This window comes from Lactuca virosa, chromosome 7 (genome assembly GCF_052849685.1).
Source record: "Lactuca virosa cultivar CGN04683 chromosome 7, Lactuca_virosa_CGN04683_v6, whole genome shotgun sequence".
NCBI classification, from domain to species: domain Eukaryota; kingdom Viridiplantae; phylum Streptophyta; class Magnoliopsida; order Asterales; family Asteraceae; genus Lactuca; species Lactuca virosa.
In genome coordinates this window covers 250,831,515-250,903,603 of record NC_136432.1, presented here as the reverse complement: position 1 = coordinate 250,903,603, position 72,089 = coordinate 250,831,515, and the positions used below count along the sequence as shown (strand labels likewise).

Here is a 72,089-nt window from a genome sequence, read left to right as displayed (position 1 = left end):
AATGATGTTTTCTCATTAAAGTAGCGAATTGTACAGTTATTACATAACGTAAACCCTAACATACAAGGGTTAAGGGAGTTGACCGGTTTGACTTGTTGACTTAGTTTGACTTTGCCTTGACCGAAATTTGACGGTTGTCACAAATGTGTCCTAGTCTAGCATGCCATAATTCATATGTATTAAAATTATTGCTAGTACTAGTAGAAGCCATGCAAACAGAATTATCAATAGAAGGATAATTAATATTAAGCCTAATAATTCCATCACATACATATCCAAATCCCATAAAAGAACCATGTCTTGACAAGATATACTTGTCACTTTCTAATACTTGTTTGTAACCACAATTATTTAATACAATTTCAGACACAAGATTCTTACGAATCCCTGGAACATATAAAACATTGTTCAAACACAAAATTTCCCAGAAGTAAAGGTAAGTAAAACAGATCCTAGTCCCTTGATTGGTTCAGTTGCAACATTTCCCATCTTCACAACAGATCCATCATCAATTGGTTGAAAGTCCTTGAACCAATATAGATCTTTGCAAACATGACTTGTTGCTCCCGAATCAACCCACCATGCACCATTATCATCCTTGTTGCTTTTCTGGATCCTTGGATCCACTTGGTCCAGCACCATCCTTGTTCACTTTATGAAAACGACAATCTTTCTTGAAGTGACCCAGTTTGTTACAATTCCAACACACCACTTTAGCCTTCTTGTTGGAAGACTTGTCATCCTTTCCTTTAAACTTCCTTTTTCTATTAGATTTCTTTTGATTCTTTGATCCTTCTCCGTATACCATGTTCATAGAAGAGGATCCAACTTGGTTCTTGCCTTTGGGATTGTTATCAAGTTCTTGAGTCCTTAAGGACTCTTCAATCCATAAATGGCTTCCAAGTTGATTCAAAGTCAATTCCCCTTTTTTATGTTTTAGATTGTGTTTAAAATCCTTCCAGGAAGGGGGGCAGTTTGTCAATGATCACAGCCACAAAAATGGCTTCATCCATTTTCAGATTGTGTTGAGCAAACTGTCCCAGAATCCTTAACATTTCATGGAATTGTTCCATAACAGGCCTGGAGTCAACCATCTTGTAACCCATAAAGTTACTGACAAGAAACTTCTTGCTAGAAGCATCTTCAGCCATGTACTTGGATTCAAGAGAATCCCACAGTTCTTTTGCATATTCGAAATTTTGATAGATATCAAAAAGAGAGTCAGACATACCACTGAGAATATGACCATGACATATGTAATCATCATTTTCCCACTTTGATATTCTTCTTGTTGCCTCCAAAGGTTCATCTTCAATAGATTCTGGTAAGACTGGCATGGGTGTACTCAGAACATACACCACTTTTAGAGTGGTAAGGAGGAACTTCATCTTCTTCTGCCATCTACGAAAGTCTTTCCCTTCAAGCTGGTTCAGTTTGTCAAACTTACTTGTCATTTCCTTCACAGAATCGCCACTTTCCATGATCACAGAAATACTTTAATCTTTCTAAGATTTTAGGGTAATAAAAGGCTTGGAAATTCTAAGAATCGTGTATAACACTTTCAGATTAAATTATTTGGGTGGTACTCCCAATCTTATCGGATAAGACTCGGAAAATTGAAAAAACAGAAGAGAGAATGTTCAAGATGTTATGAAGAAGAAGTGTACCAACAATAGATTTCGAATATGATCATATAACCAGAAAAACTTCTTGTCTTAAAACTGCCACATGACAGTTTTATGTCCTAAAAGTGTCCAAAAAAGGTCATAAACCAACTTTAAGTGGTGAAGAGAATAATGTGTTGGGAGAAAAAGGAAAGGAAAGTGGATGGGAGGTGTGAGTGGGAGACCATGGGAATAATATTTTTGCTTTTGGTGGTCTTCATAATTTCCCACTAACACAAGCATCTTTTACATAATTAATATAAGAGTTTTATAAAATTTAATGTAAAGTTTATAAAAATAGAGTTTTATAAAAGATAGGTTATTATTTGATTATAACAATCTACTTTGATTTGAAGTTTAATTATAGCATTCAAGTTTGATTCTTTTAATTTAATTAGAGCATTATACTTTGATTTGATTTTAATATGACATCATAATTTAATTGGATTATAGTTATAATGTTGTACTATACTATGTGGCTATTAACGTCAATTTATATCGTAGTGTATGAGTTTTGATCCTATTAGCGTCAAGTAATCTTGAGTAGGGTTTATTAAATTTCCAATGTTATTTAGCACTGTAAAGGCTAAGGAAAATCAAACACACGAATTTTCCAAATGATGTTTTCTCATTAAAGTAGCGAAATGTACAGTTATTACATAACGTAAACCCTAACATACAAGGGTTAAGGGAGTTGACCGGTTTGACTTGTTGACTTAGTTTGACTTTGCCTTGACCGAAATTTGACGGTTGTCACATCATCCCCCCGTTAGAAGGAATTTCGTCCTGAAATTTTCATTTTGTCTGGGATTTCGAGAGTTTGGGAAGAGATGTGGATACTTTTGTTTCATCTGATCCTCGCGTTCCCAGGTGAATTCGGGTCCTCGTTTAGCGTTCCAGCGGACCTTCATAATGGGAATACGACTTTGCTTTGTTCTTTTGATCTCTCGATCCATGATTTCTACCGGTTCTTCCACGAAGTGGAGACTCTCGTTGATTTCAGTTTCGTCACGAGGTATCACGAGGGTCTCGTCGGATAGATTTTGTCAATCATATCTTCGGGGTTAAAATATAGTTTTATTAGTTACCTATAGCGACGACTCGTTGTCACCACATGTTTAATCTATTACGATGACTTGTTGTCGCTATAGGTTTTTAACAAGGGCCAACGACATACCTATATTCCGCGAGTGTTACCGAAATCATTTATCAATTTTTCAGAAGTGCTTAACTTGTTTTGTTGCATTCCCACAACTTGCTATTAATTACTTCTCCCACTTCACTTATATAAATCATCACATTCTTATCGCGACTTTTAACTTCTCCCTCACAAATGGATCCACCTGCAGATCACCAAAACCCCATAGATGACCTCGATTGATTTCAATACTTTGATCATCAAGATCTTTTCAGGTATATATAAACGTCACTCATTACACCATCTTTCGCACAGAAAAGTGATTTTGTCGAGATCAAAACATGGTTTGGATTTGTAGTGATCAAAAAGAGTCTTTCATCGTGTTGGATTTGATTATCTTGAGTTTTTTTTTTTTTGGATTTTTTGCAGTGGTGACATGCTCGACCACCGTGATTACGAGTTGTCGGAAAAATTGCATGAAGTGCTCGATCAGAATGTTTCCACAGTACTTAACAAAGATCAAAACATCATTTCTAGAAATGAGTTTCACGATTTTGATCCCCTTAAAGACATAAGCTTATGGGATTGTTGGGAGGATGGTAATTTACCATTGGTTAGTTTCAGTGAAGACTGTAAATCCGGTGGTGAGGCTACATGTAGTTCTAGTGCTGCCACCACTGATCACGATGGCCGGAAGGTGGCAAATTGAGACCATTGGAGTTTGAAGAGATAGAGAAGTACTTTGAGATGCCGATAATCATGGCAGCAAAGGAACTAGGGATAGGGTTAACATTGTTGAAGAAAAGATGCAGAGAGCTAAACATAAACAGATGGCCTCATAGAAAACTTACGAGCCTACAATCCCTCATTCAAAATGCCAAGGTAAATTACGATAATAACCTTCTATACATTACTCATGCATGCATGCCTGCACTTGGTAACCAAAGTAGTTTTGGTATTTTCTAAAATTTTAATTATTAGTTTCTTTATAACATAAACAATGGCCCTAGGCATATTCCACATCAAATCAATTGATTTACTACGATTTCCTGATTTATATTTATATAAACTTAACTCATTGTAAATTTTGTGAACTCACACGAAAAATATATTGCATCTACCTTTTTTTAAAAAAAAACTAGGAGTTGGGATTAAAGGAGGAGATAGAGACGTTAGAAGGGCACAAGAAGATGATGGAGAAATTGCCAGGTATAGAATTGACAGAAAGAACAAAGAAGCTTAGGCAAGCTTGCTTCAAAGCTATTTATAAGAAGAGAGGACTTAACAATCCTTAGTCCTTACCTTTTCTTTTAGCCATTTTGTTATAATTAGTGGATTTTAATCTACATTGTATGTGTTTTTCTCTTGATAGTTTGATACCCTTTTTAGTTTCATTGTGTTTGTCTATTGATTTTTAATGCAGAAAATTTTGTATAATTTGGGTATTATAGTTTGTATTATGTATTTAGCTATGTTCTAGATTGCCGACACGACTACGCTGACGACTCTATACCAGAGGTCTATATAAATAGACTTATGAATTTAGTAGGAATAACTTGATTATAATCTTGTGATTTGTTCCATGTCTGATCCACTCCTAAGATTCACTCGACATGCCCCCAGTTATGTGTAATTAAAATTTTATTAGACTGTTGATCCTAATGAGTCTACCCTGAATATCTTCGATCTTCTTTTCTTTGACCTTTGTTTCCACCACATGGGCTAAGAAAGCCATATATTCTTTTCGTAGATATGATCGAGCTTGAGTATATGACATAAGACTAAGCTTTTTCGAATGAGTCTCGCCATAAATACGAAGACTTTGACCGTCGGCGAGAGGAATACGAATGAACTTATCGTAACATACTATTTCAGCATGGTTTTGGGATAGCCAATACATTCCTACGATGATGTCGAAGCTACCAAGTTCCATAGGAACTAAATTGACAGAAAATTTATGACCGCAAAAATCGAAAGTGTAATCTTGGATGACTGCATTGAGTGAAACGTATTTTCCATCGGCGACTTCTACGGTAAAGTACTCATCAAGAATCGTGCGAGATGTGTGAAGTATGGGCTCAAATTCCAAAGACACAAAACTTTTAGCGGCACCTGAATCAAAAAGTAATGACGCGTAGCAGTCATTTATGAGAAACGTACCATTTACGACCTTGTTATCGGTCTTTGCTTGGGTTGCGGTAATGACAAAGGCTCGGCCTTTGGGAGCTGGAACCTGCATTGTTGGATTTTCCTGGGCTTAGGTGTTGATGATATTGACTAGCCTAGGACACGTGTTTCTGAAATGGGTGGGGTCACCACAGTTGAAGCATGTTCCAGTTGGATACCGGGTTTGTGTTTGCTGATTTGAGGGTAGATAGAGTGGTCGCTGAGTTTTTGGTGCACGACATGTGTCCGCCAAGTGGCCATAGCGACCACAATTCGTACAGAGGCGACACGGGCTGGTGGTCATATGGTGATAGTTACAGTGGTTACAGAGGGGGTAAGGTCCGGTATACGACTTTTTATTCGGTTGGGCTTGTGGGGTGACTTGGGTGATAGGAGTACCAGGGGTAATAACAGCGTGGTTGTGGTGATGACTTTTCCGCTTCTTTTTGTCATGTCGGTGAGAGGACTCGGACTTGACAATTAGGGGGGTCTCAGGGGTCGGCTTTTCAGTTGACATCTTTGAACCCTTGCGTGGGAGGACACCATCGTTCATATTGTCCTCGTTGAGTTGACCTGCTATTTCAATAGCGGATTCTAGGGTAGATGGCCTGCTGCTGGTCACCGAATCACGGATCTGGCATGGTAACCCTTTGATGTAGCGACGTATTGCAGTTTTCATAGGTTGAACCATGTGAGGTAGGAGTCTCGAGAGATCATGGAATCTATTGGTGTAGGTCGCGTTGTCGCCTCCCACCTGTTTCAGATTCCAGAATTCATCCTCGAGAGTTTGCAATTCGCTGTCAGGGCAGAACTTCTCCATCATGCGTTCCTTTAGTTTTGACCAGGTCATTCCCAAGGAAACAACCTCTCCCTTTGCCCGTTTTTCTAGGTTCCACCATGTGAGAGCATGACCTTGGAGGCACCCTGTAGCATGACGGACCATCAGGTCCTCAGGACACTCGCTATGGATGAAAGTACTCTCCATTTCTTCAATCCATGTGAGGAGTACGGTGGCACCATCGATGCCTTTGAAGTAAGGTGGATTGCAGTTACGAAAGTGCTTGAATGAGCAACGAGGAGTGGTTGCTGGAGCTTGTGGCTGAAGAGAATGAAGTTGGGTTGCAATTATTGGGATGACGTTTGCTACCTCCTTGGCGATAAGGGCAGCTAGCCTTCGGTTGTTGCGAGCAGCGTATGGGGGTCGTAATGCCATCTACGAGAAACATGCATATGGACTTGTGAGTTATTTGTAAATTGGTTATGGAAATAAAGTTTTTAGACATTGTTGGGTAAAATAATTGTAAAACACTTGTTGGGCCATGGTTAGGAGTGTTGGGCACCTTTTGGGCTTTCCATGGTTACTAAATGTGAAACATGTAGCACTTGCGTGGGCCCCCACAAAACTAAGTTTTCACATGTCTTTCCCACTACTAGGCCCATTAGGGAACTTAATAGTCCAATGAGTTGGCCATTTTGGAGTGTATCCTTTCGGATACGTTTGATAAGGTCGGGTATTTTGATGGCTCAAAAGTAATGTGAATGACGCGCTTTGGCCTATAGGTTTGGGAACTCTCGCCTTTGGTCCCCAGATAAGCAAACTGGTCCCTCGGTTGATTGGGATGTATACGAATGCTTGCCTAGTCAGGACTTTCAGGCTACCGGCACCTCCCCCTTCCAGTTACTACGCGTCCATTACTATGATCCTACCCAACTAGAGTGGATGACTTTGAATTTCCTATGAGCTCTAAGGAATATATATGTATATACATTTTTTTTAAAACCACTTGAATATGTGTGTGATTTTCAGAGAAAGAGGAGAATATTCACCAGTGTATGCACACATATAAGTGTCAGGAGTAATACGTATGCACTTAAGGGAGCAATTAACACACAAAGGTATTCCTAGGCTTTTCTAAGTGTGAATTGCATGCAGTTGTGTGTGCATTTTATAAACTAGCATACGAGAGGACCCTAGAGGCAATAGACTAGGTCAAGGCAATTAACCTAATTCCCTATAGTCAAGGGCTCTGATACCAATCTGTCACACCCCGATCCTTGTCGGAATCGATCAAGGCGTGATATATTGTTCAAAGTCTCATGACAACTATGTTATAATATGAATAGATTCAATTAAGTACTAAGTATGCAAACAAGATCCACAACATACAAATACAAATCCAAATACGAACAACATTTATTACATCAAATTTAAATAGTCTTGTGGATTTCTAAGGCACAACCTATTTTTCATCAACTTCATTCTTCAAATCTGCATCATGGGTAAAAACAGGTCAACTACGAGAGTTGGTGAGTAATCTAATTTTAGTAGAAAAAATTATGAAGTTGAAACATTTATAATTTGAAATTTGTTTTCTTTTGAAGTCGGCAAACAATTGTATTTGAGATAACGGTTTATAAATCAAAAATTGATTAACAAATGATAACAACAACAATAAGTCCTCACCCTATATATATACATATGTATACATACATATATATATATATATATATATATATATATATATATATATATATATATATATGTATATATATATATATGTATACATATATATATATATATATATATATATATATATATATATATATATATATGTATATATATATATATATATATATATATATATATATATATATAGGATGGAGCATCTAATCATCAAACACACTCAACCACGTGCGATCAATCACCTTAGCGTCCCAAGGCGGGGTGGTCAACCCAATAGCGCTATTATTGTCCACAACGTACCTCAAGAATACGGGCATAGTCATGGGGATTAGACTAAAAATGGTAATGCATTACAAGTACATGTAGCGTAAACAAACAATAGTTATACAATTAATGACTCACGTATAAATGTCCCAACAATGTCTCAATTGTGATAAAACAATAAAATGAAGTTGGAACATATTAGAACCACATGATACACCCCAAAAGTATTGAAAATTATAAAATATGGGGTAGATTACTCACATTAGTCCCAAAACGACATGTGTGTGTCGTACGATAGACGGTTCGGGTCAAAATGGCGTAGAACCTAATATAATTAATAGTTTTGGTTTAGGAACTGTTAAACGAGAATAGAGTACTAATACAATATAATTAGACACATATTCTTATATTAGATGAATTAACAATAATTCATTTTGATTAGAATATTAAGGTATTCATTTGTTAAATGAATTTTAAATTGAATTAATTACTTTGCATAATTAATTTCTATTTTCAATTTAGGCCAGATTTTAATAATTTCTTATAAAAATAATAACTTGCCCAATTATAATTATTTACAGATTTTAACAATTATTTATATGAAATAATCATTAAAATGCATTTTTTACATGCTTAAATACTTAGGAAAATGGTTTTAAATAGTAAACAGTATTGAAAAATTATGAAATTATTAGGAAATCATTATTTCATATAATATTAATTACTGTAAAAATTTTATATTTTTCTGAACTGTTTTAGTATTTATTTAATACTTTAACGATTAAACAACAACAAAATCCGGGAAAAATAATAAATGATTCCCAAAAATTGTATAAAATTTACCATAGTTTTATAACATGATATAGAGCCCATTGTATAAGTTTCGGATATTTGTGACTATGGGAAGTATTTTTTATATATTTCATTATTAATTAATCAATAAAATCATAAATAATAGTAAACAGTAATATAAATGCATGAAACTTCATAAATTATGTTTAATCAATATATAGGTCATCCCAGAATTTTCTCAGAATTTATTGAATGCAAAAAGTATTTTATGTGAATTATTGCCCTACTTTATTGCAATAATTATAGTAATTCAATAAAAATAAGTTATTTTCTGAAAATTTCCAGAACTTCTTATTTTATTGATGGGATTCTGAGAAAAATCAGGTTTATGCATAAAATGAGTTTTAGATAGTTTGGTGGATTTCATTTGTTTCTTGTATGAATTTGAAACTTTTAACAACATACCTTGTTGAATGCTTCAAGAGGGATGAAGATTGGAGTATAATAGATTGTTCTTGGCTGGAATATGAGTATTTCTTGGATGAATTTCGAGATTGAGAGTGAGAGAAAGAATAGAGAAGGTTTAAGTGGTGAAGAGAATAATGTGTTGGGAGAAAAAGGAAAGGAAAGTGGATGGGAGGTGTGAGTGGGAGACCATGGGAATAATCTTTTTGCTTTTGGTGGTCTTCATAATTTCCCACTAACACAAGCATCTTTTACATAATTAATATAAGAGTTTTATAAAATTTAATGTAAAGTTTATAAAAATAGAGTTTTATAAAAGATAGGTTATTATTTGATTATAACAATCTACTTTGATTTGAAGTTTAATTATAGCATTCAAGTTTGATTCTTTTAATTTAATTAGAGCATTATACTTTGATTTGATTTTAATATGGTATCATAATTTAATTGGATTATAGTTATAACGTTGTACTATACTATGTTGCTATTAACGTCAATTTATATCGTAGTGTATGGGTTTTGATCCTATTAGCGTCAAGTAATCTTGAGTAGGGTTTATTAAATTTCCAATGTTGTTTAGCACTGTAAAGGCTAAGGAAAATCAAACACACGAATTTTCCAAATGATGTTTTCTCATTAAAGTAGCGAATTGTACAGTTATTACATAACGTAAACCCTAACATACAAGGGTTAAGGGAGTTGACCGGTTTGACTTGTTGACTTAGTTTGACTTTGCCTTGACCGAAATTTGACGGTTGTCACAAATGTGTCCTAGTCTAGCATGCCATAATTCATATGTATTAAAATTATTGCTAGTACTAGTAGAAGCCATGCAAACAGAATTATCAATAGAAGGATAATTAATATTAAGCCTAATAATTCCATCACATACATATCCAAATCCCATAAAAGAACCATGTCTTGACAAGATATACTTGTCACTTTCTAATACTTGTTTGTAACCACAATTATTTAATACAATTTCAGACACAAGATTCTTACGAATCCCTGGAACATATAAAACATTGTTCAAACACAAAATTTCCCAGAAGTAAAGGTAAGTAAAACAGATCCTAGTCCCTTGATTGGTTCAGTTGCAACATTTCCCATCTTCACAACAGATCCATCATCAATTGGTTGAAAGTCCTTGAACCAATATAGATCTTTGCAAACATGACTTGTTGCTCCCGAATCAACCCACCATGCACCATTATCATCCTTGTTGCTTTTCTGGATCCTTGGATCCACTTGGTCCAGCACCATCCTTGTTCACTTTATGAAAACGACAATCTTTCTTGAAGTGACCCAGTTTGTTACAATTCCAACACACCACTTTAGCCTTCTTGTTGGAAGACTTGTCATCCTTTCCTTTAAACTTCCTTTTTCTATTAGATTTCTTTTGATTCTTTGATCCTTCTCCGTATACCATGTTCATAGAAGAGGATCCAACTTGGTTCTTGCCTTTGGGATTGTTATCAAGTTCTTGAGTCCTTAAGGACTCTTCAATCCATAAATGGCTTCCAAGTTGATTCAAAGTCAATTCCCCTTTTTTATGTTTTAGATTGTGTTTAAAATCCTTCCAGGAAGGGGGGCAGTTTGTCAATGATCACAGCCACAAAAATGGCTTCATCCATTTTCAGATTGTGTTGAGCAAACTGTCCCAGAATCCTTAACATTTCATGGAATTGTTCCATAACAGGCCTGGAGTCAACCATCTTGTAACCCATAAAGTTACTGACAAGAAACTTCTTGCTAGAAGCATCTTCAGCCATGTACTTGGATTCAAGAGAATCCCACAGTTCTTTTGCATATTCGAAATTTTGATAGATATCAAAAAGAGAGTCAGACATACCACTGAGAATATGACCATGACATATGTAATCATCATTTTCCCACTTTGATATTCTTCTTGTTGCCTCCAAAGGTTCATCTTCAATAGATTCTGGTAAGACTGGCATGGGTGTACTCAGAACATACACCACTTTTAGAGTGGTAAGGAGAAACTTCATCTTCTTCTGCCATCTACGAAAGTCTTTCCCTTCAAACTGGTTCAGTTTGTCAAACTTACTTGTCATTTCCTTCACAGAATCTCCACTTTCCATGATCACAGAAATACTTTAATCTTTCTAAGATTTTAGGGTAATAAAAGGCTTGGAAATTCTAAGAATCGTGTATAACACTTTCAGATTAAATTATTTGGGTGGTACTCCCAATCTTATCGGATAAGACTCGGAAAATTGAAAAAACAGAAGAGAGAATGTTCAAGATGTTATGAAGAAGAAGTGTACCAACAATAGATTTCGAATATGATCATATAACCAGAAAAACTTCTTGTCTTAAAACTGCCACATGACAGTTTTATGTCCTAAAACTGTCCAAAAAAGGTCATAAACCAACTTAAATTCGGGTCTAGAATATGGATCACAAAACCGGGTACATTTACCAAAAATCTGGATTTCTGATGCATTTTTAATATAGCCCGACCCCATCCAGGGGCTCGGCCCCTTGGACTCTGCCAGGGGCTGCTGCCCCTTGAACCCCGCTCCCAAGGGCGCTGCCCCCGGACCCTCGTCGGTTCAGTGGCTTCGTCCCTAAATAACAATATACTTTCAACAAAGACAAAATTAAACAAATGTGCACTCCGCACCATACCGATTTGTTCAATAATTGTCAAAGTGACATTGATCAACAAATTAACCCCATTACACTTAAATAACATTAGTGATGTAAAATCACCAACATTTTTTCCATCCCTAACCACCAACACCATCTTCACGTCACCTTTTGTATCCTAAGTGCCACCTTTTCCAGAGCTCCAGCTCCCCCACAAACACAAGCCAACGCTGCAACAAATAGATTTCTCCAGCAACAAACAAATATCTTTAGAGAACAGATCTAAACAGGGAAGGGCCACCAACAGATATGAACCAAGAACTTTAAGGTAGGGTTTGCAAATCCTGAACCAATGAAGTTGAGAGCGAGGTAGCTGCAAAAAAAAACCATACCAGTTAGCTTCATCAACGATCGAGCTGGAGAAGAAGGATGGCTATGACAGAGGTGGCTCTAGTGGTTTCTTACATTCAATGTGTAATCTGGTGGTGGTTTCCTACATTAGAGGTGGAGAGTTAGTAAGATATGGTTTTCGATGGATCTTGACGGCGGCGACGAAGTTTAAGGTTTTCAAATCTGGCTGGACGAAGGTGGTCTAGATCTACGTCGTTGGATTATTAGATCTACGTCGCCGAAGGTGGTTTGGGTGGTCCAGTGAAAAAAATAGTCTCTGATGGGCCAGAAAGTGGCGGTGGTCCGGCAGACGACAGTGATCCGGCAGACGACGGTGGTCCAACAGCGGTGGTGGTCCGAAACAAAGTAACAAAGATTAAGATAAAGGAGAAACCATCGATAGATATTGTTGATGAGGAGGAGGTTGTGAAAGATGCTACTCATAAACATGATTCAGATGATAAAGATATCCATAGTGATGTTTAGATGCAAATGATGATTTTGAAGAGGATACTGCAATATTATCTAAGGTTCTAAAGGTATATTCTATATCCACTTCTCTTACTACTATGGATGATTCTTCAATTCCTTCTTCCAAACCCCTTATTACTAAGCCACAAATCACAAAACCTTATGGAATTCGAAGATTTTTACATCTAATTTCTTCTACCACTACCACTTCTCCTAATAGTTCACAATCACAAAATGAAAAATTTTCAAAGTCTTCATGAGAATCCACTTGTTTCCTTATCCTAATATCCTATCATCACTTCTACAACTCAACCTATTATCATTTCTTTACCTCTAACCACGCCATTATTTTCATCCTTTACTATACCTCCAGTAATAACGACAATTTCTACTTCTGTTTCAACTCCTATTTTTGAACCTCCCACAACAAATATTGGAGATAACTTTTCTGATGATAATGATTACAGTTTGTTCGGAGTCAATGCATCTTTGGAAGATGTTGATTTATCTAAATCCATTGGTGATTATTATTTCGTTGAAATTGTTGCTCCTACCATGACACCTTCGTTACTTGATGAAGAAAGTGAATCTGATCAAGAGAAGGAATTTTTGCCTTTGACAAGCAAATAATATAGGTATTTGAATCAAAAACCAAATATGTTGGTTCGACACGGTGAATCTTTTTCTTCTTCTGCCTTCACCAACATGATCTCTAATCACGAAGCAAAGGTTAAACAATTGTTTTCCAAAAATGCCAAGATGGTTTCAGAAAATGAAAAATTAATGTCAGAGAATGCAAAGAGATTAGAAGACTTATCTGGAATGATAATTCGGTTCATATTGCAAATTTCACCAATACAGTTCATGCTTTAGCTCAAACTTTTGATTCCAAAGCAGCAATGGCCGCTCAAATTGAAAGATCAAATGCGAAGGTGGAATTGCTCAAGCAGGAAATTCATTTTCTGAAGGAAGATATTGTAGAGAAGGATGGTGAGCTTGTCTTGGTGAAAGCTTGAAATTTTAAAATTAATCAACGTTTTACAAAGATTGTTGAAGTCAAGGATACCCCTTATATTGATTATATATCAAACTTGCTAGATGATAAGCTACAATATCTGTTTAATCATATTTCTATTTATGGTTGTGTTTGTAGTGTGTTAGGATTGATTACGAACACGAATGATTAAGACAATCAAAGCTATAAATGAACACGAGATGTTAATAATGTGTATTTGGATCGATTTAGTCTGAATGAGTACAAGAGTGAACAAGAGTACAATAGACAATTCAGCTAGTGTCCGAACGTTACTCTACTCTATGCACCTATCTTATTTATAGGGTACATCAAACTCACAAAAAGTTACAAGGACTAAACATCAAAGTATCGAAATAAATATGCCTTGTAAAATAGATATAATGTCGAAGTCATACAACATTCTGATGGGATTTAGGTAAACAAACAAAAATAAAACACTTAAGTTTGCATGCAACCTAAATAGGATCTATGTTTTCTCTATTGAACTTATAACTAAGAACATCAAAAAAAACCCTAGAAACCCTAGGATATTTTCGAAAGATAGAGAAGAGGGTTTTAGGATTACATACCTTTTAGTTGTTATAGCAAAGAACTAGAATTCTCCTTTGTTGATCTCTTGGAAGCAAGCACCATAAGTGTCGTGCCTCTGATGGAATCACACCCAAGCTAGCAAGAGGACAACTTAAGAGGGAGGAGAGGGGAGAAGAAATTTTCATCCAAGGCTTGTAGAGGGAAGCGGGTTGATGAAAAAATAGGTTAGGGGTTTCTTATATAGTTGAAGATACTTGGGGCCAAAGCAAGGGTTTAAGGGATAAGCCCTAGATTCCCTTATTTGGTGACCAAGTAACCCAATCCCCTTATCCAAGGGACCTTGGATGAAATCTTCTAGGCTTTCCCTAGAGATTTTTGTCCACCTCATTCCATGAGGTGCTATATCCTTCCTTCCTAAACTTTCACGAAATAACCAAACAGTCCCTGTAATTTTAATTAATCCAATTAATCCCAAAATTAATTCCAATTAATTTCTGATTAATTATTAATTAAATAATATGATTTCTAATTAATATATTATTTTTCATCACATTAATAAACCATTTATTTAATTTATTATTCATATAATAAGTTAATATATATATATATATATATATATATATATATATATATATATATATATATATATATATATATATATATATATCGCTCTCTCTAAAAATCATCATGTCCAATTGCTAGGTTTGAAGGTAGCCCAAAAGGACTGTGCTACTATCAATTCAAGTATATACCAATTTTAGTTATGGCCTTTGACACCTAATCCAACAGTCTCCCACTTGGATAATCAGCTTGTAGCTTCCTAAAGCCATTGTTGAACTCTGACCCAGTCAGTTACGTAACCTAAGATAAGTGATCATATAGTCCTCCATTCTACAAGATATCATTCGAACACGAGACATGGAATAACATCAATCTCATTGTCTAAGACTTTGTTTCTTGATTTTTTGATTTGTAATGACATAGAACTTCTAGTTGAACACATCAATTTAGTCCTGGCCAGGCCCGGCACTATAAGTTAACACCAAATCACCGAGGGAGCCAACGATATTGCTTTTCCCATTAGGGAAAAAAGAAAGAATAAACTTTGAATTATATGCTTTCACCATTTACTCATCAGATCATGCATGACAATACGTTTTATAACATTAAGTTACTAATGCGTTTACATATTATCAATGCACAATCTATGTGTTAACTACAACTCATAGATATAATCGTTTTAAGATTATAAGATATTACCGTCTCAGAATTACTCGTGATAAATTCCATGAAGGAATTCTCTAAGTGTGGATTTATCCAATACTTAAATCTCTATTTCTAAGTACACATGAATGTTGTAGCAATACCATTGTTATGTCTAAAACTCTTTAGACAATCTATAATTAAATCCGTGACAGTCTTAATTCACTACTTACTTCCAAAAGTACGAACGACTGTGGAATTTGAATAATCAAATTATTCGATAAGTAAAACATACAAAATGAAACACAAGAATAAACAATTGACAAAAGGTAGTAAACAAACTCATAAATAATTATCTATTACTTAATCACCAAAATTCAATTACATTTACATTGTTACAAGTTTTAAACAAAATTTAACTAACTACTAAAACTATTATCATCTCTCAGACCTATGCACCCGGCATGCTGAATGTGCTTAGCCCTACTCAGACCCTTTGTGAGTGGATTAGTATGATTCTCTTCACAATGAGGTGACCTTCTTCTACTATATGTAGAGTCAGCCACTGTCTCTTGCGTGGAACTTTTCCAAGTAACTGCTCCTCCATTTAAAGTAAAAACCCAGCCAGATTGAGAACGAAAGTTGTCTCTATCAGTTTGAAATTTGGTATCACTATACCTAGTTACTCTCAATGTATCATTGCCACCAAGTACTAGGACCCAGTCCTTAGTCCTTCGCGGATACTTGAGAATATTCTTAACTGCTATCCAATGAGCTTTACCTAGAATTCCATGATAACGATTGACCATGCTCAAAGCAAAGGACACGTCAGATTGAGTACATGCCATAGCATACATGATTGATCCAATAGCGTAAGCGTATGGAATCCGACTCATTTCTGCTATCTTTGCATCGGTACTCGAACTCTAAGTCTTACTCAATTTGGTATTACTCTGGATGGGCAGTTCTCCTTTCTTGGAATTTCCATACTAAAATGTTTTTGCACCTTTTCCAAGTATGTACTTTGACTAATTCCAATTAGTAAAACACCTAAGTCCTTCATAGCAAAACACTTTCCAAGGCAAGACTTAACTTCTTGCAAAGTTATAATGTCGTTTCCTATAAGAAGTATGTCATCAACATACAATACTAGGAAGGTTACTATACTCCCACTAGCTTTGATATATACATAGGACTTATCTTCACTTCTAGAGAAGCCAAACTCCTTGACCTTCTTGTCGAAACAAAGATTCCATACGAGAAGCTTGTTTTAATCCATAGAAGGATTTCTCAATCTTGCACACTCTATTGGGAAACTTTGCATCAACAAAACCCTCTAGCCGACTCATATAAACATCCATAGCCAACTTCCTATTAAATTAAGCGGTTTTGACATCCATATACAAAATTTCATAGTCATGAAAGGCAGATATAGCTAGCATTATCCTAATAGATTTTATCTTAGCCACTGGTGAGAAGGTCTCATCATAGTCAACCCCTGGGGTTTGAGTAAAGCCCTTTGATACCAGTCATGTTGTGAATGTGTGCACATTACCATCCATGTCGGTCTTCTTATTGAAGATCCATTTGCAACCAACTGTCTTTCGACCAGGTTGTTGATCAATCAAATTCCAGACCTGGTTGTCATACATGGACTTGATCTCGTTGTCTGTTGCCTCTTTCCATTTGGTTGCCTCAAGGCCTGTCATTTCTTCCTTGTAGTTAGATGGTTCATCCAAATTTACCAGTGTACTATCATTGATAAACGTGTCACCATCTATAGTTATATGGAAACCATAGAGCTCAGGTGGCATGCTAACTTGGAACAACCATTCCAACTTATAACAACCAAACCTTTTCTTTAAAAATTACCCTTGGATTTTATATAAGTATTTATATATTCTATCCAAAATACATTTATGTTACTTAATATACAAACAAAAGGTAATTCAAAAGACTAAATTTTTTACAACAAAGTGTAACTACATAATGTTTCTACACAAAAGTTTAGTAATATATATAATAAAGTTCTTTTTTGTCCCCGTTACAAAAGATCTTCGCTTCCTTTTTCTTTAATCTTGAAAAAAAAATTCAAATACAAAATTCTTATATAATTTAAGAATTTATATAAACGGTTAAATCAACATCATAACATCACTAATTCCTTTCTCCATTGCTTAACCTATTAACCAATTCCATATACCCATTTTAGTCTCCATTCCGAGACTCTCAAATTTCACTCCAAACACAATTCATCACATTAACTCCAATCTGAGTTATGATGAATTTTTCTTCATATATCAATCACCATCGTATACCAAAACCTTGATGATTAGACATCATATTGATATATGTAACTAAAAGATGTTTATTCAATAACTTGTAAGTAAATGCATTATTACTCACCTTGTCTCCTACAGCTTGTTTGGATGATAACCTGAAATCGAGACTTCTTTGCTTGTACCTTCCCCTTGTTTCCCTGTTCAATAATCATTACATAATCCTTGTTAACACAATGAATCACACATTTATGTTCATCCATATTACCCTTTATGATTAAGGTTATACTATCCTTGATGATTAATAATAAATCTTTACATATACAACTTGAATTTATTCATCAAATCCCTTATCTAGTTTATTGTAACTGTATTATATTCATAAACATCTCAACTAATCAATCAAGGACTTAACCCATTAAGTCACTTCTTCCTTAATCTATAAACCAAATTCCTTACAATTCCAAACAACATATAAAGCTCATAAACAATGTTTTTAAGCTATATCCAAACTACGTAATATCAATTAAAGATCAAACTTTCAGCTATTAAACAAAAATTTACCCATCTAGGGTTTCAATGAAGAACACCACATCAAGCCCTAAATTCAAAGAAACTGATGTTGGAAATGAATAAACATTACCTTAATCCAACAAATTGAAGTTCAAACCCTTCAATCCTTTTGAAATCACGCTTGGTGGTCTTAAGTGTGTGTAAATCGCACCTTAGGGTTAGTGTGTTGAAGTGTTTTATCCGTAACATTTGTTCTTAATCGAAATGAATTTAAGCCCCGGTTCCGTGCTCACGTCGTGAGCTCATTTTGCTCACGTCGTGAGTGACTTTCCGTGACACTTTACTCATATGACAAAATAAGGTTTATCACTAATAATAGCTAACAATCTACTTTCTTACGTCGTGAGAATTGAATACTCACGTCGTGACGAATCAAAGTACGATGATGTCACTGTTCATTTGCGTAACTTTGATCCCATTCTTACCCACTTCACGTCGTGACACATTAGGCTCACGTCGTGAGCCTCAAAATTTTGTATATTTCTTTTATTCATTCCTTAAATCTTGATCCACCAATATCACTCTATACTTATTATCTAAATACCTGAATTGTACATTGTTTATGACCAACAACTTACTTCATAACTTAGGTAAAATCATATTACATACATAAATACACATTTTTACAAACATACATATACACACATATATTATACCTTTAATATCCTTCCTCTTTTCTGAAACCCGTCGTTACATAACTCTACTAGAGAGACGAAGAGGTAATGAATTGTCAACTGGTTCAACTGGAATATCTTCCTCTAGTTGAACCCTTGCGTCTTTAGAGGTTCCTTCATCGGTTGACTCTTGAATCTCTTCAAGGTCAATGGTGCTCCCACTGTCCTCTTTGCATATGATCTCTCTCTCGCGAAAGACTCCTCTTCGTGCTACAAAGACCACATTCTTAATAGGTCTATAGAACAAATATCTAAAGGAATTCTATAGGTAACCGATGAAAATACATCTCTCACTTTGAGGTTCAAGCTTGTCGTGAGTCTCTCGTCTAACGGAAGGTTCACAACCCCAAACCCTGATATGTGTTAACGATGGAACTTTCCATGTCTACATCGCGTGAGGTGTTTTAGCAACCTTCTTAGGTGGGGAAAGATTAAGAATATGGGCGGCAATATCTAAGGCATACCCCCATAATGAAATTGGAAGATAAGCTCGAATCATCATGGAACAAACCATGTCCAACAAGGTTCGATTGTGCCTCTCAGCCACACCATTAAGTTGTGGTGTCCTAGGAGGGGTCAATTGTGAAACTATTCCACATTCCTTGAGGTAAACTTGGAACTCGATACTAAGATACTCTCCGCCTCTATCTGATCGGAGCATCTTTATCTTCCTGGCCAATTGATTCTCGACTTCATGTTTAAACTCTTTGAACTTTTGAAAGGTTTCTGATTTATGATTGATTAAGTAAATATAACCATATCTACTATAATCATCTGTATATGTTACATAAAATCGATTTGCCTCCCTTGCGGTGGATCTAAAAGGCCCACACACATCTGTATGTATGAGGCCCAACAAACATTCACCTCTTTCATAAGATCCAGTGAAAGGTGATTTTGTCATCTTACCCAAAAGACAAGATTGGCATGCATCATCAGACCTTAGGTTAAATGATTCCAACACTCCATCCTTTTGGAGTTGGGCGATGCATTTCTTGTTAACGTGTCCAAGACGACAATGCCATAAGCATGCTTTGGCTATACCATTTGACGAATCAGTTTAAAATAAATTATTGCCTAAATTGTCTACACATATCACAGTTTCATACACACCATCACAAGGTAAGGCTTCGAATATAAGAACACCATTTTTATAAAATGAAATAGAATCATTCAAATCCTTAAAAGAATATCTGAAACCTTGTCTGAACAATGCATGAAAGGAAATAATGTTATGTGTCATTTCTGTCAAGTAGCAACAATTTATTAAATCTAAACAAACACCACTACTAAGCACTAGACTATAAACTCCAATCTTGGTGACAGGTGAAGATCGCCTATTCCCCATGATTAGGTTCATTCTTCCGTGCTCCACCTCCTCACTTTCTCTTAGCCCCTTCAAATCTGTACAAATATGAAAACCACATCATGTATCAAGAACCCAAGAATGAGAAGATGATGAGTTATTAGATGAAATACTGTCTATATTTGCAGAAGATGGCTTCACTTTGTCATCCTTGATATCTTACAGATACTTTGGGCAGCTTCATTCCAATGCCCTTTGTCATTGCAATAAAAACAGGTAGCTTCTTTGGGATCTGAGGTGGGGGGAACATCATAACTATATTTTCCTTTGGTTCCATTACTTGATTACCCAGCATGAGACTTTCCTTTCCAGTTTTGTTTAGGAGGACCTTTCCTCTTCTTCCCCTTTCCTTGACTAATAGCCAGAACGGGAACACTATCAGGATTAGGGTTTGACTTCTTACCCCTCATTCCTGTTTTAACTATCTGTAGCAGATTGTGCAACTAAGACAAGGTGGTCTCATTGTTGTTCAAATGATAAGTTAGAATAAACTGATCATAACAACTTGGTAAGGAGTTTAAGACTATGTCAATAGCCAACTCCTCATCAAAGTGCACATTAAGCCTAACAAGGCGCTCCATGTAACGTTGCATTCTCTGCACGTGGCTACAGAAAGATTCTCATTCTTTCATTTTGCATGCCATGAGGGACTTTACCACCTCGTACTTTTCTTGACGAGCTCTCTTATGGTACTTTTCCATAAGGTCCTTATTCATCTCATACAGCCAGTAATCCTCATAGAATCTCTGCAACTCAAGGGTTATTGTGGCGACCATGATGCAAGCAACTGTTGTTGCATCGTCGTAGTATTTTTTATAGGAGGCATATTCTTCAGGAGTGACATTGGCCTCTTCGACTTGAATGAGTGCTTTTTCGAGGACATACTCTTTTGTTCTCGAAGCGAAGTGTCATTTTGATGTTTTGCATCCAATCATTATAATTGGAACCATCCAATATGACTTTGGAGCAAATCGATAGCAATGAGAAGTTATGATGGGAGGAGGATGAGGAAGCAGAAGCATCAGCCTTGGTAGACATCTATAAAAGAAAGTAGTTTTAGTTAGTTAACAATAATTCTTAATATAGAAACCCAAAATAAAATATTAAGGCTAGGATCCAACTATATAATTCACAAATTAGAAAAGGGATGTCGTAATCTAATTATAAATTTTATAAAGGTAGGTAAATAACGATTTACCAATTCCACCAAAAAATAATCGAAATTAAGTGAAATTCCTAGATCTTTTAAGATTCATTGAAGCTATTCAATGACATGTTTAATATCAGATTAAGCTCTTCTATTTGTGACTGGGATGACGAGGATCATAAACAAGATGTGAATAACTAGGAAAATATGCTTGGTAACCTCAATTTTGTTTATCATCTCAATTGATGTGCTGGTAACTAAGATTGGGATTTTTAATAAAAGGTTTAGTTAGTTTGAATAGTATTATACTTTTAATGAGAATTAGTGTCCTATCAAATATGTTCGGCTAACGACCATCCACCATAAAAGAGAGCGGTGGGTAAGAGTGTATACTCAATGGCGGTCATTTTATAGGCCGATTCCTTAAACTCTCCTTATAGTATGGCTTCGTGAATGAGGTGAACTAGCGATTTGACTGACTTTAGTCTTATACATATAGTAATAATTAAACTTTTTAATTTTATATATAGTATAAGTTGTATTTTAAACTTTTCAAAATACTAGGTTTTATATTTTAATTTTCGAAATTAATATTCAATTAATTAAATTTAAAATAAAATAATAATGATTTCATTATTATCTTTTAATTAACAATTAATTAAATCAATTAAATCAATTAAGGATTATCAAATTAAATTAATCAAATAATTTAATCCTAATCCTTACCCTCTAATTTTCGAAAAATAGGGTATAGGATTTATCCAATTTTATAATTATCCCTGTTAATCAAATTAAACTAACAATTATTTAAAATATGGAAACCCTAACAACCTACTATTTTCGAAATTTATTGGGGGGGGGGGGGGGGGATGGCTAGGGTTTCTAAAACCCTGCCCCTTTTCAAAATTATGGCCTTTTAGGGTTTAATTTCTATAAATCCTAATTGATCTATTCTTCTATTATAGATATTCAACAGAAAATAAACCAAACGCTCTGATACCACTGATGGAATTTAGGTAAACAAACAAAAATAAAACTCTTAAGTTTGCATGTAGCCTAAACAGGATCTACGTTTTCTCTATTGAACCTATTACTAAGAACATCAAAACGCACCCTAGAAACCCTAGTATATTTTTGAAAAATAGAGAAGAGGCTTTTGGGATTACATACCTTTTAGTTGTTATAGCAAACAACTAGAATTCTCATTTGTTGATCTCTTGGAAACAAGCACCACATGTGTCGTGCCTATAATGGAATCACACCCAAGCTAGCAAGAGAATAACTTAATAGAGAGGAGAGGGGATAAGCAAGTTTTGTCCAAGGCTTGTAGAGGGAAAGGGATGGATGAAACAAGGGGCTAGGGGTTCCTTATATAGTTGAAGATAATTGTGGCCAAAGCAAGGGTTTAAGGGATAAGCCCTAGATTCCCTTGCTTGGTGACCAAGCATCCCAATCCCCTTATCTAAGGGGCCTTGGACAAAATCTTCTAGGCTAGCCCTATATATTTTCGTCCACCTCATTCCATGAGGTTCTAGAGCCTTCCTTCCTCAACTTTCAATAAATAACCAAACAGTCATTGTACGTTTAATTAATCCAATTAATCCTAAAATTAATTCCAATAAAAATTTGATTAATTATTAATTAAATAATATGATTTCTAATTAATATATTATTTTTCGTAAAACATTAATCAACCATTTATTTAATATATTATTCACATAATAAATTAATTTCTCTCTCTCTCTCTATCTCTCTCTCTCTCTCTCTCTCTCTCTCTCTCTCTCTCTCTCTTTAAAAATCATCATGTCTAATTGCTAGGTTTGAGGGCAACCCAAAAGGACTGTGCTACTATCAATTCAAGTATATACAAATTTTAATTATGGATTTAGACACCTTATAGACTCAAAGTACATTCGACTCCTCACTATATACATTCGACCCCTACAATCTCCCCCTTAGTGAGATTAGTTAAAAGTTAAGCAATCAGCTTTAAAGTCTATAAAAGTTCTCTTCGAATCTCCATATACAATAGAATGGTTTTTTGAATCTCATCTTTGTCTTCACCATCATTCTTCTTTCAATTGTTGATTCGAATAAGGAGATTAGTATACTGAGAATTTGTGTACATCTCAAGATCACTAATTTGAAACAAAAACTTTGTCATTCGCCCTTTCTTGTTCTTTCCAAGAAACACAACACCAAGAGGTTGATGAATAACTTTACCATCATCATAATCATCAATATTTAGCTTTCCTTTTAACAAAGATTGAGGGACTTTCGATTGCTTCTTAACAGATGTGGCAATATCAATATATGTGATCGTCAAGTAGTTATAGTAGTTGTCAAAAAAGACTTTGATATGAGCAAACCCAATGACAAAATCATCCTTATTGGTCTCTATTATCTTCAACACATCAAAAGCACTCAAAATCTTCGTGATCATGATTAAATCATTCAAGTTCATCAAAGGAGAATCTGCTATTGTGAACTCAAAAACAACATTATTTGCTCTGACAACAACATAACGAAAGTTTTGTAGCAGATCTTCGAACATGCTATCATGAATAATGGTCATCATTTTTATTATCTTCACCGGAGACCACACCTCTTCTTCATTCTTCCCCAAGACTGCGTGAAAGCAAATCTTCAACTTTCTAAATTCTTCCTTATCTTTGAAGTTGTCTACAATCTTGAATTGTGAAGAAATGAACAGCATATGATTGATCGGAAAGTCAAGCTGATTAAAATAAGAATTTTCTGTGTCGTAGCTCGTCTATGACACTTTTCAAAAAATTTCATTCAATCCAATAGCAACAATATCTTATAGTGTTTCATAACACTACTACTTGTTGGGATCACCCTTGTTTGTAACATCCGGTTTTTCGTAACAGGTGTATTTTACAAAATATAGATATTATGAGTTGAGTAAATTAGATAAATACTTGAGTTGCTTTATTTTTTTAGAAATTATATTTAGCAAAAGATAATTAAATAATGTTATAGAGCTCGTTGAGAGGATTCCATGGATATAAAGATCATAAAAAACGGAGTCCGTATGAGGAAGTTATGATCGTTTGAAGATTTGATGAAAGTACGCTGCTATGTTGAGAAAGTCAACGAAAATCAAGTATGCGGTCAAAGCTTTGACCCTCACGGCGTGAGGGATGTTTCCTCATGAAGTGAACAGCATGAATCGATGAAAACACTTGGTGAAAGAGCAGGACATGTGGCAGAAACCAGTCTAAACACTTCTCATGACGTGAGATGTATATACTCACGTCCTGAACATCCCCAAAGTATAAATATGAGTGTTTTGAGTCGTTTTGAAGTATTTTAACGTACGTGAGGAGAGATGCTGCTCGGGAGCCATTCTCGGGAGTCTATATCGAAGATGTTATGCTGGCGTACGGGTGATACAGAGTTGAGTTCCAGGATACAGTGAGGTATCTTTTACCCGATAAATAATATTTATGATATTTGATTATTATTAGATATATTAGACCCATGTAAGGGTTACGGGTATTCGTGATATGGAGTTGTTATGAACCTGTTGGTGATATTTGTGAGAAAATCTTATGATTAATATCATATTTGGTTGACAAGGGTTACAAACCCTTTTGCCTTAAAAATACCCGATATGAGAGATTTAGCCATGGGCTTACGGGTTAAGCCTATTATAATTATTAGTGAGTCTGGACAGATTCTGAGGGACTTATTATTAAATAATAGGTTTTGACGTGTGACGAGCTCATAGATAGTGGAAGAGTAAAACTGAGACTGGAATAAGCCTGTCGACTTACCAGGTGAGTAACACTACTCTAATATCAATAGTTGTGATAATTGTGATGTTTATTATATAATTGAGTATTATTTAGAATATTAATTGTTGATTGAGAGATTGAGGAAATGCTGAGAAATAGATTATAGATGAGAGATTAGATTATATTAATAGATTAATATTTGATCGATAAATATATTATGATTGGGAGATATAACATATTTGATATATTGGTCATTGAGCATGAGATTTAATATGAGTGAGATACTGATTATTGATTGGACATGTATTTGATAGATAGATTATTATTAAAGAAATGAATACTTTGATGAAATGATTGCAAATGTGACCATTTTGTGGAATACACATGATTTACATTATTTGTATGATTTGTGATTTATTTGATTATATTTTAATAGTTGTTATTCACTAAGCCATGAGGCTTACGTTTTTGTGATGATCAGTTTTGCAGGTAGATTTATTGTGAAGCCCGGCTCGATCCTGTGCTTGCTGCCAGCACGATCCTTATGATAACTTCTGGTATGCCAGAGTGGCATTGTACACTACGATTATTTATAAAACTTTTAAATGAATTTATTATAAATTTTGGTGTACCTTGGTACAAAAATTTGGGCGTTACAAGTTGGTATCAGATCTGAGGTTTAAGTGAATTAGGTTCTTATTGCAGATTCCTAAACTTAAACCATAAGAGTAGAGATGATATTTGATTGATTTGATAAATGTGTTAGATCAATTGATTTGATTCGATAATTATGAGTTAATTGGCTATTAGACATTTAGAGAACCTTGAGGCAAATAATTATATCTATATATAATTTACTATTTCCCTATAAAATAATGTCGTGGAGCACTTTGGACGGAGTTCTGATGTATGACTGCGAGATTCACAACAAATACAAGATACGACAATTCAAGATGCGCGACGCAATGATTGGAAATACGCGATGCAACTAGATCAAGAAATACCAATATACTTTGACCCTCACAACATGAGCATGTGTGATCATGACGTGAGCATTAAAGTATGATCATATAGTTAATTTGTGAAGCTCACGATGTAACGAGTGTAAGCTCACGACGTGACGAGTGTAAGCTCACGACGTGGCAAGGTGGAGATCATGACATGAAGTAGCCATGAAGATTTAGTAGATCATGTACTCTGAGTAGTTGCGACGCGGCGAGAGTTTCCCATGACAAAGATTAAAACTTAGAGTACTATATGATGATTTATGATGATGAATTGCGAGGCAACGAGAAATTTATCATGACAAGATATTTGATGAAGATGAGTTAAAATATATTTATAGAGTCAAGAGTGTATAGAAAACAAGAGTATAAAACTAGAGTGATTCTATAGCTTTTAAAGTTGAGATAATATGAGATTTATAATGAAGAGTTCTGAATCAAAGAGTTCAGATTTAAAAGAGATGTTAGAGCATGAGATTAGATAGAGTATGACAGTGTGAGACGGAATGATAGTATTACTCTTAAAACGAGATAATGTGATCAAGATTAATATTAAGAAAGAGATAAAGATGTAGAAAACTTTTGATAGAGATTTTGAGACTCATGAGAGAGAAGGATGATGAATGAGTTAGGATAGAGATAGAAAGAGACGAAAAGAGAAGGAGAGAGAGATCAAGAGAAAGAGATAAAGAAAAGAAATGAAATAGGATTTCAGAAATGAAGACTTTTACTCGAGATCATATGATTTACACAAAGATCCATGAGAGGTGATTGGATCTTACAAAATGAGAATTTTGATAAAAAAAATCATAGACTTACATGATTATATCATGTAGACGATTTGACATACATGTAGAAGATTTGACATACATGTGGACGATTTGACATACATGTAGACGATATTTTGTGATTGAGTCTCTGAGAGGTGACGAGATGTAATCCTAATATGAGATATATTATGACCGACTTGAGTTATTGATTTGAGTAAATGATATTGATCCAAGTAATTGTATCTGAGTAGACAATATTAAATTGAGTGATTTGAGAAATTGATTTGAGTGAAAAATATTAACATGAGCGATTGATCCAATTAATTTGAGTGATTGATTTGATTAAACTAGGTGAGCGATCGAAGTGATTGATCAGAGAAATCAATGTTGATTAGAGTAGTAAATCAATAGATTTGAGTGACTAATCTGAGCAATTATTTTTCTTATCAGGGTGATTAATATCAATTAGAATAATTAATATGCGATATGAGTGATAAATTTGAATGATTAATTAATCACTGATTTAAGTAATATGAGAGATTAAATTGAGAAAATGGTTTGAACGACGTGAGTGATTAAACTGAACGAGTTATGAATATGTAATAATATTCGAAGATATGATTTATAATATACTGATTTGTTGAGTGTCTAGTTGATATCCATTATGTGGAAGGCTTATTGATAATGACAAGGATGGTAATCATGGAATAAAATCAGAATTCTTAATATTAATTATGATAATTTAGTGAATAAAGATATAGAAATAAAATGAAGTATGAGAGTATGATTTGGAGTAAAGATATAATTCCTAAAGTTGATATGAAGTGAGAAATTACAGTAAGAATTTTTTAATCGAGATGAGAGATGATTAGATCAAATATGAGATTGATATTCCTTCAGGAATGGAATTGAGATATGAGATTGACATTCCTTGGGAATAAGACTGTGATATTTATTGATATGTCACGGGCTGACACTGTTGCTATTTGCTAATATGTCATGGGATGACATTGTTATTCAATATTTATTGGACACGTGTTGACATTGTGATGTGATATTGGGTTAAATGTTACGAGTCGATAAACGACAAGGTTTGATTGCAAGGAAAAATAAGATATTATGATTGTGGCATTATGTATGATTATGATGCATACCATTAGCAATTAAATAAATTGATCAAAGTAACCGATATGAGTGATTGACCTGAGCGATTGATTAGAGTGAGTAATTTGGTTGATTGTTTAATTTGAGAATCAGACATAGCGGATGTGTAGTGAATAAGATATGATTATTTAAAGTTGGTTGTTCAAATACGTGAAATTACTGAAATGTTCAAGGCCTTCATGTTCACAGCTGAATAATTCCATTTTTAGACTTATTCAGATGGACCGAGTTATATGAAATTTGTAGTACTCCTAACAGGTTTTCCAACGATATAAATTTTTTTCAAATCGTAGTTCGTATGATTAAGTTACAGGGATGGAAGGATTGAGAAAAACCATAAATTTTGTTAGGAGATTATCCTGAGTCGAGGGTAGTAAGGGTGATGGATGTGGGGAGTCGTTCCAGTTGATTTGAGTGATTAAATTGAGTGATTGATACTGATCTGGGAGATTGACCTAAACAATTAATATTGATTCAAGTGATTGATTTAATTAGAGTAATCGATCAGAGTGATTGATTAGAGTAATCTGAATGATTGATATGATAAATTGATGTTAATATAAGTCATTGATTTAATTGATCTAATTGATGTGAATAAATGATCTAGTTAATCTGAGTAATCGAATGAGTTGAGTAATTGATTTAATTGATATGAGTGACTGATTGATTGATCTATTGAGATGAGTGATATGAGTAATCGATCTGAGTGATCCGTGTGATTGATCCAGTTGATCTGAGTTATTAATCCGAGCAATTTTAGTAATTGATTTAAATGAGTAATATTGATCTAAGTGACTTACTCTATTGATCTGAGTAAAGTGATTAATTAATCAATAACTTAAGTAATTCGAGAGATTTATTTAAGAAATTGACCTGAGTAAATTGAGTGGTTGATCTGAGTGATCTGAGTGGTTGTGAATATTTGAGTAAATTAATCACATTGTGTGTATCATAGAGATTAATGAGATTGAAATTGATTTGAGTGATTTGTGAATGAGTGGTCATATTCGAAATATAATTTATAACAATATTAACTTGCGAAGTGTCTAGTTTATATTTAATGATGATGATTGCTATGAGTATTTACATTTGTGACTTTAGGATCAGTCGTAAGTTAAGTGCCAACATGATTATTAAGGAAGACTAAGAGAAATGTTGGCTTGATTTATGATAATGAGTTGAGATAAATATAAGATACGAGAAGAGTAATAGAGAAACATTTTGAATATTAGTATTGAACAATTATTATTGATATGAGTTATTAATCACCAATCTGAGTAATCGGGGAGATTGATTTTAATATTTGGGGAAAAATAATAATAATAATAATAATAATAAGTATCGATTTGTAATTGTCGAGACCTTTTTCCCTACCAATTAAAGTTGATCACCATTGAGGACTTAGATGAAAGGAATATTAATTAAAGCTACATAAAGTGTATATATATATATATATATATATATATATATATATATATATATATATATATATATGAGAAATTATGTAAGTTGTTTAAACTTACAGAAGACACGAGATAGTGAGAGTTATATAATAATTCTAATTAGAATTTGTAAAAGAGTAGAGAAATGAGATAACAAATATATGAGCGTTGAACAATTATGAGATGAGAAAAATCTGAGATTCATATAAGAATAAAAGTATAATATTAGATAATATAAGAGTAGCGTAAGAGAATTTAATGAGATATATGTGATACGAATATTTAGCTTACCCTAGATTAGTAGCACGATATTTCAAGAGATTGCGAGGATGGAATCTTTTGAAGGGGCGAAGTATTGCAACATCCGGTTTTTCGTAACAGGTGTACGGGTGATACAAAGTTGAGTTGCGGGATACAGTGAGGTATCTTTTACCCGATAAATTATATTTATGATATTTGATTATTATTAGATATATTAGACCCATTTAAGGGTTATGAGTATTCGTGATATGGAGTTGTTATGAATTTGTTGGTGATATTAGTGAGAAAATCTTATGATTAATATCATGTTTGGTTGACAAGGGTTATAAACCCTATTGCTTGAGAAATACACGATATGAGAGATTTAGCCATGGGCTTACGGGTTAAGCCTATTATAATTATTAGTGAGTCTGGATAGATTCTAAGGGACTTATTATTAAATAATAGGTGTTACTGTGTGACGAGCTGATAGATAGTGGAAGAGTAAAACTGAGATTGGAATAAGCATGTCGACTTACCAGGTAAGTAACACTACTCTAATATCCATAGTTGTGATAATTGTGATGGTTATTATATAATTTAGTATTATTCTGAATATTAATTGTTGATTAAGAGATCGAGGAAATGTTGAGAAATAGATTATAGATGAGACATTGGATTATATTAATAGATTAATATTTTATCGATAGATATATTATGATTAGGAGATATAACACATTTGATATATTGGTCATTGAGCATGAGATTTAATATGAGTGAGATACTTATTATTGATTGGACAGGTATTTGATAGATAGATTATTATTGAAGAAATATATCCTTTGATGAAATGATTACATATGTGACCATTATGTGGAATATACGTGATTTACATTATTTGTATGATTTATGATTTATTTGATTATATTTTAGTAGTTGTTATTCACTAAGCCGTGAGGCTTACGTTATTGTGATGATCTGTTTTGCAGGTTCATTTATTGTGACGCCCGGATCGATCCTATGCCTGCTGCCAGCACGATCCTTGTGATAACTTCTTGTATGCCAGAGTGTCATTGTACACTAAGATTATTTATAAAACTTTTAAATGAATTTTTGATATATTTGGGTGTACCTTGGTAGAAAAATCTGGGTGTTACATTGTTCAAGCCAGGTGGGTCATTTGCTCTTTGCCTTAGTATTCTATTTATCTGCCTTTGTTTTTCGATTTTGATGGCTTCTTGCTTTTTCTTCTCTTCTTCGGATAGAACAACTAGAATTGATTCCCTTTATCATTTGGATCAACATTTGAAGTTGATTTGTTAGGGATTGAACTCAAATCTCCTGCTCATTCATTTATCGAGATTCCTTTTGTCAAAGTTCTCGTTGTTGTTGTTGTTGTTAATGTTGAAGTTATGGGATTCACTAAAATAGTTGTTGGGATTTTAGTACTTATCACCTTTCCCACAACAACTCTAGAATTATCACTTGTATCTTTCGACGAACTAACACCTCCTTCCCCTTTTTCTCCTCTTTGCAACACATGTATTGCATGAGGAGCGTTTGTTGGAAGTCAAAGAACTAACCTCCTGATATGATCCAGTTCAACTTTAGTGTTTGTATCAGTATTACAAATCATTTGAGAAATGGATTCTAGAGAAATTGTCGATTAAGCCGAAAGCATGGTTTTGATTTTGGTTAAGAACTCTTCAACTTTAACAAATACTTGAGCATCCCTTTTCAAGTTGTCTTGAAGACCAGCCGTGTAATCTTTGTTGAAAGAAGTGATGTCTTTAATCAAGAGGGTTGACGCTTCAACTACCACATCCATCTTCTTATGTAGTGTCGAAGAATTTTCAGCAACATTTTTAACTTCAAATTCTAAAGTCGTTCGAATATCAGATATCTGAGTCTATAAATAGACTTTCGTTTCCTCAAGTTGTTTTGCAAAAAGCTCATGACGTTCTTTCGAAACATCACGAAGTTTGAAAACGTCACTAATAAAATTGCGAGAATGATTGAGAATCCTTTCATCGTTTCGCTTGTCAACATCAGCTATTTGAGATTACAGTCGAGACTCTTGGACTTTGAGAAGAGAATCAACTTCGATGTTGTTAAAGAATTCTTGCTTCTTGTATCAGCTAAGAACTGTAATATCGAATTCATTTTGGAATTCAATATTTTGAATTTTTTCCCTGGCATGATCATTTCATCAAGAATATCCTCCTCCTCTAGATCAAATTGAAGATCAACAAAAGACACCATGACATCTTCATCATCAACTTCATTTTTGTGTTGTGAATTTTCAGTGGATTGAGATGAAAAGAGAGTGGAAATAGGTTCTTGCATGATACCAGAAAATGTTGGTGATATAGTCGAAACTGGAACGGAAGTAGAAATGGGTGATGAAGGTGGTGGTAAAGCTGTGGAAGTTGTGACTGCAGATGTCATAGTAGATTCATTGTTGTACATCCCTTCATCCATGTACATTTGTGCCCTTACTAGGTATGTCCACAATGATGTCTGTAGTTTCGACCTCCTCCTGACCGGACTTGGAATTCGAAACCCCGGAAGGTTTGACTAATATCTTCTTAGGGATATTGGTGTTTTGTTGATCACTCGAATTGATGTTTGTATCCGTATTAGATACGTTTACATTGACATCAGGATTCCTTGTCTCCTTGAAATTCGACTTGATATGAGAATCCCTTCGAGGTGAACCAATATATGAATCCTCGATTCGAATATCTGACCTTTCACTGTCACTGCCATGCTCAGTTTTAACTGTCACATTCTCAAGTGGTACTTGAAATTCACATTTTTTCTTATTTAACTTTTGAGCCACATCAATAGCTCGACGCTTCTTAAAGGCTGGTGATCCAGGAACCGTTACTTCACGAAATAGAACACCCCTCCTGGTAAATTGTGCTTTTCGAACCTTCTTTTGACCACCTTGAGAAGAAATGGCATTTGAAGATTCAACAACATTAGGCACAACACTTTCGACTATAGGTTCTTGTGTAGTTATCTTGCCTGGAGATTTAGAAGGCTTCTTTGTTGGTTTCTTCGTTCTTTTAAGAACCCCAATTTTCATGGGTATTGTTTCTTTGACAATTTCCTCCTTCACTGATTGTGGTTTGTCAATTGGTTTCTTCTTCTTTGAATCCTTTGAAGCTTTAGATGTTCCTTCAACCCCATTTTGTGGAAGAACCCCAGTTGGGTGAGAAGTATCAATAGAGGCTAAGTATTACATCAACAATTGATTTTTGGGATCCACGAGCTTGAGCACCGAATCCGGAATTCAAGCAACATTTGGAAAAACATTAGAATCATCCATAAAAACCCTTGGAGCAGCCATTTTTGGAAACTCGACAGTTTCAACATTAGATAGAACAAGAATATTCTCTTGACTATAAATCTCCTGTAAAATTAAGCTCCAAAATTGAGCACTCGAAACACCATTTGTTAGATTCGTGTGTGAGATTGAGATTCCAAACTCTTCCCAAATATGTGAAGCACAATCCACATTCAGACCATAATACAATCCTGCTATGACTAAATATACTTCAAGCTTAGCTTTATCAAGCCCAGAGCTTTGTCATGTTAAACATATGATCCACCTGATCATTCGTGACCTCATAGAATGTACTTGAAACCGGTAACCTCACAATTTGGGAAAATTGCTTTTGAGTAAGCTTCTTGGTCTTTGAATTCGAGATTTGAAATGTATGCACCTTAGTAGTTTTGTTTAACACTGCAGTTGAAGCATCAAGTGAAATCCATTTCATCGGAATTACAAACGAGAAGGAAAGTGCAGTCGATAATACAGAGTTGTTCAAAGTTTGAACAAGAATCTATAATGCCTCTTGGTATTGATCAAGGGATGGGACAAGACGCAGATTAGTGGTTTGGATCTTCATCATCGGTTACGAAACTTCTTAATCATTAGTAGTTGTTGGATCAACATTGTGATGAGGAGCAACCATTGTAGAGAATTTTGGTGAAATTTAGAAACGATGAACAGTTAGGGTTCTTGGAGGTTTGATCAGAGATCATAAAGTTTGATAAGGAAATTATCATATTCCTTTTATAATTGGTGGTATTTTTTTAATTTGAATCGGTATCCAATAAGACAATGCCACGTATTGTGTTGGTTACTTAACCGACACCGTAAAAAACTCCACATCATAAAAGTGATCATCACGTTCTCCTTGATTCCCGTGAAAATCCTGAACCATCACGTCTATCGGATCATTCGTTGTTCCCAATTGGATAAGAATCGTAACAAGTTTCGTTCCTCAAACACAAGTACCTCATGTAATTCGACACCAAGGTAAGATCAATCATTCGGCATGGAGGCTGGGCTTATTCTCTTTTAGGATTTGAAAGATAGATTATATGTCAGACTTTGCAAAATCTAAGTTTCGAGTTGGTAATACCCAAAACCTCAACGATTTCAGTGCATTTTTCTGTGCCAGTGAATGAGATAGAAGCAAATAAAACAAAATGTGGATTTTTTTATATCAAAATTTATTTGATATGAAAGCAAAATGATCCGGGGCAAAGATCTCTTCATTGAACATCAAGAGAGATGAAAAATTGCTTGTGTGGTATCCCGTGAATTACAATTGAATACTCATTGATGAGCATTGAAGGGCTTCTTTTGTTTTGGTTTCGACGGCGACTTCAATTTTGGACAAATTCACAACTTAGCATAAGTGTGATTCAATTGATAAAAATTACTTAGATGACTAGTGTAGTCAAGAACAAGTATGGCTGGTGATGATTTTTAGTGACAAAAGATCGGAAAAAATATTCAGACAAAAATCTCATTCCAAAAAGAATTAATATATTGGATCTTTTGTGAAAAAACGTCTTGGTGTAATAACATTTTATCAAAATCACGCAATTTGAATGGAATGAGATTTTGAATATCAAAATGGCACAAGGAAACAATTTTTTCATGAAAATCTTGAACAATGTTGTCACCGTCATTTCTTTGATTGTTAGATTCGTTGGGTTTCACCATCATCATGGAAGAATGACTCAGGATCATAAACACAGATTTTTGACATATCTACATTCTGGTAGGTTTCGACTAAAGATGTCGAGGATATGAAGTGTTATGTGTGGTCGTGAAAGAAATGTTGATGAAAAAGATTTGGTGAAAGAACTCATTGTACCTCTGATAAATATTTAGACCAAGCAGAAAACTCTTGACTCATCATGAGAAGAGTAAGGTAGCTCGTTGACTAATGTAAATATAGTCTGATTAGGAAGAAACATTCATATGAAAGAATTCATTAAGGCTTCGAACACATAGAGTCTTTGAGGCTTAAAGGACAACATGTAACAGCATGCTTCTAGGGACACTTAACTAGTACATAATTTTGAGTAATACATGTTCCCTTGATGAATATGTGTGTTTGGCATGCAAAATAGCATCATGTTGTTACAATGAGACTTCAACGACAATATTTTGTATTTTTGGTTTTATCAAAGAAAAACAATTTTAAGAAAATCTTTTTGGATTTTTGATTTTTGAAAGCAAATACAAAAATAAGAAAATCTTTTTGTATTTTTGATTTTAGAAAAAAAATACAAAAATAAGAAAATCTTTTTGGATTTTTGGCTTATAGAAATCAAATACAAAAATAAGAAAATCTTTTTGTATTTTTGATTTTTGAACAACAAGACAAAAATAATAGAATCGTAACACATTACCTAGATACATTCGACCCATAAGGTAACAGGTATCAAGCATGAGTTGTGAATCGAAAGTCTTCTAACAAATGTGAATTGTGTACTTAACGATTCAGAGAAGTCGACTGTGAACGCAGTCGAACGCTGAACATGAACAATAACCTCTTAATAGAGCACAAAAGAAATACCTACTATTCGAAAGTAGCAATAACAATCAAAAGTAAGATAAAACTTATGTTTGTGTCAGATTCAAGCAGAATGAGAAAGTGAACATGCTTCCATCATTCCCAGGCCATTAAAAATCCTTCAGAATGATTTTTCATCTAAAATTTTTGTAAAAATGTCAGCAAGTTGTTCAGTTGTTTTGAAAAAATGGACTTCTATGTTTCCATCTTCAACATGGTCTTTGATAAAATGATATCGAAGAGCAATATGTTTTGTTTTAGAGTGTTGGACCGGATTGTGAAAAAATCGAATTGCGCTTTGATGATGGGAATACAATTGTATTTTCTTCATGTTGATTGCATAGTCACGCAATTGACTTTGAATCCAAATCACTTGTGATGTGCATGCAACAGCAGTAACATACTCTGCCTCAGCAGTCGAAATCGAAACACAAGTTTTCTTTTTTGATTGCTAGCTCACAAGCTTCCCATCCAATAATTGACACCCTCCTATTGTGCTCTTTCGATCCAATTTAAATCCACCCGGTCCGCATCAGAAAATGATTGGATAAAAAAATCATGTCTTCGAAGGATACCATAATCCTAACAAAACTGTTCCTTTGAGGTATCGAAAGATATTCTTGACTGCATTAAGATAGGGTTCTCTTGAGTTCGATTGGTACCTAGCACAATTACATACAAAAAAAATTATATCAGGTCGACTTGCAGCTTAAATACAAAAGTGAACCGATCATGCTTCTGTACGTCGTTAGAACCACAACATGCTTATCCAACGAAGGACTTAAGCGCGTCCCAACTGCCATAGGTACTTTGACTTTCGTGTTATTCGTCATGCCAAACCTTTCAAGCAGATTTCGAGTATATTTCTCTTGATTGATAAAAATTCCTTCCCTGCTATGACGAATATGCAAACCCAAAAAGTTATTGATTTTACCTATCATACTCATTTCGAATTGACTTTTCATGAGTTCCTCAAATTCCTTAGACAATGAAGGATCATTCGAACCAAAGATAATGTCATTGGCATAAATTTGAACAAGCATCAGATGATCCTCTACTTTCTTTCGAAATAAAGTAGGATCAACTGATCCTTGTTTAAATTTAGTGATTTTCAAAAAAATTCCAGAGTTGCATACCAGGCATGAGGTGTTTATTTCAACCCATAGACTGCCTTGTCTAAAATATAATGGTGATCATGATACTTATCGTTAACAAAACCTAGTGGCTGTTCGACGTACACCGTTTCTTCCAGAACACCATTGAGGAATGCACATTTAACATACATCTAATAGATATCGAAATCCTTATGAGTTGCATACGCAAGAACAATTCATACCGCCTCGAGTCTTGCGATAGGGGCAAAGGTTTCCTCATAATCAATACCTTCTTGTTGAGAATAACCTTTTATGACTAGTCTCGCTTTGTTTCAAATAATATTTCCTTATGTGTCATTTTTGTTCTTAAAAATCCATTTTAGATCAATTAACGAAACATCTTTCGATTTAGGAATTAATCTCCAAACCTTGTTTCATTCGAATTCAGCAAGTTCAGATTGCATTGCAAAAATCCAATCAGAGTGTTCTAATGCAACCTTTACTGTTTTTGGTTCTAAATTCAAAATAAAAACATTAAACATACAAAATTCTTGATGAACATTCAACACCTCATTTCTTTCTCGAATCTGGGCTCCAGTCAAGACACAAGAACTTGGATCACCAAGAATCTGTTCTTTCAAATGATCTTTTGTCCACTTGTCAATCGGTAGATCTGCAGGATCAAAGTCTAAAGGTGCATCTTCAAAGATGTCATCAGCTTCTGAACCTTCTCCTGCAATTGAGATATTATCAATTACATCATGAAAACCATTATTTTGATCATTACCATTATCATGATTCGATCCATTTGGCTCCCCCTCAACCAATGGATTTGAGATGTGATGATCCCCCTCAACATCAGCATCGTTAGGCATACGCTCCCCCTCGACATGAGCTTGAGATGTCATATGCTCCCCCTCGACATATGAATCATGTCTTTCGTTTTGAGACGTCGAAATCAAGTGCTCCCCCTCCACTTGATCACAAGTCGAAACATGTATTCTTCCAACATTTACTCTTGAAGTTGATGAAGAATGTGATTCATTTTCTTCATTTGTGACTAGGCCTGACAAATGGGTTGGATCGGGTTGGCGGGTTGTCAGTTCAGAAAACATAAACTCAACCCAACCCATATAATATATGGTTTGGCGGGTTGGCGGGTCATCGGTTGGTGGGTTGGAAACTTCAACCCAACCCAACCCATATAACCCATTTAAGTATATGGGTTCACGGGTTCACAAGTAAATGGGTTGAACCCAACCCATATAACTCGTTTAAAATATAAGCAATGCATTTTTAAAAATGATGTTTTTTCAACATAAAGGCATAAAGTGATTAAACTAATTAACATAAAAAATAGGTTTTCAACAAAAGTTCATAAAGTCATTAACATCCAAATAAAATTGAAAAATGAAAACATTCATACAAAGTGAAATGCGTTATTCATTCGTGACTCGTGAATATCTAAAAATGACATGTTTTTTTTTCTTTTTTGATTAGGCCACTGCAAACGCGGACTAACCACATACAAATACGGAAGGAATACAATGATACGAAATATTACGAATACGGAAGGAAATCAGATTTCACTAATATTTAAATATATCTAGTTTTTATAAATGTAATATATATATATATATATATATATATATATATATATATATATATATATATATATATATATATATATATACGGGTTGGCGAGTTGACCCATGAACCCAAACATGTAAACCAACTCAACCCATGAAATAAACGGGTTGGCGGGTCAAAAATCTCAACCCAAACTCGTCATTTTCGGGTTGGGTCGGGTTGCGGGTTGGGTCGAGAGTTGCCACCCCTATTTGTGACTGTCGAATCATCAGAGTGTTTTGATGCCTCAGGAACTTGATTATCATCAGCATTTTGATCTCTGCATTAATAGCCATATCAGAGATACCAAAAATTAAATCAAGATCAATATCATAAGAATTCATTGGCTCAGATTCAACATTTGATTCATCAATAATTATTTTTTGAATGAAGTTCTGTTAAATTCTTTTGAAATAATGATCATCGAATGTGAGATTGAATGTTTCTTCGAGCTTCCTGGTTCGCTTGTTTAACACCCTATAGGCTACAAAATTTTAAGAATATCCCAAGAAAATCCCTTCATCAGCTTTCGACTGAAATTTGGAAATATTATCCTTGAGATTCATAATGAAACATCTGCATCCAAAAATATGGAAAATATTTTCATTAGGTTTCCTTTTTTTTATAATTTCATAAGCTGTTACGTTAAAACGACGACGAATGAAAGAACGATTTTGCATAAAGCAACCAGTCAAAACCGCTTCTGCCCAAAAGTATTGTGTCAAATTCACATAGGTAAGCATTGTTCTCGCCGCTTCACACAAGGAACGATTTCTCCTTACAACCACACCATTTTGTTGCAGTGTGTATATAGACGAAAAATTATGAGTTATGCCCTGTTCAGTAAAAAATGAATCTAGAATTTGATTTTTTGAACTCCGTTCCATTATCACTCTTTATCTTTCGAAATTTCCTTTTTAAGCTCAATTCGATGTTCCTAATAAAATCAATCATCACTTAAGCAGTTTCAAACTTCTGTCGAATAAAGAAAACCCAAGTAAACTTGGAAAAATGATCAACAATAACTAGTATGTACTTCTTCTTATTGAGAGCCTCAACAATCGAAGTTTCACACAAGTAAATGTGAAGAAGTTCCAAAGGTTCGATGATTTTTGAATCAATGATGATCAGATGACCTTGACGATGTTGCTTTCCTTGCTCACATACAGCACACAAAGAGTCATTGTCAAATTTTAAAATAGGTAAACCACGAACAAGATCATTAAGAACAAGTCCGTTTAGATTTTTGAAGTTGAGATGAGAAAGACGTCGAAGTCATAACTAGTTGAGATCGGAGGATGCTTTCGATAGCAAACACACTAAGGGAACACCCACAATTGGTTTCAAGTCAAGAGTTAACATGTCTCCCTTTCGTTCCAAATTTAGTAGAATCTCCTTCGTTTCCTTGTTAGAGATAATACTTCCTTCCTCGTCAAAGAGTACCTGATTACCAGTGCCAACAACTAGTTGGGAAACACTAATCAGATTGTGCTTTAGTCCTTAAACATAGGCAACTTGATTCACAGTGAATTTCCCATTCGTTACTTTTCCATAACATTTGACTTTACACTTGTTTTTGTTTCCAAACTTGATAACTCCAACATTGTCCAACTTTCGAAAATCTCGCAAATTCTCCTTCCTTCCAGTCATGTGACGCGAGCATCCACTATCGATATACCATTTTTCGTCATATTTCTCGTCACATAGAACTTGAGATCAATTAGGCGCGTTTCGTTCGCAAAATGTTTTTGAAAGGAATGGAATCTGTCAAATGAATTGGAATCTGACGGAATTGGAAACTGAATTTACTAAAAGCTGAAATGTGTTTGGTTGGCATGGAATGTAATCTGTTTTCTGTTTCGTTTGCTGATTTCACAAAGGAATTGGAAAATAAATTTTGTAATATGACATAAATACCCTTTAATGGTTTTTTTTGTAACTTATTACATGTTTTAATAAACATGACGAAGTTTATTTAATTACAATGTTTTTTTATTGAACTCATCTACAAAATATAGATTAGAAAATAACTATCATGTATTTTGTTGAACACATACAAATTATAAAAACATTGTTTAATTAAAATAAAATCTACCTCTTCTAATAAATGAAACCTAAAAATGACACGTGTCAGCTTTTTAGAATGTTTCTTTGACACGTGGCATTTTTCTATGATTTTTATTATTTCCTTTTTTTGGTAACAAATCAAATTCAATTCAAATTTTGAAAATACAAAATCATATCCTAATAACATTATTATGTTTTTTTTGCTTAACAAATTAATTCATAATTACTTACAATCGATAGTATCTTTTTTTTTTTGACATTTACTATTTTTTTATCTATATAAAATTTTTAAATATACCGACCGTGGTTTCCACGGGTTATGACCTAGTGATTATATATAATAATATAAAGAAACAAATGTCATTCATTATTCCCAATATGAAATTAAAAAATGCTAACAGCACACTACGTAAAATAATGTGTAGATACCTAGTTCATAATCATATCACTCTTCCAACATGAACTTCACAAATCCTCTCGATCTTGTCCTTCCAAATTCCAAAAACTTAACACGGTTTCTGGATCATGCATTATTTTCCTACTAGCTTTGAACCTATCCATGACACTCAATGACCGCATTTTCGAAATTTCAGGAATCACCATTGAAGCTTTTTTTGTACTTCTGTTTCTCCAAGTATTGCTTGATTCATGCTATTCGCCGCCTTTTCAAGTTTTTCTCCAAGGACGTTAGCTGCAATAGTTATTCCCTTAATAACATCATCAACTCTATTTTTTCTCTTCTTTGATCGTGCATTTGGAGATTCTTCATTTTCTATTATTTGTTCTTCAAAACTGTCTTCTATTTGTTCAGATTGTTCTTCATTATTTGCATATTCTTCCATTTGGGCAAAATCCTTGGCTTTATTACCTTGAGTTCTATCTTTTCCAAAAATGATACATAAATCCTCATAATGAGGAAATATCTTATTTCTCCATTTTCCTGCCTCTTTATGAACCTATTGTGTATCATAAAAGGTTAGCAATTAAATATATAATTTAAATAGTTAAGAAATAAAAAATATATAAAAGTTTTAATTACCTGTATGTAAGAATCCCAAACTGCTGGTTCAGCTGTTACAGAATGAGTGGAGCTATCATAACCAAAACCACTAGTGTTCGTACCATTAACCATATCATAAACAACTTGCCAATCTTTTTTCATGGTTTTGATTCTTGACTCAATGTGGGGTTTACCCAATATGCCTTAGCTAGGTATTTTTTCCTTCATTGCGTTTTCTAGATGTTGTAAATATCCAGATTTAAAACCATTATCGGCTTTAAATCCTTCCATGTTCACCATGTTTACCAATGCTTCCACGAGCTTGGCATCTTCAGTAATTGTCCAGTTGCGATAGTTTCTACTTTCTTCCATCACGCCTATTATTATAAAAATAAAAATTAGATGAAACAATGCATGTAATAAAAAACAAACTATATATACAACAGATATAACTAGTAAAAATAAATTAAGCTTCATTATTGAAAATAACAAATGTAGCACAAATTCGTTCATAGTAAATGATCAACATAACAAAAAAAGAAATGATCAATGTGTAGTATTCCAAGAATCAAACATATTTTGTGCTAAGTTGTTTCTAAATTTAGTCCACTCGGTTGATACACCAACAGAAGTGATGTTATCATCATCTCCACCGCCGACATCTCCGGTTCCCTCGTCTAGTTCAAAGCGGTTCTCAAATGGATCAATTATCATTTCCTGCCTTATATAATTATGAAGAAGACAACATGCCAGTATGATCTTATTTTTAAGATCAATAGGATAATATGAGTTATCCCTTAAAATTACCCATCTTGCCTTCAAAATACCAAAACATCTTTCTATAACATTTCTCGCAGATGAATGTCTCATGTTGAATAATTCTGTAGGTGTAGTTGGTTGGTATCCAGCACGCCAATCATTCAAATGATATCTTTGACCTCTATAAGGGGCTAAAAATCTTTCACCATTTGTATAACCAGCATCTACCAAATAATAACCCATATATGTAGTATAGTTAGTATAATTAATAACTAATACATATCTAAAATACCAACTATTATACATACCCGGCCTCGGGACCTTCAATCCATGTGGCCTAAGTAGGGCATCTCGAAGCACTCTACCATCTGCAGCTGAGCCCTCTCATCCCGGTAAAACATAGATAAACTGCATATCTTGTGAACACACCCCTAACACATTTGTGGCAATATCATTTTTTCCTGTCCTGCATTTGGGCTTGTCTTTTAATGGCACTAAGCACTTTATATGTGTTCCATCTAAAGCTCCTAGACAGTTCTACACAATATAAAAACAAAAAGGCTATATGTTATATCAAGCAATTCATGTACTAACCGGAAATTTTATAAGTATTATATATACCTTGAACCACTTCCATCTTTGATCTGTAGAATTTTCTGTAACCGGTTCGGGTTTCTTAAGCAAATATGGATGCAACTTTATCACCGCGTTGCAAACTCGCGTAACAGTTTTGCTAATTGTTTCTCCAGAACGCTGGAAACGACCTATCATGACCAGATTCTTCACATTATGTGCAATAATGTGAAGAAATATGGACACTTGTTCATCAATATCCATATGTCTACTTGTTCTTAACCCACCTAATGTTTGAAGCATTTCACATAACTTTGTGAAACGTCTTCGGGTCATCCTAAGGTGTTATATGCACGTATTGTCGCTTTTGTAAGCGTATTTGTGCAATATTGACTGCCGATCCACATCCGACGATATGTTTTTGATACGTGGTTTACCGTTGTTGTATATTTGTAGTAGCTTGAACACCGTGATAAAAAACCATGTAATAGTTGTCATAACTTCATTCCAAAATGTAACGACTATTTGACTTATCTTTTTTCTATGTTTGCTTCTAATTACACTAAGTCGTGCCATTTCCTGCTCATCTCCGACAAAAGAAATTTTTTACACTTCAAGGACATAATAGTTGATAATGTTGTGAAATTGAGTTATTAACATATTTGAGTTGTTGCAAATGTAATTTCAATGAGTTAGTACAATCTATTAGTATAAAAAGGAATTGAATGATGTTTTAAAAAGCAAATTTATCAAGCACAAATGCACATGAAAGTAAAAAATTACAATCTGTTAACTTCGTTTTGTCATTATTGGTTATCAATTATAGCTTTTAGTAATTTATGGGATTTAATCTTATCTTCTCAATTAAAACAAACACTAGTGGTAAAATGAGTGAACACAAAAAGAAAAGAAAAAAAATTATGTTGGCAAATAAAGAAAATACCACAGAGGTAAAAACACAAACACTTGGTGTGCATAATTATAAAACGATTGATTGCACCTCCCTAACAGGAAATCCAAACCAGAAGATTTATACGTATACATGTAAAGATAATAATGATACTTTATCCAAAAAAAAAGAAGATGAAATACAACTAGATATGAAGTAGAGATGAAGTACAGTAACACAAATGTGACTATATTATGTAACTGTGTATCACAAAAAGATGAAAGAACAAACGAAAATGTATAAAAACAATAATAAAACACAATTGATTGCAGAAAATAGAAGGATTTGAGGTCTTACTTGTGAATGAAGACGATACAGGAATGACGAACCACAGGAGATACGGTAGCACAGCAACAATGATAAATAGATGGGATCGTTTGGAAAATACCTGTTGCAAATATATATAACCGAGAAGAGAATGTAATTGTAGAAGTGATATGAAAATCACGTAAATGATTTTTTTCTGATTTCACGCATGGACAATTGGAGGATAGCTGTGTAATTTAAAACAAAGCTAATGAATTGAATGTAGATTCTTGCTGAACTGTGAAAGAATTATAAATCTTTCAAATATGGAATTGAATCTTTATTATGGAAATCTAATTCCTTTTATTTTGTTAGCCAAACGTGTTTTCTACCGGAATTTAATTTCCAATTCCCTTTAATTCCATTGGAATGATACGAAACAAAAAATCCCTTAGAAAAATTTGGGTCCCCAAGACCTTTTGGGTCCTTGGACATTAGTTTGGAACATATTATGCAACGAAGAACCTAAGACCCAATTACAAACTTTTGATTTGAAACTGTCAAATAAGTCAATTTGATTGGCTTTAGGCATCGAAATGTAATCATGCAATGGGGAAGGTTCAACATTGACTTTCACTTTCTCATCCTTTTTCTGAGAAGTATCAACTTTCTTCTTTGGAATTTCATTCCACTTTTGCACTGTTGGAGTATATTCTTGAGACGAAGTACTTCCACTCATCGAATCATTCAAGTACTTCTCGTAAGCAGATTGAATTTGCTCTTTATAATACTTTCCTGATTGATATTGTTTTCCTTTTCCCCCAAACCAATGATTGATATTCTTAACATCACTTTTACCTTTTTGCGAAAGATGTTTTCATCTTTTGTTTCGAATCGGGATTTGGAAAATGTGGGCTTTTAGCTTTGAATAGTTCATTAATCTTTCCTTTAAATTCCAATTTTTCAAATTCTCTTTTTGGAAATGACCTTTTTGGATGATTTTGGAAACGATTTTGATATTGGTTTTGATAACCAACGCCATTTTGTTGAAAAACTTTTCTATTTTGATCAAAACTTCTTTGTACATGATTTTGACCAAAATTCCTTCGTCCATGATTTTGAACAAAATTCCTTTGTCCATTATTTTGAGCAAAATTTCCATTTCCATGACTTTGACCAAAGCTCCTTTGATCATGTTTTTGAACAAAACTCCTTTGTCCAAGATTTTGAATATTTCTTTGAAAATTATTTGGTCGAAATTGATTTTGGACATAGTTTTGACTCTTTTGAAAACCATTTTGTTTTTGAGATTGTTTTTTATAGTTCTTTGCATTTTGTGAAAACTTCTTGCTCGGAGGATTTTTGTTGAAAACCCTTTTCATTATGAAAAGCTTTTACATTTTTCCAATAGGCTTTATTTTGTGCTTTTGTTTTCAAAATTCCTTCATCACAAGCCAATTTTTCAACTCTTTCTTTGAAAGTTTATGTTTTCACAATTTGACGTTTTGGATCATTGGTTAAAGAATCAACACCTTTTTCTTTATTATCAACAACTGATTTTACTGTTTTCACTGCCCAAACACGTTTTGGTCTATTTTGTTGTTGAAAATTTTTTGAATTTTTGTTCAAACCATTTTCAATTGTGTTTTGATTCGAATAGAATCCTTCTTTTGTCACACTTTCATTGTCTTCTTTTACCAATTTTTTCAATTCCAGAGCCACATTATCACCATTTCCTTTGGTGACAAATACTTTATTTGGAAACACAACTTCTTTTGAATCCTTGAACCTGGGATAAACCACTGAATTCGATTCAAGGTAATGTTTTCCTTTATTTTTCAACACATTCGAATACTCCTTAGAGTCATCGAAGACTTGTTCGACCACAACTCTTGGAATTGGTTTCTCATTCGAAACTTCATCCTCATCAGTCACACAATCTTCAACCACAACATGATCATGAGGATCACTGACTTTGGATGTTGAATTTTGATCATTGTTTACTTTTGACATTGAACCATTACATTTTTCTTTTCCTTTAGCCAATGAATTAACATTAATGACAAACAATCATGAGCAATCGACACATTCCTCTTCCTCAATTTCACTGATATTGTCAGAATTATCTTTAATATCAGCAAAATTTTGTTGAGATCCAAATGTCGATTTTTCAGTCGTGTTCAAAATCTTGACTTGTTCGTTTTAGTTAAGGTCTCATTCACAATATGCACAAGATCATCAACATTCAAACAGTCATTTATATTTAATATACCATATGCATATGAATCAATTGGAATTTTATCATAATCAGTAATATTACTTTCACAGTCATATGTTGTTTATGAAAGAAAAGGAAGCAATTTCCAACGATGTTCGTCGTATATGTCAACAGAGTGATAAAATTATGTTAGTTTACCATACAGACGCTTAGCATAATTACAATATATGTTGTTTCTTTGTTTAATAAACATCGAATTGTCCATTCTGAGTGAATCTTTATCTATTAAAAGATTAGTTATTCTAAGATCAAGAGATTCCACTAGTCGTTTCTTCTCTTCTAGTTTATTTCTAGCTTCATAAAATTGGGACTTGGACTTTTCTGCTTCACTACTCATGGAGATTAACATGTCATTGAGATAAGCACATGTATTATCAAACTCAGACAAAATATCATTATAAGAAGATGAAGGAATTTTAAATGAATTGAGAAGATCACATACCTTAGCAGTTATTGGTGATTTAGTCGAGTCACTGGACACGAAACACCGGCCAGTAATCTCTTCCTCTTCACTCATCTCATCAGAAACAACTTTCTCCTCTTAAACTTCTTCCACTTTTGCATACATTGCCCCATGAGTTGGATTTCACATCTCATCATTATCCGATCCAGAAGACCAGATCTTATAAGTTCCTTCTTCCTCTTCTCTTTTTTCTTCCTGAGCATGCAATCTTTTGCCAAATAATTCGACCCATTGTAGTAGTTACAATCGTAACCTGAGTCTCCTTTCAGCTTTAACTCCTTATTCTCATACGAACTCTTAACATCTTTCTTCTCCACTTTCGACTCATCCTTCACACTTTTTCCAGTCGAAGTCACACTTTTTTTCTCATAATTGTTCTTAAACTTTTCATTGAAAGGCTTCTTGAAGAATTTATTCACTTTGTTGTTAGAGTAGTATGTGACTGCTTCATCATCAAAGTTGAATAGGAATCCCTCTTCGCTATCTTTGGCTTCTTCTTCATACTCAAACTCCTTACCAACAACTTTCGATACCAAATCTAATGGTCCTCCAAGACTCAGTTTACTTTCTTCAGCAATGTCATTGATCTCGCTTTCATGTGCTTTCAAGACATTACACATATTTACGAGAGAGTAACCATCAAAGCTTTCTTGAGTTTTAATCACCAAAATAATGTTTCACCACTCCTTTCGTAAGCCCATAAGAAAAGTGAGATTCAACTCCACGGACGAACGAGTCACTCCATATCGAGAACACTTGAAAATCCATTCATTCAATCAATCATAGTACGGTTAGATTGACTTATTGTATTTTTGCTTGAATTCTCCTAATTCTAGCAAGCACTGTTTTACAGAACTCTTCTTCGTCTTCTCATTACCTTGATACTTCTCCTTCAAGGTATCCCAAATCTGCTTGGCTGTAGAACATCCACGAATATAGTTGTAAACTACGAGTGGAATAGCACCACGTAATTCACATAGACATTTCTTATCATTCGCCTTCACCTTGTTTCCTTGCGTGATCATATCATCATTCGTAGCAGCAGTTCCAAGAGTAACAAGCATCTCTGGAAGAAATGGACCTTTACTGATGGATCACATCAAATCTTCATCGATCCCATTCAGATAGTCTTCCATCTTATCCCATTGCTCATAGTACTCGGGGATCAGCATCGGAATCTTTGTTGACGATCCAAGCAAGTGAGAGAAATTCGTCATTGTGTTCAGATTGAAATTCACCATTGTTGTACGGATTTAGAAGAAAGAGGATTTTAGACTCAAAAAGAAATCTAAGACCGAAATCAATCAAAGATTGAACAGAAATCAATCGATCTAACACGTAGAGTGCAGAATCAATTCAATACAATCAATTGACACCAGTTTCCAGATTCAATTTGCGGAAAATTTTGAATCAGAACGAACGATTAAAAAAATGAAAAACACGAGAAAACTACAATCGATTGAGTGAATCCTGCTCTGATACCAATTGTAGTGTGTTAGGATTGATTACAAACACAAATGATTAAGACAATCAAAGCTGTAAATGAACACAAGATGTAAATAATGTATGTTTGGCTCGATTTAGTCGGAATGAGTACAAGAGTGAACAAGAGTACAAGAGAGAATTCAGCTAGTGTTCGAACTTTACTATATTCTATGCACATACCCTATCTATAGGGTACATCAGACTCACAAAAGTTACAAGGACTAAACATCAAAGTATCAAAATAAATATGCCTTGTAAAATAGATAGAGTGTCGAAGTCATACAACATTCGACACCTTACATGCTCAAAGTACATTCGACTCCTCACTATAGACATTCGACCCCTACAATGTTCCGACTAGCAAGGCTAGTTCGAAAAAGGGGAGAAGGTATCAATCTCCCTAAGACTATTACTCAGATTGTTAATCCATATGTTGTTCCTCTGATGGTTTCGAAATATTCTATAGATAAGAAGGTTGTTGTTGGTTTTCAACCTCTTTCCAAGAAATTAAAGAATGTTATTCCTCTTCGATATATTGGATTTGGAAATGATTTGGGTTCAGGTGCACCAGAAGTTAATGTTGTTAATAAATCAAAATCTGATGAAGAGTTGGAGAAACTGCAAGATTGGGATATTGAGGAAAGAAGATTGGTAGCAGAGGAAAGAGATAGAGAAGCTGCTAGACTCTCTATCGAAGCTTTATAGCCAAGGTGGACGGTGAAAAGAATCAAATATTTGGCAATCAATAATGTGGATAAATTCTAGTTAAATCCGAAAAGCTCTTTTGCAATCGGAAATAGTGATGATTGTCAACTTGATTTTCCACTTTCTATGAGAGCATTTTTGTGGAGATGTTTTCCTAGCACACATAAAGTTTTCTTTTTATAGATGGTGTATTAAACAAAAATCTTTTTGAGATTTATTCTTCTCAATCAAGACCACAATAGGATGTCTAGAGTCTGAAGAAAATTTCTAGTATTGTTGATTGTCAATCTAAAGGCTACTTGAATGATTTCACCATCAATTATAAGTTCAAAGTCTTGAGAGGAAGTGATCATGAAGAAGTTCAGTTTTCTTTTTTTGGTCTTCCTATTATGAATCCTCATGATTTGATTTTTGCTGTTAGTTGCTTTTGCCATGGACAAAACAAAGTGCGTGAATCAGATTGCCCATCTCAAGAGAATGATAAGATTCTATTTTCTTGAAATTAGAAATATAGATGTTGAAATGGAAGGATTCTTAAAGAAAACACCTTCTATAAGTCCATGTGATCAACCTGATGATATTCAGAATTAAAAGGATGGTCTGATTCAGAGTGAACCATAGGGAGTTGTGTATAAAACCATTGTGAACAAAAAGTATAAGAATCAAATGTTTTATATACAAGACAAGAATTTTTACAAAATTGAAACTTTGAATGAAATCCTTACAAAGATCAAATTATGCAAGAACAATTCGAAGGAAAAAGTACATAGTGTATCCGAAGTGTTGAAATAGTGGATTACTATTCATACTATATTGCTTGCCTACGATCCTTAGATTTTTGCTGAAAATGCTTGAAGACTCAACACAAAAGTACTTCAACTTGTTAATCAATCCTACACCCTCTAAGTATTTGAAATTGTTACTCTTTTATGAACAGTGACTATGGGACCATATTTCTGCAACCGATGATTTTAAAATAACTGAAAATGGTTTTTTAAAGATTCAAATATTAAATCGAAAAAGAGGGGTGTCACAAAATGTTAAATTGGTTACTCCAAGTTCCAAAATGTTGAAGAATCCAAAGAGTAAAAGCTACGGAGTAACAACATGCCCTCTATGGAGTGTATCAGTTGACTTTCGTCAGGATATTGGGAACAAGATCAATACATATCTTATATCAGTATACAGATCTATCATAGCTATGAAAATTAGAATGTACTAACACTGAGACTACTTTTAGTGTTCCCTGTCTACCCAACTTGTTATGGCTATAATTATGTATTCTATGTTTCTATTATAATAAGTATGTTGTAGTTGTTCAAAATATTATCAATATAATAGTTTTTCTCGCATATTTCGCTCACACTCTTTATTGTTTTAAATAACGCTGTTTATCTTAGTTGTTCTTAATTATGTTATTTATTATTCCACATATATCACCCTTCATGCCTGCTCTATTACAAGGTTGCAATGTTATAATCCACGTACTAGAAAACTCTATATCTTAGCTGATGTTATATTTGTTGAAAACAAACCATATACCAATTCTTGTCTTTAGGAAGAGTTATATACACTTAAACATAATGAGTGACCTTCCAACACTATATATCCAATTCTAAGAATGAGTATGATTCGAATCTAGATGGGTTGGTCGGAGGTGCTAAAATTTCTAACTGCTCACGATTTCACCAAGTGTATACAAGGAAAAATGACCTCCTTTGTGACTAAAAGGCAAGAAATTGCAAACCAAACTCCAAGAATGAAGTAACAATGAGTGAATGAAATCTCAATTCTACACTACAATAGTTCACCGCTTGTCAGCCTTGATCCACCTTGTCCTAATCTCTTAGACCGGATAAAGATCCAAACATTCTTACCGTTGGAAAAAAAAAGGACTCCATAATGCACCAAAAGACATGTATACCCATTATCTCACTTTTTGTCCTCGGAGAAGTTTTCTCTGAGTCATAATTTTTCTTTCATCTCAAATACAACTCATGTTCCAAGCTCATTGTCTAAAGAAAGAATAAAGACTTGTTGTAGAAGTAGATATGAATGCATTTAAGAAAAAATGGGACTTAGGAAGGTTGGTATTGTTAGGATTTATTCAAAATTTCGGTTTAAAAAAACACAAAATAGGCAACGGAAGCATTATAAAATTTTAATAATATAAAACTACTTTATACCCACTAAGGATCATTTTGCATGGACATGAAATATTTAATCACAACCATAGGAGGTTCAAAAATTAACAACCTTTGAAGACTTTGAATTGTCTTGGGAGGTTGGAAATTGAAGGAGATAACAAGAACACGAGAGAGTTCCTCTAGAGATATCCACCGACATGTAAGTAAGATCTTGGATGCTAGTCCATAACTAGCCTTTAAGCACAAAACCATATTTTTTTTTTAAAGGAGAGTGTAATTATTAAACTTCTTCCTTATGTTCTGACACTTTAGAGAGAAAAAGGGAATGAGAGAGGGGTGAACGGTTTTCACTAGAGAAAAAAATCCATGCATGAAAGCCTTTATTTACAAGCTATTATCCTTCATGTCTTAACATTTTAAGACTCATGCTTAATGATGATAACCAAACATGATTCTAAAGCATGGCATGATTGATATAATAAACTTTTGTCCCACATGCTTACTCTCGGTTTTGGCTAGAAAGAAGAGGAAGAAAAAGTGTTTTGCATTCTTTCTTATTACAACATGTTATATACATCTTTTATACCAAAAACCCTTTAAGTCCAAAAAAATGTATATAATGTTATAAATTATACCTTATGATATTATTTAGATACTAACATTGAAAATTATTATATTCATGAGATATTAATTTCTAATTAATTGAGAGAGTTGTAAATATTTATCAAGAAACAAATTCTTATAAATATTCAGTTTGTGCTACTTGTTATTGGTGTGACCATATACGATCATATATTATTGGCAAGATCATTTTAAAATAATTCTTAAATATAAAGTTGTGGGTTATAAATGGGTGTGTATAGTAAAATCGAATGAAGATGGGTCACATCAAGGCGATATTAGTGGCAAAATGATTTACACAAAGATATGGAGTAGTTTATCAATAAATGTGCTGTTGTAGAAAAGATTAATACATGGAGGATTTTGATGTACTTGGTTGCAACAGTATGATGTGAAAAATGTATTCCTCCATGGAGAACTAAAGAGGATATTTAGATGAGCGTTCCATTGAGATTTGGTGGGTTGAAAAGATTAAGGTTTTTCGATTAAAAAATATGTTATGTTTCACAAAACAGTCTCTGCATGTTTGGTTTAAATGGTTTACCAAGGGTCATGGCTACAAGCAAAAAGTCAAGGAGATCACACTTTTTTTATCAAGCATTCAGCCTCATGGGGAGTGACTGTTTTAACTGTATATGGAACTAGCTAGATAGAGGAGGCTTTGAAGCGGTTCATAGCCAAGGAACTTAGGAACATGAAAATAAAGGATTTAGGAATGATTTCCTTAGAAATGAATTGAGGATTAAAAAATTCCTTTGAAGTTTCTTTCATCATCAAATATGTAAAATGACGTGTGTTAATGATACATTGGCCAAATGAGCAAGGCCTTTGAAACAATGGTAAGCTCTCGTTTGTGTCCCTTCTCATTGACACTCATCCAACTTTGCAAAATGTTTCCAGCATCAAAAAATTATTGTGCAACATGACTTTTTTGAGAAAATTTATTATTTATTATATTTTTTAAAATACAAATTTAACACCAAAAAATAGAAACAAACCGGTATTGGTTTCCTAATGTTTACAACATTTATACAGAATAGGAAATTATTATATCTCGCAAACAATTAAACAAACATAATAAAATCAAATAAAAAGAAAAATAGCACTCACCATAGATGCTCACTTTTTCTTTGGTGCCGGCTTTGCAGCTGTCTTTGCTGCCGGCTTCGCAGCAGCAGCTGCAGGTTTCTTTGCAGCTGGAGCACTCCTAATTAAACAAAAAAAAAAACAAAAAAAAAACAAAAGTCAACACATTGACTTTGACTTTGACCTGAAAATGAGCAAGACATGGTTATTATAAATATAATCATACTTGGCTGGTGCTGCTGCTGGCGCTGCCTTTGGAGCTGCAGCCTTTGGTTCCTCTTCTGCAGGAGCATCAGCTGATTCTTTCCCAGCTCTTGGTGAATTCACTGATGCCTGCATCCATATACAAAATAATTATATTTTTTTTTTAATTTTTAAATCTGTTAATTGTGTGAAAACTGTGTTACAACTTACAACAATATGAATGACTTCTGGGTCTATTTAGTAAATCACAAAAACGGTCCCTGTACTTTCTGATTTTTACCGTGTCTAGTTCAAAAATAAAACATTTTTTAGTTTTGGTCCTTATTTCAAGGTTCCATGGACCAAAATCGATATGAAACCTTGAAATAAGGACCAAAACTGAAAAATGTTTCAATTTTGGATTAAACAAGGTACAAATCAAAAAACACAGGGACCACTTTTGTAATTTTCTCAATTATACTATTTTAAGTTTGTTTATCATGTAAAAACAGTGCTACAACAACATGAACGACTTGCTATCAACAGCATCTGTTTAGTGTGGTGGTTAGAATTTTTGTTCTTAAATTTCAACATTAATATACACATTCCTTGTTTTATAATATAAATATATTGAAAAAAAAAAAAAAAAAAAAAAAAGGATGTTACTTACCTCTTGTGGCAATAAGTCTCCTGCTGCTTCTCTCTTGGCTAAAGCTGCTTTGTAATAAGCAACTTGTTCTTTTAACTCCCTTGTCTCTGCAGATTTACCACATCCACCCTCCACTGTTGAAAACCTTTCAATAAATTTAAAAGTACTAAGTGTTTCTCCAACCTCATCAGCATCAGGATGTACATGAACAAATATTAAAATCTTAGCTTGTGCTCCTACAAAAAAATAAAAAAATTTACTATTTCTTCAAAAGTGTATTTTATAAAGTATGATATTGTAATAGGAAAAAAATGAAAGTATGATGATATAATAAACAAATGAATGAAAGTAGATTGGTATTTTGGGAGGGTAGAATAGTAAATTAATATACCAAGAACATCTTGGAGCAACTGTGTGAGTTTACAAGACTTGAAAGGAACAGTTTTTGCTTTAGTAGCAAGAGCTACCAAGGTATCTCCTAAAGCAGAAAGTGATTTGCTTATATGTGCTGACTCATCATCTGAATTTTCAAGCTTTTCACTTCCAGCAAGGTCAACTAAATGCATACACCCTCTAACTATTGACCCTGATGTGTTGTCTTTTCCAAGAACATGAACTGTAAGGAAACTACAAAAAATATTTACATTAATTTCCTCCATTATACTATTATCAAAAAATATATATACACAAGATTAATTAAATATTCACCTGTGGGCCCGACTACTACGATCATTTCCTGCACGATTTTTTTTACAAAGATTTATTTGGTTTATAACATCATCTGTTGATGTGACTTCTACAAGATTTGCATCAGGTACATTTGTCCCCTTTTTACTGCTAGTGATTTCTACAGTAAGCATTTGTTAAGACAAAACAATACAATAGAAAACTTGTTTTTTTTTTTTTTTTAATGTAACAAAAGGGTTAAAAAGGATATATCTTGTTACTTCCATCAGTGACAAGGAGATCTCTAATTTCATCATTGTAAATTTCAAGAATATTGATAGAAATAGTGTAGGAAGTGAGGTCCTTCCTCTCTTCTGAGATAAGGAAAAGATCATTTAATGCCCTTAGGTTTACACCCATTGTTTCTTCATCAAGGTTATCGGGTCCAGTCTAAAAATAAACACAAAATCAATATTAGATTGTGATTTTTCAACTTTAAATCAAATGTTCACAAGAATTTGAATTTCTTACCAATGTGTAGGTTTTTCCAGAACTCGTTGGACCATATGCAAATAAGCACACATTGAATCCATCAAGAACAGAACGTATCAATGGTTGGGTGTCTGAGAATACTTCTTCTGTAAACATATACAAAAGAAAAGAAAGGCATAAGTTTTTGAGATTCATCGAGAGAATGAAAGCTTGATAAAAAATGACCTTGAGTTGATGAAGGACCAAAAACTTTATTAAACATTGACGCTTTTCGACCCTCTTTTCCAGATTTTGCAGGAGTGATAATTGTTACTGTTTCTTCATCTGTGTAGTCTATACTTGTGGGATGATTCTCTTGTCCAGGTAAAGGGGGTCTTATTCTACAATACACTCTTATGCTTCCTTTTAAGTCTTGTACTTGATTGTATAGCTTTCTGTTTTCTTCTAGAACCTTCTTGTATCCTGCTGCAGCTTGACATAAAGTTCGCACATTGCCACCTGTAAAACCATAAACAATCCTTCTTTTTCAACCAAGATTCTTCATAAAATTTATTTAGTTTGTATAAAATTATTAATATTATGTTAGTAGTACCTAGATTCTCAGCCTCCTCTTGACAGGCTGTTTTCCATGAATGCACTTCGGTTTTTGCAGTAGAAATCGTGCTTCTTAATTCCTTTATGACATTAAAAAAATTATTATTGATGTTATGATGAAGCATTGTGTTCGATTTAAGTTACTAATCATGTTGTGATTAAGTAAAATTGCATTTTGTAGTATTTTTTATGGTGTGTGTGTGTGTGTCAAAGTGTGTGAAAATGATTTAAGTTTACTTGTAAGTCTTTATCTTGGCGTTCGATTAGCCCCTTTCGTTTTGTAGTATTGGCGTTTAATCTGTTATATTGTTCCATACTTTTTCTATATTCCTCTTGTTGTCTTGCCCTTTCTTCTTGTTCTCTTAATTCTTCCTCTTTTTCAAGGCGTTCTTTTTCCTTTTCTGCCCTTTCCTCTTCTTCCTTTCTCAACCTTTCCTCCTCCTCTTCTTGTTTTGCCCTTTCCACCTCTTTTCTTTTCCTTTCTTCTTCCTCAAGTCTTTCCTTTTCTTCCTCATTTCTAGCCCTTTCTTCCTCCTCAAGTCTTTCCTTTTCCTCTTGTTTTCTTAACCTTTCTTCCTCCTCTTGTCTTTCCCTTTCCTCTTTTTCTCTAAGCCTTTCTTCCTCTTCTAATCTTTCAATTTCTTCCAATCTTGCCCTTTCTTCCTCTTCTTGTCTTTCCCTTTCCTCCTCTTCCCTAGCCCTTTTCTCCTCCTCGATCCTTTCCCTTTCCTCTTCCTTTCTAGCTTTTTCTTGTAGTGCAAGCAACTCTTTTTCTCTTTCCAAGCTTAGTTGTTCCCCTTGTTTTGCCTTTTCTTGTAATGCAAGTAACTCCTTTTCTCTTTTGATCCGTTCTTGTTCCTTTGCAGCTTTGTTAGCTTCCGCCTGCTTTTTAGCCTTCTCTTTTTCCATCTCTCTCTTCGCCCGTTCTTTCTCTTTTGCAGCTTTATCCTCTTCCCTTTTCTTTTTTGCCTCTTCTTTTTCTTTTTCTTTATTCATTCGTTCTTGCTCTTTTGCAGCTTTCTTCTCCTCTTTAGCCTTTTCTTTATCTTGTTCTTTATTCATACGTTCTTGCTCCTTTTTAGCTCTCTTTTCCTCTTTAGCCTTTTCTTTTGCAGCTTTTTTCTCCTCTTTAGCCTTTGCTTTTGCATCTTTTTTCTCCTCTTTAGCCTTTGCTTTTGCTGCTAAAAGTTCTGCTTTTGCTGCTAAAAGTTCTTTCTGTCTTTCAATCCCTGCTAGCTCTGCAGCTTTCTCAGCTTCTGCTTGCTTTCTAGCCTTTTCTTGTTGTTCAAGTAATTCTCTTTTGATGCGTTCTTGCTCCCTTGCAACTCTTTCCTCCTCTTCCCTTCTAGCCTTTTCTTGTTGCTCAAGTAATTCCTTTTCTCTATTGATACGTTCTTGCTCTTTTGCAGCTCTTTCTGCCTCCTCTTCCTCCAGTTGCCTTCTAGCCTTTTCTTTTAGTAGTTCTAGCATTTCTTTTTCTCTATTTATGCGTTCTTGCTCCTTCACAGCTTCATAATCAGGACTTGAAGACTCACCCGCAGATAAATCATCTTCATCACTGTTTGTCTCATCGTCTTCTCCATTTAGTTTTCTTGTTTCTTTTGCCAATCTCTTTTCGAATTCCTCTTTCAGTTTATTCAGTATGTTCTCAACAATCTGTAGTACAAAAACAAAACAAAAATGTTTTCTAGTCAATTTCAAGATTAAGAAACTAGTGCTAGTAGCTACATTGCATGATGAAGTAGAAGAGAACTCACAATAGGAATATCTTCTTCCTCTCTATCCATAAGAAGATCAGAAACAATCTTGAACAGTGGCCCAAGATCACTCTGCAAATTATACACTCAAATTATTCAAAGTTTACCTTACTTCAAAATATTATTAGAAACAAATAAAATAAAATAAAAAACCTCATCGCCAGGGTCACTTCCATCATCATATTGATCAGTTGAATATTCACCAGTACCACCTTTAGCTGGTTCTTTACTTCTAAGAAATTTCCCACTTGGTGAACTCCATGAAAATTTTCTTGATGCATTTCCACTTTTTGCTTTCCAATCATTATATGCTCTCATGGCCAATACAGTGTTCACCACTCTTGAAAAATATCCCCCCTAGATATAGATATTTATTAAAAAGAGAGAGAGAGCATTCAATATAACACATTGGATAGTTTATAAAGTTGATGAAGGACAAGTACCTGTTCTAAATCAGATGGTTCAAAAGTTGGAAGGCCAATAGTTTCTATGGCTTTAAGGAAATTATTAATATTTTCAAGGTAGGCAGCCAGAGCTGCTGAATCTGGTGTAGTGAAGACAGGTGAAGGTGCATTCACGACCTACATTTGAGCCAATTTTAAAAAGGAAAAAGAAATCGAAAAGAAAGGTCAACAAGTGAAAAAGAAGCTTACTTTAGGAACAGAACCAGGTTGAATCTTGTTAAGAACATTGCAAAGGATCATCCCACTTCTTAATCCTTGTCTACAATCTTCTTCTGAAGGCTCAGCTGGCAAATCTCTTGCAGCCACTACACCTACTCTCTTTCTTAGCCACATTGCTGCATCATATCTTCCTGTTGCTGTAATTCATACCATTCCTCTTTCTCTCAGGCATAAACACAAACACATAGAGTGCACTAACAAATAACAATGTGTCTTATGTCTTATGTATATCCATTATTTTTTAACAAAATCAAAATACCAACACGAATGAGATTGGTGTCTATCATCGTATATGCATTAACCAACGACCAGAGATAGAAATTTTGGATTAAAAAGAATTACATAAACACCAAATTTGTAAATTATTTGAATTATCCATGATGAGACAGGTAAAGGTACTTACGATCGTCTTCGTCCACCATGCATACGAAATCAACCTCTTCGCCTGTAGACGTCGTATTATCTACATCTCCTGATTCCGCCATTGTTAATAATCTTTAAGCATATACCCGGAAATACTTGCACCCCTTTTGATTACAGATCAAATAACTCGTTAAGATTCTTCTACGCCTCGTCCAAATTCATCAATGGGTCCATGGAAGGGAAAAGGGAGTTACAGTGAGAGAAACAGAGGCATAGAGGGAATGGAATACAGCAAAATGAACACTTTATCCTCTTTCTTTTGATTGTTCCCCTTATTTTGTTTATGAATATTTGTGTGTGTTTGAGTGTGTGTAGGTTCATGCTAACAGAAAGAAGGGAAGGAGAGAGAAGGCCGAAGCTCGTTCCCAACCACTTGTCTTGGAAGGGAACCTCCCAACGGTTTATAATTTTCTCCTTTTGCCCGCCATTCATCTTCATCATTGAGCTTCTTCTCCTAGTGAATATAGGAACTGTATTATACGAGTATGGAAATATTTTTTAGGCATAAATACAAATATTAAATCAGATACATTTTTTATAATTATGATTTTATTATTATATATACTAATTTGCATGGTTGTCAAAATTGCGATTCTGATCGTAGGATCGTACGATCTTAGGTATGAAAAACGATCCGGATCGTAAACGGATCGTCTTTGGGGTAGGATCACAGGTAGAATCGTAAGATCGTAGGTAGGATCGTAGGATCGAGATCCGATCCGATCCTACCTTATCTAGATTTTTTTATTTTCTTTTGCAAATGAAATATTTTTTACCATTTTATGTCTTTTACCCTTTATCAATTTACCATTTATCATTTTGTGTTGTGAATTATTATTATTGATTAATATTTTGAAGTTTTTATAACTTTTGAACGAAAAATTGAATGTTTGAAATATTTTTCATGATTAAAAATTATAAATTAAAATTATATTTTATTTTGTAGGATCTTAGGATCTCGATCCCGATCTTACAAACCCAAAAACGATCCTACGTAGGATCCCGATCTTGACAACCTTGCTAATTTGAACCGCAAAATAAACATTATAGTTTTTACATTTCATACTTTTGCCATATTACTCTTATATTTTATATTTTGTCACCAACAGTTCTGTATATTGGTAGGTAGACCTGGCAATTCTTGACACGAATACACGAATCTGTGAGAGGCATGACACGACACGAATATATCTTAAAAATTGAGATAAGGCTTATTTCTAATCGGGTAATCGTATCGTGTGAAATTCGTGGCTGACACGTTTTCATGACACGAGTACACGAATTGCCAGGTCTATTGGTAGGTTTAGTCCTTATCTATATAATAAATTACAAAAAATGTATCTTTAATTTATAGAAAAACGTAATGTGCAGATTGTTTTTACCGAAATGGACTATGTGTTTAAAACTTTTATATGTTGACAAGTGTTGTCCTTGTATACAAAATAAATTACAAAAATTATCTATATGTGATTACCGAGTAATCATATATGAATAAAAAAAGAGAAATTTCGGTAAATAACCAAAAATGAGGGGTGGTTTTAAGAAAATAACCAAGAAATTGAAGTTTTGTAAAATAACCACAAGATTCGTAGAGGGTGCTCTGCAGATCGATTAAACTTTCTGAGGATCGTCTACAGCTCTACGGATTTTACGTGGCATCATAAACGACAAATTTTTTTTCGTGGGTTTTAATGATCCGCAGAGGCGTCTCTGCGGATCTTGTACTATCTTTGCGGATTTGGTTTATGTAATGCTCATTTCAGGTATCTATTTCTTTTCAGAATCTTAGGGTTTTAGACTGGAACTCGACGAGTTTGCAACTTTATGAATTGTAGCACCCGGTTCCTGGTATGTATTTTATTTAAGTAATTTTACATTTTCGGCCTTGGACTCGGCGAGTTGAAGGACCAACTCGCCGAGTAGAAGCGGGATGAGGCGCGTGATTTAAGTGACGGACTCGTCGAGTCGGGTCCCGGACTCGACGAGTAGGCTCTGACTGGACAAAACCCTAATCTGAGGGTTTGCACCCTATTTAAACAACCTTATGCAGCCTCCATCGCCCCTTTATGCTCCCAGAAACCCTCCATAGCAAACCCTAAGTGTTTTGGTGCAAGATCTAAGGCTTTTGAGTGATTTTTGTGGGTTTTGACCTCAAGGAAGGAGGAAGGTCATAGAAGGATCAAGAGGAGACTGAAGGATTCGAGTTTGGTTCATCATTTGTAGTCTTTGAAAGGTATAAAGTATGTACCTTGCTTGCTTGTTTGTTAGATCCCTTTTTGGGGAAGATTTAGGGCTTTTTAAGCCATATGAGGTAGCCAACCATGATTGCAAACATGGTTGGGGGTCAAGACTTCGGATCTAAGTCTTGGGAGGGGTCACAAGGCAGATTTGGGTTACTTTTGCACTCAAGGAAGGCCCCATGCAACATAAGAGCCATTTTAGAGCCTTTTAAGCTCAAAAGTCCCATGCATGCACGTAAAGTTCGAAACTTTACGTGCTAGATCGAGCTTAGGAGCTTGGATCTATCTTTTGGTCAAAGGTTGTACATCAGAAATCGAGGATTTAGAGGGTGGACGTTGTCGACTCGGCGAGTCCGTTCTTGGGACTCCACGAGTCCAAGGCTTTGAGTCCCATATCTGTTGAGAGTCAAAGAACTCAGTTGGGTGTTAGAAGGGTTGTAGCAGGACAGAAAGAGTGACCCAACGCATTGGACTTAGTTTTAGACTTGGAGTTCATGGGACTCGACGAGTGCTAGAACAGACTCGGCGAGTCCAAGGCAATCTTCTTATGTTTGAAGATGAACTCGACGAGTTGTTCATACAACTCGGCGAGTCAAGGTCAGGACTTGTTCTTCAGTTGAAGGCGAACTCGACGAGTTGTTCATACGACTCGGCGAGTCGGATGAAGGTTCATTGATGTTCGTAAAGGAGGGGAACTCGTCGAGTCGTTGCCAAACTCGACGAGTCGAGTCGTGGATAAGGACGAGTAAAGGGAAGGGACTCGACGAGTTGACGGCCCAACTCGGCGAGTCGGGTCAACTGGAGGTTGACTTTGACTTGGACTTGGTTGGGGGTAAAATAGTCATTTTACCCTAAGAGTAGATATCAGATTCTGACTGAGTGTTTTGTGGGGATTGTAGCCGGAGGATTTCCGGAGCAGCAGCAGACAGAGGTTTCCCGCACAGATTATCAGCAGCTACTCGTACGAAGTGAGTTACCTTCCAGTAGGGGTGGGTCTAAGGCCACAATGCCGGCCCACCAAAGAGGGGTATTTAGAAGATGATTGTCTTTGTGATAATTATCTTGGTTTGGTTACGTGATTTGGTCATGAGTTTTATCTGTATGATATGTTACGTGTATAATAGGGATTAGTTTCCCTGACAGCGGTCCTTAGGACCGAAGGGTAGGTCAGTACCCGGATATGCCTGACTGTATGTTTATATCTTGTTATTGTATGCTAGTGGTAGGGGGTGGAATAGTCCCCAGTTACCGTTTGAAAGATACCGAAGACAGTTACCGGTTGAAAGATACCGATGATGATTACCGGTTGAAAGATACCGATGATGATTACCGGTTGAAAGATACCGATGATGATTACCGGTTGAAAGATACCGATGATGATTACCGGTTGAAAGATACCGACGATGATTACCGGTTGAAAGATACCGATGATATTGTATGGTATGTGGTATGATGGGGGAACTCACTAAGCTTTGTGCTTACGGTTTCGGTTTTGGTTTTAGGTACTTCTTCGTCTAAGGGGAAGGAGCCGGCGACGTAGCATCGCATCACACACACACACATGATTTCCTCATGGAGTTTTCTGGGATTGTACTCTGATATGTTATTATTTTATGACTTGGGTTTTCAGACATGATACATTGTTTTATGAGATGATGTGTTTTCACAGTATTTTCTTATGAATGTTTTTATGAGACAGTTAATTAAAGAAATTTTTTGGACTTGAAAATTGGGATGTTACAAGTTGGTATCAGAGCCCTGGTTTGAGGGATTCGGACACACCCTCGGGAGTATCTGCACTCAAACCGAGGGATTTAAAAGATTTTTACAAAGAAAATGGTTTTCCAAAATCCGAGTCAAAGGATTTTGAGAAAGAACAAGGTGTGTGATGCGTGCGACCAGCCGAGCTCAAGTAAGTTTTCCCCAAGATACCCATACTTGCTATGTTATGCTATATGGTTTTAATTCAGAAAACTGCATGCTAGAATAGGACTAAGGATCTAGGAGGATGCCTTGTGTGCCTGATATATGATTCTGAGAATTGCATGCTAGTTAGGGCTAAGGGTCTAGGAAGGATGCCTTATATGCCTGTTGTATGAGCTGTATGCTAGGACTGTTTAGTCAGCAGTAGGATGGCCTGATTAGGTTATGCCTGATGCGGTTACTCGATGCACGAATGCTGCTTACTTTGTGCTTAAGGGGTCCTGGCTAACTTTAACTAACTAGTGAGCGGATATTTAACAGTACTCGCAAGCTAGTTAGGGAAGGGAAGTAGGGACTCCTAGTGCAGCTGATGGCGGAGAGTAGGTCAGAGAGTGCCCCAGGAAAGCCTGGGATGAGACTGGATGGAAAGGGATATTGGTTAAGGGACCTGGTGGAGTCGAGACAGTCCTTGAGGAAAGTACGGATAGATGTGAAAGGTAGTATGGGCCCGTACTACTGGAAGCAGAGGATCCGTACTCGAATCAAGGAAGGTTGAGACAGAACCGGGAACCTTGGAGAGTGTGTTAGACCTCTCGAGAGTATGTATGATCCTGACATTTATTCGTGTATTTTCAGCATGCTGACCACGCGACATGGAGCAGGAGGTTCCGGATCAGGATCAGGATCAGGCTCGGGTGCAGGATCCGAGCAGGTTGATGACGGGCTGCGCGAGTTCATCGCGTCTGAGATCACGAGAGGCATTCTTGAGTCGACCCCGGTCATTTTCGGATCGATCAAGGAAGGGATTGTTGAGCTGATGGAGGATCGCCTCCGGGCATTCAGGAGTGATATGGAGTCTAGCCAAACGAGTATGCGCACACTGTCCTTTAAGGACTTCAGAGGGAGTGGTGCGCCGGATTTCCATGGGGAGAAAGACCCCATTGTTGCTAGGAGATGGATCGCAGACATCGAGTCTGCGCAGCTGACGAGCTTCTGCCTGGAAGGGTCGAAGGTCCGTTTCGCTGCAGGGTGTTTGAGAGACAGGGCCAGATATTAGTGGGAGTCGGTTGGCGACTCTCTGGGAGCCTCGGCTGTTGAGGCTATGACCTGGTCAGACCTTGTGACCAGATTCAGGGCGGAGTTTGCGCCAGTTGTGGAGCTTCAGCAGCTGGCCAGGGAGTTCTTGGACATGAGACAGACTATGGAGACTGTGGCGGAGATCACCGCCAAGTTCCAAGAGAGGGCATTGCTGGTGCCCCAGTATGCGGGGTGATGTGGACATGAAGAGGACCCGCTACCATGACATGCTACGACCTGACATCCGGGAGCATGTCAGTTTCTCAGCTTGCTCTACCCTGGATTCCATGATTGTCAGGGCTAGGGAGAGGGAGATTGATCTGGAGCACATCCGGAAGAGGAAGGCAGTGGAGGGGCTGACGACGGGGGCTTCGGGGAAGAAGCCCAAGGGATCCGATGGTAGGCCGAAAGGCCAGTCAGGGCGGGACCGCTGTGGGAAATGTGGTCGGTCACACGAGGGAGCTTGTCGCACTGGGCCGGGTTCAGGCTGCTATAAGTGTGGCAAGGTTGGGCATTTCGGCAGAGATTGTACTGCCCCTACTCCTGCGATTCAGATATCAGACCTGATTTGCTTTCATTGCAATCAGAGGGGCCACAAAAAGGCCAATTGCCCGAGATTGACAGCATCGTCAGCAGCAGCGCCAGCAGCGGCGCCGGTTTCAGCGACAACACGGGTTGCAGATGGCCAGAAGGCCAAGACAGAGGCTCCAGTGGTGCGGAGCCGAGCATTTCAGTTGACAGCCGAGGAGGCACGCGCTGCACCCGATGTAGTGACGGGTATGACTTCTTGTTTATGCTTTTATGATATGCTGTTGTGATCTTGATATGTTATGTATGTGCTCTGTTTAGGATCTTTCCATGTGAACGGTATCCCAGTTCAGGTATTGTTTGATTCGGGTGCTACCCGATCGTTTGTCTCTCTTGCGCTTAGCAAGAAGTTTCCTGAGTCGTCGGGCATGTTGGATTGCCCTCTAGAGGTCGAGATTGCGGACGACCGGTCGGTACGAGCATCAGAGGTCTACCGGGATTGTGTTTTGAGGCTGTTCGAGGAACGTTACCTGGTGGACTTGGTTCCCATACCTTTGCGGGGGAACAAGGTTATTATTGGTATGGATTGGCTGAGCCCCAATGGGGCAGTGATTGACTGCGCGCAGCAGTCAGTACGGATTAGGACCCCTAGTGGGGGAGAGCTGGTGGTTCAGGGCGAAAGGCCACAGCGAGGACCAGCTTTATGTTCGGCAGCGAGGGCTAGGCGCTACCTCCAGCAGGGTTGCGCAGGTTATGTCGCCTATGTTATGGATACCCGGGAGGCGGGTAGGGCGACGGTGGGCGATGTGCCCGTAGTACGAGAGTTTGCGGACGTATTCCCCGAGGAGTTGCCTGGGATACCTCCGGAGCGACAGGTGGAGTTCAGGATCGACCTAGTCCCTGGTGCGGCTCCGATAGCCAAGGCACCGTATCGGTTGGCTCCTCCTGAGATGCAGGAGTTGTCTACACAGCTGCAGGAGCTGTTAGACAAGGGATTCATTAGACCGAGTAGTTCTCCTTGGGGAGCCCCGATTCTGTTTGTGAAGAAGAAGGACGGGTCGCATCGGATGTGTATAGATTATCGGGAGTTGAATAAGGTAACGGTGAAGAACCGTTACCTACTCCCGAGGATTGATGACATCTTTGACCAGCTACAGGGAGCGTCTTGGTTCTCCAAGATTGATCTGCGTTCAGGGTATCACCAGATGAGGGTCAGAGAGGAGGATGTGCAGAAGACTACCTTTCGGACCCGTTATGGTCACTATGAGTTTGTGGTGACGCCTTTCGGGCTCACCAACGCTCCTGCCGCGTTCATGGACCTCATGAACCGTGTGAGCAGGCCGATGCTGGATCGGTCTGTGATAGTTTTCATCGATGACATCTTGGTCTATTCCAAGACGCAGGAGGAGCATCTGCGAGAGGTTCTGGAGACTTTGAGAAGGGAGAACTTGTATGCTAAGTTCTCCAAGTGTGAGTTCTGGTTGCGCGAGGTGCAATTTCTTGGGCACCTTGTCAACCAGAACGGGATTTCGGTAGATCCGGCCAAAGTGGAGGTCGTGATGAGATGGGAGGTTCCGAGGTCTCCATCTGAGATTCGGAGTTTCCTAGGATTAGCCGACTACTATCGGAGATTCATCCAGGATTTCTCCAAGATAGCCGTACCCCTGACCAGGCTACGAGGAAGGCCGTGGTCTTTCGTTGTGGGCCTGAGCAGCAGGCTGCATTCGAGACATTGAGGCAGAGATTGTGCGAGGCGCCAATCTTAGCCCTGCCAGAGGGCATGGAGGATTTCGTCGTGTACTGTGATGCGTCCATCTCGGGTTTGGGCGCAGTATTGATGCAGAGAGGGCATGTCATTGCTTACGCTTCGAGGCAGCTGAAGCCTCACGAGGCGAACTACCCGACGCATGATTTGGAGCTGGGGGCTGTTGTGTTCGCCCTCAAGATCTGGCGTCATTACCTCTATGGGGTTCGTTGTATGATTTACACGGACCACAAGAGCCTGAGGTATCTCATGGACCAGCCAAATCTGAATATGAGCCAGTGTCGGTGGCTTGATGTGGTAAAGGATTATGACTGTGAGATCCTCTACCACCCGGGGAAGGCCAATGTGGTGGCCGACGCGCTTAGCCGCAAGGCAGCGCCGATCAGGGATATCTGTCTGAGGATGACAGTGGTGACTCCGCTGTTGGAGCGGATTCGGGAGGCCCAGCAGGAGGCCATGAAGGAGGAACATCGGAAGAGCGAGCGGATTGTGGGGCAGGTTTCCTCCTTCGACTATGATAGCTGAGGGTTATTGACTCTTCACCGTAGGGTGTGGGTCCCTTATCACGGAGGCGTGCGCCAGATCCTGATGGAGGAGGCACACAAATCCAGATTTTCTATCCATCCCGGGAGCGACGAAGATGTATAGAGATCTTCGTCCTGATTATTGGTGGCCCTGCATGAAGCGGGACGTAGCATGGTATGTGGAGAAGTGTTTGACCTGCAGGAAGGTCAAAGCCGAGCACCAGAGGCCACACGGCAAGATGCAGCCATTAGATATTCCCATGTGGAAATGGGAAGATATTACCATGGATTTCATCACCAAGCTTCCCAAGACTGCACGGGGAGTGGATTCGATTTGGGTAATCGTGGATCAGTTGACCAAGAGTGCCCATTTCATACCGATCCAGGAGAGTATCTCGGCCGAGAAGTTGGCCGACATCTATATCCGAGAGGTGGTAGCTCGGCACGGAGTGCCAGTTTCAGTGATTTCCGACAGGGATGTGCGGTTCACTTCCAGGTTTTGGAAGAAGTTTCATGACGAGCTGAGTACTCGTCTGCATTTTAGCACCGCCTTTCACCCGCAGACGGATGGTCAGAGCGAGCGGACCATCCAGACGCTAGAGGATATTCTGCGGGCATGTGTTTTAGACTTCGGAGGTAGCTGGGATACCTACCTTCCGTTGGCGGAGTTCTCGTATAATAATAGCTATCATGTGAGTATCGACCGTCCTCCTTTCGAGATGTTATACGGGAGGAAGTGCAGAACCCCGATATGTTGGGGTGAGGTCGGCCAGAGGGTCATGGGGAGCACCGAAGTGGTGCTCAAGACGACAGAGAGGATTCAGCAGGTTCGGAGCAGACTTCAGACTGCTCAGAGTCGGCAGAAAAGTTATGCCGACAAGCGCCGATCGGACCTGGAGATTTAGGTCGGGGATATGGTTCTTCTGAAGGTGTCGCCATGGAAGGGCGTCATCTGATTCAGGAAACGGGGCAAGTTGGGTCTCAGGTATATTGGACCCTTCAGGGTTATAGCCCGGGTGGGCAAGGTGGCGTATAGGTTGGATCTACCAGCCGAACTCAGCCAGATCCACAACACTTTCCAAGTCTCCCAGTTGCGGAAGTGCTTGGTGGACGACTCAGCAGTGGTACCCTTAGAGGATATTCAGGTCGATGACAGCCTGAATTATATTGAGCGGCCAGTGGCGATCCTCGACCGGAAGTCGAAGGATCTGAGGAACAAGAAGGTGGAACTAGTGAAGGTGCAATGGCAGCACCGGAAGGGCTTAGAGTGGACTTGGGAGCCGGTGGATGAGATGATGGAGCATTACCCAGAGCTATTCCAGGATCGAGCAGCAGACTTCGAGGACGAAGTCTAAAATAAGTGGGGGAGATTTGTAGCACCCGGTTCCTTGTATGTATTTTATTTAAGTAATTTTGCATTTTTGGCCTTGGACTCGGCGAGTTGAAGGACCAACTCGCCGAGTAGAAGCAGGATGAGGCGCGTGATTTAAGTGACGGACTCGTCGAGTCGGGTCCCGGACTCGACGAGTAGGCTCTGACTGGATAAAACCCTAATCTGAGGGTTTGCACCCTATTTAAACAACCTTATGCAGCCTCCATCGCCCCTTTATGCTCCCAGAAACCCTCCATAGCAAACCCTAAGTGTTTTGGTGCAAGATCTAAGGCTTTTGAGTGATTTTTGTGGGTTTTGACCTCAAGGAAGGAGGAAGGGCATAGAAGGATCAAGAGGAGACTGAAGGATTCGAGTTTGGTTCATCATTTGTAGTCTTTGAAAGGTATAAAGTCTGTACCTTGCTTGCTTGTTTGTTAGATCCATTTTTGGGGAAGATTTAGGGCTTTTTAAGCCATATGAGGTAGCCAACCATGATTGCAAACATGGTTGGGGGTCAAGACTTCGGATCTAAGTCTTGGAAGGGGTCACAAGGCAGATTTGGGTTACTTTTGCACTCAAGGAAGGCCCCATGCAGCATAAGAGCCATTTTAGAGCCTTTTAAGCTCAAAAGTCCCATGCATGCACGTAAAGTTCGAAACTTTACGTGCTAGATCAAGCTTAGGAGCTTGGATCTATCTTTTGGTCAAAGGTTGTACATCAGAAATCGAGGATTTAGAGGGTGGACGTTGTCGACTCGGCGAGTCCGTTCTTGGGACTCCACGAGTCCAAGGCTTTGAGTCCCATATCTGTTGAGAGTCAAAGAACTCAGTTGGGTGTTAGAAGGGTTGTAGCAGGACAGAAAGAGTGACCCAACGCATTGGACTTAGTTTTAGACTTGGAGTTCATGGGACTCGACGAGTGCTAGAACAGACTCGGCGAGTCCAAGGCAATCTTCTTATGTTTGAAGATGAACTCGACGAGTTGTTCATACAACTCGGCGAGTCAAGGTCAGGACTTGTTCTTCAGTTGAAGGCGAACTCGACGAGTTGTTCATACGACTCGGTGAGTCGGATGAAGGTTCATTGATGTTCGTAAAGGAGGGGAACTCGTCGAGTCGTTGCCAAACTCGACGAGTCGAGTCGTGGATAAGGACGAGTAAAGGGAAGGGACTCGACGAGTTGACGGCCCAACTCGGCGAGTCGGGTCAACTGGAGGTTGACTTTGACTTGGACTTGGTTGGGGGTAAAATAGTCATTTTACCCTAAGAGTAGATATCAGATTCTGACTGAGTGTTTTGTGGGGATTGTAGCCGGAGGATTTCCGGAGCAGCAGCAGACAGAGGTTTCCCGCACAGATTATCAGCAGCTACTCGTACGAAGTGAGTTACCTTCCAGTAGGGGTGGGTCTAAGGCCACAATGCCGGCCCACCAAAGAGGGGTATTTAGAAGATGATTGTCTTTGTGATAATTATCTTGGTTTGGTTACGTGATTTGGTCATGAGTTTTATCTGTATGATATGTTACGTGTATAATAGGGATTAGTTTCCCTGACAGCGGTCCTTAGGACCGAAGGGTAGGTCAGTACCCGGATATGCCTGACTGTATGTTTATATCTTGTTATTGTATGCTAGTGGTAGGGGTGGAATAGTCCCCAGTTACCGTTTGAAAGATACCGAAGACAGTTACCGGTTGAAAGATACCGATGATGATTACCGGTTGAAAGATACCGATGATGATTACCGGTTGAAAGATACCGATGATGATTACCGGTTGAAAGATACCGATGATGATTACCGGTTGAAAGATACCGACGATGATTACCGGTTGAAAGATACCGATGATATTGTATGGTATGTGGTATGATGGGGGAACTCACTAAGCTTTGTGCTTACGGTTTCGGTTTTGGTTTTAGGTACTTCTTCGTCTAAGGGGAAGGAGCCGGCGACGTAGCATCGCATCACACACACACACATGATTTCCTCATGGAGTTTTCTGGGATTGTACTCTGATATGTTATTATTTTATGACTTGGGTTTTCAGACATGATACATTGTTTTATGAGATGATGTGTTTTCACAGTATTTTCTTATGAATGTTTTTATGAGACAGTTAATTAAAGAAATTTTTTGGACTTGAAAATTGGGATGTTACAAGTTGGTATCAGAGCCCTGGTTTGAGGGATTCGGACACACCCTCGGGAGTATCTGCACTCAAACCGAGGGATTTAAAAGATTTTTACAAAGAAAATGGTTTTCCAAAATCCGAGTCAAAGGGTTTTGAGAAAGAACAAGGTGTGTGATGCGTGCGACCAGCCGAGCTCAAGTAATTTTTCCCCAAGATACCCATACTTGCTATGTTATGCTATATGGTTTTAATTCAGAAAACTGCATGCTAGAATAGGACTAAGGATCTAGGAGGATGCCTTGTGTGCCTGATATATGATTCTGAGAATTGCATGCTAGTTAGGGCTAAGGGTCTAGGAAGGATGCCTTATATGCCTGTTGTATGAGCTGTATGCTAGGACTGTTTAGTCAGCAGTAGGATGGCCTGATTAGGTTATGCCTGATGCGGTTACTCGATGCACGAATGCTGCTTGCTTTGTGCTTAAGGGGTCCTGGCTAACTTTAACTAACTAGTGAGCGGATATTTAACAGTACTCGCAAGCTAGTTAGGGAAGGGAAGTAGGGACTCCTAGTGCAGCTGATGGCGGAGAGTAGGTCAGAGAGTGCCCCAGGAAAGCCTGGGATGAGACTGGATGGAAAGGGATATTGGTTAAGGGACCTGGTGGAGTCGAGACAGTCCTTGAGGAAAGTACGGATAGATGTGAAAGGTAGTATGGGCCCGTACTACTGGAAGCAGAGGATCCGTACTCGAATCAAGGAAGGTTGAGACAGAACCGGGAACCTTGGAGAGTGTGTTAGACCTCTCGAGAGTATGTATGATCCTGACATTTATTCGTGTATTTTCAGCATGCTGACCACGCGACATGGAGCAGGAGGTTCCGGATCAGGATCAGGATCAGGATCAGGTGCAGGATCCGAGCAGGTTGATGACGGGCTGCGCGAGTTCATCGCGTCTGAGATCACGAGAGGCATTCTTGAGTCGACCCCGGTCATTTTCGGGTCGATCAAGGAAGGGATTGTTGAGCTGATGGAGGATCGCCTCCGGGCATTCAGGAGTGATATGGAGTCTAGCCAAACGAGTACGCGCACACTGTCCTTTAAGGACTTCAAAGGGAGTGGTGCGCCGGATTTCCATGGGGAGAAAGACCCCATTGTTGCTAGGAGATGGATCGCAGACATCGAGTCTGCGCAGCTGACGAGCTTCTGCCTGGAAGGGTCGAAGGTCCGTATCGCTGCAGGGTGTTTGAGAGACAGGGCCAGAGATTGGTGGGAGTCGGTTGGCGACTCTCTGGGAGCCTCGGCTGTTGAGGCTATGACCTGGTCAGACTTTATGACCAGATTCAGGGCGGAGTTTGCGCCAGCTGTGGAGCTTCAGCAGCTGGCCAGGGAGTTCTGGGACATGAGACAGACTACGGAGACTGTGGCGGAGATCACCGCCAAGTTCCGGGAGAGGGCATTGCTGGTGCCCCAGTATGCGGGTGATGAGGACATGAAGAGGACCCGCTACCATGACATGCTACGAGCTGACATCCGGGAGCATGTCAGTTTCTCAGCTTGCCCTACCCTGGATTCCATGATTTCCAGGGCTAGGGAGTGGGAGATTGATCTGGAGCACATCCGGAAGAGGAAGGCAGTGGAGGGGCTGACGATGGGGGCTTCGGGGAAGAAGCCCAAGGGATCCGATGGTAGGCCGAAAGGCCAGTCAGGGCGGGACCGCTGTGGGAAATGCAGTCGGTCACACGAGGGAGCTTGTCGCACTGGGCCGGGTTTAGGCTGCTATAAGTGTGGCAAGGTTGGGCATTTCGGCAGAGATTGTACTGCCCCTACTCCTGCGATTCAGATATCAGACCTGATTTGCTTTCATTGCAATCAGAGGGGCTACAAAAAGGCCAATTGCCCGAGATTGACAGCAGCGTTAGCAGCGGCGCCGGTTTCAGCGACAGCGCGGGTTGCAGATGGCCGGAAGGCCAAGACAGAGGCTCCAGTGGTGCGGAGCCGAGCATTTCTGTTTTCTATCCCTTTTAATGACCAGAAACGAGTATTTTTCAATTTTCTGAAGGCTTTAATCGGTAGAAGTTGTTTTTTCGTTGTCTTTGTGGAGAGTGTTTTGTAAAAATGAGTTTTATTATTCTCTGTACGGGAGGGTGTTGGCAGTCGATAGATTAACCAAATCCGCACACTTCTTACCAATATAGGAAACCGACAAGATGGAGAAGCTAACCAAAACTTACCTCAAAGATATTGTTAGACTGCATGGTGTGCCAATATCTATTATCTCAAACCGAGATAGTAGATTCACCTCTCGTTTCTGGCAGTCTTTACAAAACTCTCTGGGAACTAGGCTGGACATGAGTATAGCCTACCATCCACAAACCGACGGACAAAGTGAGAGGACGATTCAAACATTAGAAGACATGTTACGAGCTTGCGTGATAGACTTTGGAAAGGCATGGGATATTCATTTACCCCTTGTTGAATTCTCTTATA

The 72,089-nt window shown here is 36.7% G+C and overlaps 2 protein-coding genes across 2 annotated transcripts; both read right to left on the bottom strand.

The window, feature by feature from the left end:
* Nucleotides 1-42,435: 42,435 nt before the first annotated feature.
* On the bottom strand, nt 42,436-42,888 carry LOC145127718 (uncharacterized). The gene is made up of 2 exons (XM_079062863.1): nt 42,673-42,888; nt 42,436-42,588 (listed from the first exon to the last, which is right to left on the bottom strand). The coding sequence occupies exons 1-2, from the start codon at nt 42,886-42,888 to the stop codon at nt 42,436-42,438; spliced, it is 369 nt and encodes a 122-aa protein (XP_078918989.1).
* A 9,613-nt stretch (nt 42,889-52,501) lies between these two features.
* Nucleotides 52,502-58,516, bottom strand: LOC145124498 (kinesin-like protein KIN-14G). The gene is made up of 15 exons (XM_079059861.1): nt 58,032-58,516; nt 57,599-57,765; nt 57,389-57,526; nt 57,099-57,302; nt 56,946-57,017; nt 55,426-56,844; nt 55,187-55,268; nt 54,820-55,092; nt 54,634-54,740; nt 54,374-54,552; nt 54,145-54,288; nt 53,828-54,063; nt 53,458-53,672; nt 52,831-52,937; nt 52,502-52,725 (listed from the first exon to the last, which is right to left on the bottom strand). Exons 1-15 carry the CDS (start codon nt 58,111-58,113, stop codon nt 52,638-52,640), a joined length of 3,513 nt encoding a protein of 1,170 aa, XP_078915987.1. The 5' UTR covers nt 58,114-58,516; the 3' UTR covers nt 52,502-52,637.
* Between the last annotated feature and the right edge of the window lie 13,573 nt (nt 58,517-72,089).

Coding starts and splice junctions, on each gene's coding strand:
- LOC145127718 (XM_079062863.1), bottom strand. CDS start 42,888: ATGGATATTGATGAACAAGTGTCCATATTTCTTCACATTATTGCACAT. Junction 42,589..42,672: donor AAAGATGGAAGTGGTTCAAG/GTATATATAATA, acceptor TATATTGTGTAG/AACTGTCTAGGAGCTTTAGA.
- LOC145124498 (XM_079059861.1), bottom strand. CDS start 58,113: ATGGCGGAATCAGGAGATGTAGATAATACGACGTCTACAGGCGAAGAG. Junction 55,269..55,425: donor GCCAAGATAAAGACTTACAA/GTAAACTTAAAT, acceptor AATGTCATAAAG/GAATTAAGAAGCACGATTTC. Junction 52,938..53,457: donor GAGACTTATTGCCACAAGAG/GTAAGTAACATC, acceptor ATATGGATGCAG/GCATCAGTGAATTCACCAAG.